We start from the raw sequence: 56241 nt of genomic DNA, 5'->3' as shown, positions 1-56241 counted from the left end.
GCTTGATTGGCTCACACAATAATATTGCATGGATCAGTAGACAATCCCAATGACACAAAAATATTGTGTCATATGACGTATCACATGATGTGTGGTAATGGATATGTGACCCAGTGACATATAGATATTTACTTCGTCGATGTGACCGTAATTGGCTGGCAAGTTCATGCATAGGCCTATTATGACATAGGCCCTACACGGTTATAGTCTGTATGCCTAAGCAGTAAAGTAAACTCAATTTTGTAGTTTTTCAGGAATCTGTTATCGCTAGTTGGATTCCACGCATCGCTTCCTTTCTGAAAATGTTATGTATGTATATAGGCCTACTTTAAATAAATAGGCCTACTATCATTTTTAAAACTAGGCCTACCTTTAGAGATAGGCCTACAAAAAAATCTAAATTACTGCCTCGAGGAAGGCCTACAGACTAGTCAGACTCACGTTAATAAGTTTAATTACAGTTTAAGGTGGTACTACACCCCCTGATAAATTTTGTGACTAATTTTGCATTTTTCTCAAAAAAAAAACAGGCTACACACTGGTAACAAAAGTTATGTATATTATAGGAGGCAACGAATCCAATTACTTCACTGAAATTTCAGTGATTCAAGACAAGTGGTTCATTATATAATTTATATGTTACTAAAAATAAGGTACATTCTAGCGGTACCTCTTTTCTTATCACAAATAACGTACCGCTTGTCTTGAGTCACTGAAATTCCAGTGTAGTAACTGGATTCCTTGCCCCTATAATATACAAAACTTTTGTTACCAGTGTGTTATTATTTTTTTGAGAAAATGCAAAAATAGTCACACATCAAAGGGTGTAGTACCATCTTAAATAGGCCTATAATTACACAAAAATATTTTTATGCCGCCTGGACGAAATTCGTAAAAGTTTTTTTTTTTGTGTCCAGAATAGCGCATGAGCGGGCCCGGGTAGCGGGTTTTCGTTGTTTTGTTCTGATTGAGGGCGGGGAGGCATGATAAATGGATATTACTTTATTTCATTTTAATTCACAAAATTAGCTAAAACTATGCTGCACAGCAGGCCACCATATAGGCCTACTATATCACAAGTCAATACCAAGTATGATATAATATTGGATGGCTGAGCATGATACCATAACATATCGGATGAGTCATAAAAATATATAGGCCTATATTTTTAAATATCGGACGAGCCAACGGCGAGTTCGATTATTTGTATGACGAATCCGATATGTTATGGTATCATGCGAAATAAGCCATCCAATATTATCATTATTAGGTTTTCTTAACTCCTAATAACCCTGCCTGAAGTTGATCGGTTATTGCGTTAAGGGAAGACCCTCATCAAAATCACTTTTTCTTTAATAAAGGTGCTATGATCCCCAAATTTGGTCTATAGGACCTTTGGGTCAATAAAAAGAAGGAAAAAAAATCACCTAATTTGCATATTTAATTGGCGGCCATCTTGGATACTCGGAATGTGTCAAATTTCAGGGCAGTCTATGGACCCAGGGAAATGAGCTAGGAACTTGATTTTTTTAGATGAAAGAGAGAGGTCATATCTAGAAAATGTTGCAGTTAGAAGTTTTCAAAAAAAAAAATTTTAGCCAAAAAAAACCAAACAATTCAAAAAACTATTAAGAGCCAGTCTCCCTTATTATGTACATGAATAAGGGGGGTTGTGATACAAAAAAAAATAGAATTGTCTCTAAAAAATAATTTTGGTACATATTAACGCCAACAACTCACATGTAACATATGAGCGTGCACAGCGCCATCGTTCAGCTTAAAAAAATTCTTGAAATTTCAGCCTCTCTGAGCCTTACTTGCAAATGGTAAACTTTGGAGGTGCATAACATCGTGCGCCATCATCATCCCAACCTGCATTTTGCATTTTTTAAAGTACCAAATGGTTACATTACAAAAACCAAGAAGAAAAATTGGGATCTTGATGGCGCACAAAATCAGCAAATCCAATGATTTGATGAAAAGCGCCCTCGTGCAAACTTCAAAGCATCATAACGGGCTGCGCCATCAAGATCCCAAGTCCGAACAAGTTTGAAATTAAAGACCTCCATGGCAAGTTTCATTTTTCAGCAAAAATTTGTTGGGATTTCGTTGGCGCACCGAGTTAACAGAGGTCAAAGGTCAAAATTTCCTATTTTCGCACATATTTGCACGCCTGTATTATTGCGCGCCAACGTCACCTGAATCTCCGAATAGCATTTCATCAAAGAAGAGGTAATTCTCTGCAAGAACTGAAAAAATTAGCTTGGGATCTCTTGATCTTCATATTTTTCTGATTTTTTGAAAATGGACTTAGCATCATTTTGGAGGTCAATTTGACCTCTTTTTCCCACTCGCTGCACAATGTGGGCTTTTTACTGCATCACAAAAAGATGCGCCAACAAGATCCCAATTTGATTAGTCATCGTCTAGCTTCTTTGGCGACCAGTAGATAAAACACAAGCAACAGCTAATTGGGATCATGTGGGCGCACTAATATAAAAGAGGTCAAAGGTCAAGCTTTGTGCCAAAGTGATGCATATTTGCCTATGTGCAGCACGAAAGTGGAACTTTGACCCGCAATAAAAATGTGCGCCAACAAGATCCCATCTTACTTTTTGGATGATTGGATAAAGGGGCTTATGTATAACTGATAACAAGTAAAAAAAGTGGGATCATGTGGGCGCACTAATTCAATAGAGGTCAAAGTTCATACTTTGTGCCGAATTGGCATTATTTTGCCTATGTGCAGCATGCACAAAAGTGGAACTTTGACCCGCAATAAAAATGTGCGCCAACAAGATCCCATCTTACTTTTTGGATGATTGGATAAAGGGGCTTATGTATAACTAATAACAAGTAAAAAAAAGTGGGATCATGTGGGCGCACTAATTCAATAGAGGTCAAAGTTCATACTTTGTGCCGAATTTTTTTTTCAATGGGGATCACCAGACATGTCTCATAGAAACTTGTGTGAGTGCATTTCAGATGATGCTGATTCCATCATGGTAGTTGGTGAGAGTAAAAAAAATTTTTGTCAAAATACTTAGTCATATTTTGCAAAATTTGAGTGAAAGGTTGCTGAATTCGGCAACTTTAGGACCCGGTGCTTAATCTCGACGATTACCTCTGCGTCGTCTCGCAGCATTTCGATGGCTCTACTGCGTGTTGCAGTTTCAAGCCGCAGCAAGCCGATGAATTAATATTGTGAAGCCATATACCTGGTTGCGAATTCGCGAGCAGTTATGTGCATCGAGTTCGCAACATCTTGCCATCTTCTTGCTCTGCGGTTTGCCATTCATTACTCAAAACCTTTATATTAATGTTTATTGTAGTACGTACTTGAGTTTACTCACCGTGAGCAATTTGCGGATCAGTCGATATAATCCGGCAAAGTATATATATCGAAGGTCATAATGATATCATCCAAGCATAGAAATGGTATAAAGCACATTGGTTCTGCTTGTTTTCACTTTTTTCTCTCTTTCTTTTATCGGTTTCACCATTGTTTTATATAAATTATATATAGGATATAATTATATAGCATATATATTTCCCGTAAAAGGTTCTTGACATTATACATTATTTGCAATAATACATGAATTTTAACCATTGCTAGTCTCTGACAACTTCATTTGATGAAATAAGAAAGCGTGCTTTGCTACCAAATTTACCATTTTGGGTCAAATGACGTCCTACCACTCTCTTAATTAATAGCCATAAGTTAGTTAAACCGAAATATCTGTAACTCTTGGCGTAATGTACATGATGCATGAAGAAAGTACAGATGTTTTAAATAAAATTATTACAAATTCATCAGTATACTGGTATTAAGGGCATCATATCATATCAGCCTATAATACTAGCCTCAGAGGACTAGCTAATTATAATCAAAGTTGCTACCTCTACTTTCATATCCCCCGGGAGTAAATTTATTTAGATCCTAATTTCAGAAAGCATTTCATTAATATAATATTAACATGATTAATACCAAAACAGGGAATTTGTATTGTTTCATATAATAATAGCTCGCGATATTGTTGGCTAATGTGAAGTTTTGTTGAACAAATTACTTTCAATATATTATCATGCAAACGTCATCATGGTAAATAGCATTTGCTTCAAACTACAGCTATTTTGACTAACCTACCATAGGAGTAAAGTATGCACATAATTTTAAAATGTGTAAAAATGTTGGGTTTGCAGCAGAGATCGAGTTAATATTATTAAGTAAACATTGGCCTCTTTCATCAACGCACTCAAGGATACTAATTTGTTAGGGTATTGTTGTCAAGTGTTATAAGCCGGTTGCGAGAAATGTAGGAGTTGGGCCGATCAAGCCGATGAACGGGTGACTGAACATGGCCTTTCATCGAGCAGGCACACATTTTGTTAGTGCATATCGCAACAGTATTTTATTTCTCAGCATAGGCGCATCGGCTTGGGTCTGCGTCTTGGGTTGCGAGCACGCCGCAGACTTCATCGTCGAGATTAAGCACCCGGGCCTTAGGCTAAAAATCGGTTAATTTTGTATGAAGTATGAACTTTGACCTCTATTGAATTAGTGCGCCCACATGATCCCACTTTTTTTTTACTTGTTATCAGCTATACATAAGCCCCTTTATCCAATCATCCAAAAAGTAAGATCGGGATCTTGTTGGCGCACATTTTTATTGCGGGTCAAAGTTCTACTTTTGTGCTGCACATAGGCAAAATAATGCCAATTCGGCACAAAGTATGAACTTTGACCTCTATTGAATTAGTGCGCCCACATGATCCCACTTTTTTTTACTTGTTATCAGTTATACATAAGCCCCTTTATCCAATCATCCAAAAAGTAAGATGGGATCTTGTTGGCGCACAATTTTATTATGGTCAAAGTTCCACTTTCGTGCTGCACATAGGCAAATATGCATCACTTTGGCACAAAGCGTGACCTTCGACCTCTTTTTATATTATTAAGCCCACATGATCCCAATTAGCTGTTGCTTGTTTTTTGTCTACTGGTCGCCAAAGAAGCTAGACGATGAAAAATAAAATTGGGATCTTGTTGGCGCATCTTTTTGTGATGCAGTAAAAAGCCCACATTGTGCAGCGAGTGGGAAAAAGAGGACAAATTGACCTCCAAAATGAGGCTAAGTCCATTTTCAAAAATCAAAAAAATATGAAGATCAAGAGATCCCAAGCTAATTTTTTCAGTTCTTGCAGAGAATTACCTCTTCTTTGATGAAATGCTATTCGGAGAGTCAGGTGACGTTGGCGCGCAATAATACAGGCGTGCAAAAATGTGCGAAAATAGGAAATTTTGACCTTTGACCTCTGTTAACTCTGTGCGCCAACGAAATCCCAAAAATTTTTGCTGAAAAATGAAACTTGCCATGGAGGTCTTTAATTTCAAACTTGTTCGGACTTGGGATCTTGATGGCGCAGCCCGTTATGATGCTTTGAAGTTTGCACGAGGGCGCTTTTCATCAAATCATTGGATTTGCTGATTTTGTGCGCCATCAAGATCCCATTTTTTTTCCTTGGTTTTTGTAATGTAACCATTTGGTACTTTAAAAAAATGCAAAATGCAGGTTGGGATGATGATGGCGCACGATGTTATGCACCTCCAAAGTTTACCATTTGCAAGTAAGGCTCAGAGAGGCTGAAATTTCAAGAATTTTTCAAGCTGAACGAGGGCGCTGTGCACGCTCATATTTTACATGTGAGTTGTTGGTGCTAATATGTACCAAAATTATTTTTTAGAGACAATTCTATTTTTTTTTGTATCGCAAATCCGTACATAATAAGGGAGATTGGCTCTTAAAAAAACACACATTTTTTTGGCCCAAAAATGGGCTCAGATATCAAAATTGAAAAAGAAAATCAAAAATCTAATTCCAACATTTGTTGACAAATGACTTGACACACATTCTGTGCGAATTTCATAGAAATCCATTAAAAATGGGGTCCACAAATTAGATGAAATTTTTTTTTGCTGTGAAGATAACATGATAAAAGTTTATTTGCTTTTTTGAGATACAGATTTTTTACTGTAAAAATATTATACATTGTATATTGCCACTTGAAAAACAATAAAATACATAATAAATATCACTGCTTGAAAAACAATAACATACATAAATAATATGTTTGATCGCGCAAGATGCTTCACTTTAAATTGCAATTTCTCAGGAACCGTAATTGTGATTTTTTGTGGAATAAAAAGTATGCGAAAGAAAAACATCTGCTCTTTTACCTGGAATGACAAAGAAATATGTGACGTGTCATGTCAAAAGGAGACACTTTTGGGCAGGTTATAAATTTTGAGGTTTTTACATATCTTAAATATAGAGATATTTTGCTCTACAACGCCATTTACCCCAATGAAATCTGACATTCCTAAGCGAAGATATTGAGTTCGTAAGTTATGCAGTTATAAAATTGGAAATTGAGATAGCAGCCTTTAAAAATATTATTGACAATGTTGAGAGTAGGAATTAACTTGAAAAATGTCTCAAAAAATACAAGATGCCAGTTATATTCCGATCTGAAACTATCAGACAATATTTTTAACATTAATAACATTACAAATTCGCAACAAACCCAAATGGTAAAAAAATCACCCACCGGCAGATTTTTGGCTATTTCTCCATTTACGATCCTGCCCAAAAGTGTCTCCTTTTGACATGACACGTCACATATGACTATAAAAATGTGTGTTTTGATGAGGGTCTTCCCTTAAATAACGAGACAATTTATCTTGTGCTGTCTCCAATGTGTTGATCAGTGATGCATTTTACATATTAATGATGAGATGATTGTGTATTCCTTGTCCAAAATTGCCAGGGGGGCTTAACTTTAGAAGTGACTGGTATATATGTGCCTGTCATTGGGCCCCATCTTTTGAAGTCGAATATGGTCGACAAAATAAAACTAAACATTAGTAAATGGTAAGAGACGTAAAGGCACAAAAGATCGATAAGTTTTTAGATATGAATGAAAGAGTTGTCAGGAAGTTGAGGAGTTATGATATTTTTATGAACATAATGGACATAGGCATAGATTCCGGGGGGGGGGGGGGGGGGGTAAATCCCCAATATTTTGATAGGGGGATGTTCCATACAATCATATCTCCCCAATGTTGACACCTGTATGTGGTTTCTGACCAAATTAACATCATATTTTGGCCATTTTAGCCTAAAAAGTAGGAATTTAATGTATAGACCCATTTTTCAAATCAACTTTTAACATGAAAGTTCCGGAGTATTTCGCAGTATTTCGCAGTATATGGTTAGTTGTATTTATCAATATAATAATTTCCCACCCGGTTAATTATCCACAAATAATTATTAGCATTCCAAGTACTTGTTAATGTAAAATTATGAAACAAGATCTTCATCTATGGCGTTGTGTTTTTTAAAGACAGTTCTTGTTTTAAAGTCACCCGCGATGACCTCCCTCTTTAGGTTTGGCTACCCAATGACCGTTTTTTCCCCTACAATTTTTCATCAAAATGTCAAAACTTTTCAAATTTGGGAAAAATAGAACTGACTCACTCTTTTCATTTTGTTATACCAATGAACCCCCATTCTTAAAACAATATTCCGATAGGCCTCTACTTTCCTTCGACACTTGTAAGTTGAGTGCCCCCCCCCCCCACCCTGATTACCACACCCTTGTCCTTCAAGTGTCTATAGATTGGAGTTACTGATTCAAGAAAAGATATGTTTTCTCTATGTTTAAGGCGTGTAGGAGGGGAGCATGGCCTAACGGTGTTTGCACTCAAATATTGAGACAAATAAAGCTGACACACAAGGAATGGAATGAGATCTCAAGTCTTGAAAGTGGTGTTATTTCCACCCAATGTGCATGATTTTTCTTGGGGGAGGATGCCCAAAACTTCAATTTTGATATATTATTTGCCTTTAACCCAAGAACCACAAGATCTATGGAAATATAAATGTGATTATTGGCTTCCATGTCTCATTGTCAAATCAATGATTTTAATATTAAGATTTACTTTGCATTTGTTTTAGTTAAATGCCTAAAACTGGAAAAATATAGCTCCTGCCATCCTACTCGCCTTATACGACGTACTATACTATTCAGCAAATTCCTTCAGCGGTCGTCCGGCTGCTCTTTCTGATTATCACATAGATATAACTAGGTCATGCGATGCTATGCAGCTTGACTAGCAAATGAGGTGCTGATGTGATGATGATGTGATTCAATTAGCCAATCAGAACCGCAGACCGCTGAAGAACATTGCCGAAAACTATAATTGTGCACATTTTCATTCAAATAAATGCTTGCCCTTAGGTATTTAACCGTAGCCTTCTCCCAATCTTAGATTTGCCACTGCAAATTAGGCCTAAAAATATTATTGGCGTAACGTAAAAAATTAGGGTAGGTTGGTCAGCAACTTTTTTGCCCTGACCTTTGACTTTAGATGACCTTTTTTTTTATTAATTTTTTTTACTCACACATTTGAAGCTGTAAATTGCATATGATAAAGGCTTTGGAACTTCTTTTTTTTAATTTTAATTTTTTTTTTCAATTAAAAAAAAAATTTGGAAAAAAATAAGAAAAAAAAGTCTGGGGTCGGGCCTATTTTTAGGCATTTAATAGCTGTTTCTAATCAACAATTTTTATTTCATCTGAGTGACAACTAATAATTTATAGACACCTTTTCAGCTTTGAATAAACTCTTAATAAATAACCATGAATTCGGCAGACAGCCGAATCCGGATTCGGCTTTTGGTAAATTTGTGTTACTTGAATATTAGCTCAGACGCGTGCATTATTTTTGAATTACAAAACATGGGATCAATGCTGTACATAATTGAGGGCAGCATATCATTTTTTAACTGATATCACAGGGCTGTGATACCAGATAATAACAGCAAAATAAATAATCAAAAGAGGGCGACATGCAGGGTTAGCTGATGGTGCATCCAGTGCATGTTAAGTGTCCATTTTATTGTTTCCGGACCCTTAAAAGCCCTGCAAAACCCAAATTGAAGGGATCCAGTGAGAATCTAAGGGGTCTCAGTCAGGTCTGCATTCGCAACCAGGAATATGTGGCAACTTGTCAAGGTTGATGTTATTGTTATTGCGTTGTCATTGTATTGACCGATTATTTTCATGATTTTTGAACACTCTATTCGGAAGATTTCTTAGGTTTTCTGTATCATAATTGGTTCCTTTTTTGTATCGACAATGACAAAAAATTTTGTGAGCAACTCTGCAATGAATTACATGCAGGCCCGTACGCAGGATTTTTTTTGGGGGGTGCTGATTTTGAAAAAGTGGACTTTTTTTCCAAAGGGGGGGGGGGGGCAATTTTGTGAAAAGTGGACTTTTCCCCCAAATTTGGACCTTTTTTGACCAAAAAACGTAAAAAACCTGATTTTTTTGCTCACTACGCTCACAAATTCTTAAATTTTGGGACTTTTTGTATACTTTTGCAAATTTGGGGAGGTGCGGTCGCACCCCCCGCACCCCCCCTGCGTACGGGCCTGATTACATGATAAAAGCTTCTGTGCATTGTAAAATTTAAGGGGTCAACTTGTAATTTAAGGGGTCCAAAATAAAAAAGTAAGGGGTCCAGGATGCACAGAAGAACTGCTGCCCTCTATTATGTTAAGCATTGATCCCTTGTTCTCTAATTGAAAAATAATGCATGCGTAACATGAATTTACCAAAAGACGAAACCGGATTCGGCCATCTGCCAAATTCATAACAATGCGATAAAACTGTGACAAATATGATACATATATGAGTTTGCCAGACCATCCTACAAACAGAACTCACACATTTCAAACACAAAGCACTGATGACCTCGAGAAGATATCTTACCCTTCCCAGAAGCCTTTGCAACATGATATATCCCCTCATTTCATCAAATGGCACTCCCATTACTTTGTAATTGTAAAGGTTCCCTTTCTTTTCATTTTGAGAATAGACTGCGTCGATAGTCAAGAAATAAACATACTTTGCAAGATCTGGATGTGTACATTTCACCACTATCAACCCATGTTGCATTAGATAGCAAATCAATACAGAAAATTGAAATGAGAGAAATGCATTATGGGAAGCATAAGGTAACTTCTCTTACACTGACCGATTTTATGTGAAAATATCAACTCTAATCGCTGACCTTCCATAGAATCTTCTTAAAAAGGGGTCCCATTTTCACTGTCCGCTGTTTTGGACCACCCTGTATATAGGCAAACTCCCATCACCTCTTTTTGGAATTATTTACATCAAAAGGAAAGAAAATTTCAATTAAATTTCTAAACATTCCTTTACTATAACCTCTCCAATGTGTCTCCTTTTCTTCTCTAGTCCTATCAGAGTTTGATCTCCTTTGGAAATCACCGCTAGTTCTTTTAGACCATTTTAGTGTTGAGTCTGACTGTCTTTGGTGATCAGATTGTGGCTTAGTGATGGCTCTTTTATAGCGCTCATTGGTGGTTTGGTTTGTTATAGCAAGGTACATGTGGTAGGCTGCAAATCCACCAACAAGAATGCTAAGCAGACTGAGACATGTCATCAAGAAAACCATTCCTGGATATTCCATGAACATATGCTGAAAAGAAATACAAAATAAATTACAATTATGTGGTTTGTAATTAAGGTAGTCCCCACTATAAAGGATGGTAAAGAGCAAAGGTTTGTATTTAAAGTACAAAGAATATGCAAATATGGTCAATTGATTACTGCATGTAGGCTACAGAGTGGATTTATGGAATTTCAGGCAAATTAAGCTCATTAATATCCATGAAGATTCAAATAATAATTCATATGCTCACATATATATTCATAAACAGTGGCATAGCCAGGGGGGAGCTCGGGGGGGGGGGCACACAAATTTTTCAGGGTATGGCAAAGAGTGTCATCAAAATGACTGATAATGATACAAAAAATTGACAAATGGGGACAAAAATTTGGCTTCCCCTCTCCACAGTTAAAGGATGGCTATGCCCCTGTCTATCCATAAATATGCAAATAACTTGACATAAAACTATACAACACAATAAAACAATAATTTATGAGCGTAAAGAAGATTTAAGAAGAAAGAATTAACTTAACTTTATATCAAAATGCACGTTAGGAACTGGTCAATTGATACATGCTTGTGGTACCAACATATATGACCACCTCATTGTTCAATGCACTTATAATTGAATACCTGAGTGGAAGAAGGGCCCAACTCCATCAAAACTGTTTTTGAGATATTAAGAAAAAACTTAATATTTGGACAAGTTTTATAGACCGAACGTTTTCATCTTCAGGGGACCTTTAATACATGAACATACAATAGTACATACATTCGAAATTATATTTGATGTTTCCATGGCAGCGGTACAGGTCTTATTACGAGTTGGAGTTGGGCCCTTCTTCCACTAATATACTGCAAGTGCCAGTTCTGTGTTATAAATAGCTACAGAAATTACGTAATCACCATTAATTGCACAAGTAGAACTCAATAATATGTTAGCAAGAAAATTTATTGTAGTGAAAAGCAGATTTCATGGATGAACAAAATTCCTCTTTAACCCTATATTTGTGGAAGAAGGGCCCAACTCCATGGAGTTGGGCCTTTCTTACATGAAAACCATGATTAAGTGTACGTGAAAGACTATTTAGAGAGTGGATTTTGGCTCATCTTTCACACACAAGGAAGATCAGTCTGCTGGCAATAAAATGCTGGGTCTAACTCATTTTTGTAAAAAATTGGAGTTGGGCCCTTCTTCCACTCAGGTATTCAATTGGTCTATATCTTATTTGGCACAAGTATTTCACATACAGACCCTCAAGGTTTTCAGTGTTTTTTGAAAATTCATTTCATTGTTTGTGACCTGCTACCATGAAATGAGCATAAAGTCGCAAGTTGGTAGTTTTGTTGGCTGCTTTCGCTGGTAGTTGGCTACTGCATTGGTGTTCTTTGTTTCACACACACCTGTTCAAGCCAGAGGTATGTTTGTATGTCCTTTGTATATGGGGCACAATGTGCCATTCACAGAGGACATACTGCTGGTTTGTACAGGTGCACTGCAAACAGAGAACACCAACACAGACCAACAGGATGTCTTGAAACTACCAACTTGGGACTTTACGCTCATTTCGTGGTAGCAGGTCACATTATATGCTCACCTGGAATGCAATAAGCCTAGTCACTGGGTATAACCTCCCATCAGCCCCTACATAACTGGCTTCCATTATGCCCCTTGACCTCACCATGGTAACAAATACCATTGCTGTCACAAATGTACCATAGACACTACCTAGTGCAATGGTGATAAGCAGCATGAGGAAGAGATGGACATTGCTACCACCTATGCAGTTATTCACCCAAGAGCAGTGATGGTCAAATCGATGAACGCATCTGTCGCAGAAAGCTGCAATTAAAACATACAGAGAAAGTAATGATTGTATTAATTTTGTTGTTTTCTATAACATGCATGTACAGGCCTGTACGCGGGGGAGGGGATGCAGCTGTAACACCCCTCCAAATCTGCAAAATTATACAAAGGCCCCCACCCAAAAAAAAAATTTTTCCAAGTGTAGCAAGCACAAAAATATCTTCTTCTTTTTTGGGGTTTCTTTTTGTTGCTTTTTTGGTCAAAAAAGGTCCAAATTTTGGAACAAAGTTCCATGACTTTTCACAAAATCATTCCCTCCCTAGAAAAAAGGTCCACTTTTTCAAAATCCGCACACTCCCCCAAAAAGTCCTGTATACAGGCCTGTGCATGCATAATTATACTGGAATTTATATTCTTGCTGTGAATGTACATGTCAATTGAAAGCACAAAACTGTTAAAGGGAGTCTCCGGCAATCATATCATTACGCCTTATATGTTAGAAAAATAATTATCAAGCACGAATCACATGGTTTTATTCAAAACAAAACTCATATTGACCATAAAAACAAATAAAAACAGTCGGCTCTCAACACACAATATTTAAAATTTCCGCACCGAAATTGTCTAAGTGCAATGACGTAATGGTTACTTGTGCTCAATTGTTGTCAGCCTTTATTATATTACTGGGATGTCATGGCACTCTACAATTTCAGCGCCCGGGAATTTTGAATACCACGTGTTGAGAGACGAATGTTTTTATTCATTTTTATGGTCACTATGAGTTTGTTTTAAATAAAACCACATGATTTGTGCTTGATAATTATTTTTCTTTCATATAAGGCATAATGTTGTGATTGCTGGAGTCATCCTTTAACTGCTACATCTGCTTGGAGCCCAAAAAGTTAACTGATAGGGTAAAACAAAGGCAGTTAACCTTTATTATGTGGTCACAGCCTTAAAGCAGTGAACAGCTTGGTATGTGAAGTAATCAATGTTTAAAGAAAGAAAGAAAGAAATTACAAGCAATAGCAAAATTCTTGGCATTTTGTGTACTAAAGTTAATGTGACCGTCCACCATGAAGTGGTTGTAAAGTCGGCTCTAGAGCATTTTCTGTTTCTTGCGGATTGTGAAAGAATGCAGTTTCAGCTTTAAAATGACACCATAAACCAGCTTCATCGGACATCTGGAAGTGAAGTTATGGTTCATCAAAGGTCAAATTCCTAATATATTTTACATAGAAATCCATATACTATTTTTGATTGTATCTCAAAATGGAAAATGCCGACTTTACAACCAATTTGTGGTGGATGGGCACATATATACTAAATGCTTCATGGTAGTAGAGATGCTTTTTAAAGTGGCACATCACTCACCTCTGGGCAAATCCTTCATAAACTGTAATACCTGTAGGATATTTATGGATAGGCTAAAATTTTCGAAATTTCTTGAAAAATTGGTATATATATGCAGTGCTGTACGGTGCAACCATTTTAGGCGCATTGGCGACTAGATTTTTGCTGATGGCGACTAAATATTCAATCCCTGGCGCCAATGGCGACCAACTGCTGAAGCTTTTAATTTCCAAAAACAAAACATGTTATTATGTAATGTAGCATTCAAGAGTATGAATATGCATTTATCATCATGTCTAAATGGGGACTTCCTGGAAAACATATGCGTATGAAGTATGTAGCGTTCAATGGGAATATGTAGATCAGAGTACAGCAGCTGTTCAGTTTACGTTGGTACCTCAGATTTTTTACATGGGAGCAAAATTTGGGCGCCTAAATTTATAAACTTAGGAGCCATTGGCTCCTCAATCAGTTTTTGCACCGTACAGCACTGTATATATGGATGAGTCTAGTTCCAAGATCTCAACGGCACACCCCTACCCAAACCAAACTTGTACTACCCCAGCCCCAGCTACCCCCCTCCCCCCACCATGGGAAACTCACATACCACAATGCTTAGATCTAGCTGGTTTCACAAATCCACAAGTTCTGCACAGATTCCCATCGACATACATGAGCCCATCAAATGCATACACCTCATTATACGCTTGCTGGTTGTCTTCAGTGATTTCTCCAGGATCACTGAAACTAGTAGCAAGGAACAATATCCAGTTTATTGTTAACGTAGCATATACTCCTATTGAATACGCTGGCGGTAGGTCGTTTTCCTCAACATGCGGTTGAATTGAAACTGTGTATGTAACAGTTATGAATAGCAGTAGCAGTAGGTAGACGATTTGCAGGTAGCAATTTCTGTGGTGTAAAGTAAACATAAACAAGTAAATAAACAAAACATGGTATTGGGTAACCTATGTATTTGTGGCCCTTGAACATGTTCAAAACAAAATTGCAAAGAGGTTACATATAGGAGCTTTTGCTTTAAACATGTTCAGGGGCCAGTTACTGTACCCTAACACTAACCCTAAATGTAACACTAACCCAAAACTTATCCCCACCCTAAACCTGACTCATAACCCTAACTAAAACCTTAACGCTGTCCCTGACCCCTATAAAACACAGGGTGAAGAGCGTTTTCTGTACCAATGTGTGTTCAAACCAAACACCGCTCAGGCCCAAAATAAATAAACAATCCATTTCAAAACATTATCTATCAATCCTTCATGTAATTATTTTGTGTATAAGCTAATCCTAACCCTAACCCTAATTTTGTGTCAAATTACATGAAGGAATAACCACATTTTCCCTCCTGCTTAGCTCTTAATCAGAGCCCTCACAGTGACTAAGAAAGTCCAACACTAGCCCCTGTGACCAAGAAAGTCTGAGCCCAGAGCATAATCTTCTGTGATCTAGAAAGCTTTAGTTGCTTTCACATTTACTATTTGTTCGGTTCATTATCATATAGATCTATGCTTGTTCCTAAAGGGCAAAATCCAAGTTTGTTCAACTTCTGATCGATCTAGCAAATCACTGACGCTCTAGCAATTCACAAAATCCAGAAAGTACTCATGTATGGTGAGAAAAGTCAGGTTAGGGTAAGAAATAGCAAAGAAAGTACAGCCGACTATCAGCAAAGTCCATGAAAATCAAAGTGAACATAGGGTAATTCTAGGTGATTTTATCCAGGAATGTTGAGAAAGGGTGAGAAAAGTCCAAGTGGCCGCTACACCCCTCAACTTTCCTGGGATTTTGTGGGCTTCTAGTGTGATGGTCCCTTCAACAGACATGATGTTTAATGACACTACTATTGGTCTTACCTTGTGTATAACACATGGTCTATTGTATTGATGAAAGAATCTTGAAGTGACGGTGGAAATATATGATTGAAAATCCACATGCCGACCTGCAGAGAATGAAATAATGGCACGGTAAGATGTTTTGGAGATTTGTATGTACAACATATGGGAACTATGGGACACCATCTGATTCAATCAAAAGAAAGATGACAATGTAACATAACATAACACAACACAGCACAACATAACATGTTCCGGTACTCATAGTTTTACAATACTGTGTTTTTCCTGTATTTTATCATTTCCTTTGCTCCATATTTTTGTCTGTTTTTCAATATTACTTTAATAAAGCAACATACAGCTCAACATTCAAATAGAGCTACATGTAGCATTTCAAAATATGCAGTTATTCAATACTATTTTGCAACCACATTTATTTAATGTTTTTGTTTTTGAAGTGTATGAATTCTATATACTTTGCGCTCTCTTGCTTCTAAGATTTTCTGTGTTACGAACCAAGGAATGCCAAACTAATAAAGTTCAATATTTGGGAGCATAAATGTGCACATGAAAAAAAGTACATTAATTGGAAGATAAAAGGTATGGTTCACTATTTTGAGTGACAATCTTCAAAAAAAGTATCCACATTGTGTGGATTCAGATGTCAAATTAATTCATATAGTGCATACATTGGGCTATTCCAGTTGAAATCCACACTCCCCCTGTGGAAGATTTTGGAAATATCTGCCACACGGGGAGTAGGTTTTTCAAATGTAATTGGTCAGAGTTCATCATTTTGAAACCTTTACTCTCCCTGTATTACATGTATGATGTATGTTTTTAGCTATTTTCCACAACTGGAGTTGAGTATTTCAAATGGAAGTTACCCAATTGTCTATTCTAGTCGAAACTAGTTATACGCCCTCTGTGGAATTTAGCTAAATCTTCATCAGGGGGAGTGTGGATTTTAAATGGAATCACCATATGCACTTCAAAATTTCAAGTCCACTTTTAGATGCAATTGTAAGTAGATATTTTTCCTGAAGAATATCCACACTTTGGAAGTCCTAGCACCCGGGTACACCCCGTTAGTCCGAAACACTGTCAGTCCAAACCACCGTCAGTCTGAATTTTTAGGGTTATCCTAACCCAAATGCTAACCCTAAACCTAACCCTAAAAATTCGGACTGACGGTGGTTCGGACTGACAGTGGTTTGGACTGACAGTGTTTCGGACTGACAAGGAGACCGCTGCACCCTAGCCTAAATAAATTCTGGCTATACGGGCCTGGATCTGAGGGAAGTAGGGAACTGAGCCAGTCCTGTTACACCGGGCTGCTACAGCAGTACTGATGAAACTTATTTGTTTTACCTGAACAATAGCAGCTCTTGTTTTCCCTACAACTCCATTGCGATGGTAGTCAGTGTCACCCATTAGAAATATGTAAGCAGTCACTGTAAACGTGATCATGTAGAGGATAACTAGAATCAGAAAATCAGCCATCTTGAGAAATCTGCAGAAAGACAAACATAATTATTCACTTTGTAATTGAAAACTTGACGGCAGTGGCGTAGCAAGAATCTCTGTGGCCCATGGACAATGAACAGTATGGGGCCCTTTCAAAATGTCCTTTTATCAGCCCTTATTTCATTTTCATTTTTGCTCAGGGCCCCTGAACCCTCAGGCCTCATACAGTTCATGCACTTTCTCCAGTGCACCCTTGACAAAAAATAAAAAGTGCCTCTCTGACAGATCCTTTACACACACTAGGATCTTGCCTTGTCTTGTAGGTATTCTATCCAACTCCCCTTGGTGGAGGGGTAATGCGGTTAGGGTTGGTGGTGTGCTTTGAGGCAAATTATTTGAGGTAGAGGTTTGTTACTGCTTGCTTGAAGAGGTTGCTGTCGTTGATGCTGGTGATGTGTTGAGGTAGTGCGTTCCAGTCTCTTGTCGTTAGTGGTATAACAGTCTTTATTGGCTTGTAATGGAATATAGCTGTTGATGTTAGAGCGGCGTGAGAACCGAGTGACTGGGCGAAGTAGTTTTTGTACCGGGATTGCAAGGAGACCCACCCGTGCCTTGTGGAAATTACTGAGCCTAGCAATTTTTCTACGGTTAACTAAGGGTTCAATGTCAAGATTGGACATCATATCTCAAACATGTCATGACATGATGTATCGTTTTCTGAATGCAATTATCCCAGTTGCCTGTCAAAAAACTCCCCCCCCCCCCCTGAGCAAGTGCTGAACTTGTGTACAGTATATGCCCTATGATAGTTTTGATCATGACCACATGAGAATGTACCCGTATACAGGTTAATGTCAGCAAGTGAATTTTGTATTGGGGACTGATTATTCGGTCTAATGAGAATGATGATTGATGATATCATACAACTTCATGACAGTACAATGGACATGATGACCATGATGATGACACTAGTCACACACAGACAGTCACTCACACAAATGCTCAGTGATTATACATTGTATGATTGATTTATAAGGCTAATACATGAATAAGCTTATATCACTGTATCTGATAATATTATTTATTATTTATAAGCTTATTATAACAAAGTATTTGCTTATAATTATTACATTATCACTTAGCACGAATCGTAATAAATAAGCACCTTAAAATAAATGCAATAAGCAATTACTACCTTGGTAAAACCTTCGCTGCAAAAAAACTCCTGAATTCGATTCAAAAATCATCAAATACTGGAGAAAATCCCATTGGAACTAATTCATTTTTTGCCAATTGAGATAAAATCGTAACACGCATGTGTAAATGCAGCTTGTCACCAAAGAGAAGATCTTGTGGGCGCACAACACTATATTCATGTTTGGTTCAAGAAAAAATAATTATAGACACGTTGGTATTATCATTATTTAATAAAGGCTATGGTGCAATATATTTTGGGAGGTGGGGAGTCTCAAAATGTCAATGATCTGTCAGATTCCCTTTTGATGTACGAAAAATAAATCTCCCCTGCGACCCCCTTTCAATAGGCCTACTAGCCCGGGCCTACTAGTGCCAAAAAACCTGCCCCTTTACACATAGGATAAATATTTATGAGTCTAGGCCCTTTAAATTAAATTCTTAGTTTACTGTTTAAGATTTCAAAAAAGGCACAAGGTAACTTTTAATTATTAATAATTATTATTTTCTTTATTTTGAAACGAGGGGTCACAGCCCAATATCAACAGGACATTTTGGCACTGCGGATTTAATTATATTGCAGGGGTGGCTAAAAAAAAAAATTGTTCGGTTGCCCTTCCAAGATAAAATTTGGAGGGTCGGTAGGTCGATCTTTTTTTTTTCTTTTTTTTTTCATAGGCACTTCCTCCATTTTTTCTTTCATTTTGAAAAGGTTTTTTCTTAAAAATGTGCCCCGGGCCCCACCCTTAGGGGGCGGCAAATTGACCAATTCAGCATCGCTTCGCACACATTTCAGCACACAATCAATTGAAAGAACATTTTAAGACCGATATTCAAAGCTATTCAACTTCTAGTCGAACCAAAATTAATTAGTGGTATAGGCCTTATTTGTCCAAAATTTTGCGCGCGGATTGTTTCAAGAATTGATATATTAAGAATAAGATATTCTCGGGGGGAATAATAACCCCTAGCCCTACAGCTCCTTACATAGACATCATTATTGCATCAAATGGCAGGGAGTGAGAGTGGAGGCACTGAAAAATTACTTTTAAGGTGGTACTACACCCCCTGATAAAATTGGTGACTAATTTTGCATTTTTCTCACAAAATAACTACACTGGTAACAAAAGTTAATATGTATAAGAGCAAGGAATCCAATTACTTGAAATTTCAGTAATTCAAGACAAGTAGTTTACTATAATATTAAGAAATGAGATACATTCTAGCAGTAGGGGCCTACCTCTTTTCTTATCATAAATAACGTACCGCTTGTCTTGAAATTCCAGTGTAGTAACTGATCATGGGTACTGGACCAGTATACAAACTGGATTCCTTGCCCCTATAATATACATAACTTTCTAGATCTGAATCTGGATGCTGTACTCCGACAATCCGGAAACTAGCCTACATCACATCAGAGGTTAATGACCTATAAATGACCTAATTGTTGGAGTGACTGGGTTTATTGAGGGCTATAACTTTTGTTACCAGTGTGTTATTATTTTTTGAGAAAAATGCAAAAATAGTCAAAAATTTATCAAGGGGTGTAGTACCACCTTAAAGCCATATTATAACATTTGCTGAGGAGAACGCCATGAAAAAAAAAAATTAAATTCTGGTTTTTACATGATTGTAATGTACTTTAGTCAATAAAGATACTCTGCAAAAAGACTTTAGGTGCTGTAGTTTTGTCAAAATCCGAGATTTTGAATAAAAACTTTAATAAGTACTTTCCAGGATTTGAAAGTCCACTTAGTCCTTGCACAGTCAAATACCAGGAAATTAAGAATTCCAAAATTTGATTTTTTTTTTGTGGGAATGTCATCTTTAAAGGCATATAACTTAAAAACATGCCTGGCGACTTGTACCGGGTTTTGTTGGAGCTCGTCACATATTTCTTTTTGTGGGGCATTTATTACACAACAGCTGAACTTCAACACAATACACATTTTTCATTTTTATTAGTTCCCTTAACTTTACTATAAAATTCAAGAGAACATATTTATTCAATATGTTGGATTCCAACATAATTATTCCTGTATACATTTTGTTCTTAGATAAAATCAGTAATTTTTGCATTTGCAATATTTAAGGCACAAGATATTTGAAGCAAACATGCTTGCTATTTGTGACATGATCAAGGGGAATATTGTTGACAAATATTGGCAAAAACAGTGTTCAAAAAATTCTTTTGTTTTATATTGTTTTCAGCCATTGATAAATTGCTCATAACGTGGTAACCAGATGTCCGATTTTGATGTGGTTTGCATCAAAATGCAGCATTTGTAAACTGCCAGAAAATGATGTACATTGAAATTTGAGGACATGCGACTCATTCCCCTTGATCATGTGACATTTAACTGCTACAAAGCATTGAATATACATGTATTCAGCTATTATTATTCTGTAATACTGAAATATAAGATGATTTGAACTTCCCACATTTATTTTCAATATCAACTTTGAACTACTGGATGAATATTGACTTAAAAATAATTACCATACAGAAAATATATTACATATTGAGCATAAAATCCTGAGAATCATTGTCTTAACAAATTAATTTGTTTACCCTTGTTACGAATATTTATGTGGACCATATCAAATATCACAAGGTCGTAATTTTAAAAACATACCCTTTCTTGCCAGGATCTGTGCTTTAGCAGAGTCAGTTTGTATGTACAAATCAACTAAAATATTGTCAAAATATATCTGGCTTTGAAACTTGCTAGTAACTATTAATAACAAAATAACATAGAATTCTACCTACTGTATTTCCTCGAATAGTCTCCCCTTCAATTAAACGCACCCCACCACTTTTTTCAACCAAGATGTTTAAAAAAATGCTGATATTTCCAAGCTCTCTTGTGTAGCAAGCTTTAAGGTGCACATATGGTTGCTAATGGCATCGGTAAGATGGTAATTGGCGAAAATCTGGTCGTAAACCCGGAAATGAGCCGAAAGTCATCATTCCTAAGTTAATATTTCGTCATTTCAGCATAAGTTTTAAGCTTACCTAATGATTTTAACGGGAATTATCGTTCTAAAATGACCTCTAATATTAATCGCCCCCTTTTGGAAAATGCAACGCCCTGGGGGTGACTATTGGAGGAAATACGGTACAAGCATAACACTGAAGTATGCCTCTAAATGAGTGGGTTTTTTGATGAAGGAGACAGACACCCTTCCTAAAAACATTACAACAGCTTGGTCTTACAATAATACGTGTTTGTACACATATATAGTAACTTGTGTCAGTAATATAGTTGCTCAAACACCAAGTGATGTTTTGTGGAGGGTGTCTGCCATTTGTCTCTTTTGTCAAAAAAACTATAAAAAAACCATTTGGTTTGTAGATGGAATTCTATTGTATATACCATGTAATATTACCCTGTTTTTCATACACTGTGTTAGCATTCAGCAAAACAAATAATACATACATACATGTATGGTAATACAATGAAATGAGAAGCATCCTTGAAAATAAAAATAAAATCGGATGCATCTTTCGAAGGCACACTATGGCTACAAATATACATGTAATACAAAGAATCACAATGTTCAACCTAATTAGCAGCTCGGTACTCCAGGTAGGCCTGAAGGTGGAGACTGCAGATTGAGGGCCATTTGGGCCCTCAATCTTAAATGTTTGAGGGCCCTCACAAATTTTTGTGGCCCGAATTTGGGCCATTGGTTTTAACCTATGGAGCCCACAAAAAAGTGAGAAAAATGGTAAAGCCGAATGTATGTTTTGCGGGCCCTCACTGATTTTCGGGGGCTGAGGGCCCTTGGGCTTTGGGCCCTCCTTATTTCGAGCTCTGCTGCAGGTGATAGAGCAAAGCAAAAAGATTGTTCATTGGCGTAATCCAACAGAACTTTACAAAATGCTGATCCAAACCATTTTATTCCATTTTCCTTGACCCAACTCAACTGTATGGTTACAAACATAAAAGAAACAAAATATTGGGTATTATTTTGAAAATGCAGTACTGTTCTGATATGCCTCTGTGTTTTTGCATTTCTATATTGTGTGTTTGTTTGTTTTTGTTTTTGTTTTTTGCATTTCCCTATTGTATGCATTTTTGGCATGTCTATCCTTTTTGAAATGAAACAAGTCAGTTTAATAAAACAAATAATAAATAAAACAAAACACCATTTGACTGACCAACCATGACCTGTTAACACCAATCAAACTATTTTTATAGGCCTAATATTTATTTATTCTGTTGAACAGGTGCATTGCAAAGGGTTACACAGTTGTCACTTGCAACTTTGTGCAGGGGAAGATAATTAAGAGAGGAGTGCTAATCAGGGCAATTAAGGTAATTCCCTGGGAGCACGGTGGCTGAGCGGAATTCCCTGGGAGCACGGTGGCCCTGCAGAACGGGCTCCGACTCATAATCGGAAGGTTGCGGGTTCGAGCCCCGGTGACGCCATCGTGTTGTGCCTTTGAGTAAGGTACTTTATCTCGATTACTCCTCTCCACCCAGGTGTATAAATGGGTACCGGCCTTCTTTAATGCTGGGAAGGTAACAGACTCGCTGTGGAGGAGGTGTAGCGATCCCCCTGCAGCAACATTACATGGAGGAGTCTGGCCCAATCGCCAGTGAAAGAGAGATGGGCACTCCGTTCACTGTTTATATACAGGTTCGCATCCTTTACCCTTTTTTTACGGTAATTCCCTGGGTCATATCACTTACATTACATAAAACTATAATACAAAAATGCAAAAAAGACAAAAATAAATTGTTATACGGCACATATATAAGAAGAAGACATACAAAAATTGACTTTCAGCCATGTATGCAGGCCTGTACGACCTTCTGGAAAGGCTCAGACAGAATTATAAATGCAAAATTATTACTTTCACGCACGTCTTTTCAGTAACCCCAACCACATCCACCCACTTGTGAAAAGAAAAATACAAGTCTTATGTAAATCTTGACCAATCCCTTAGAAAGCTTCCATAAATAACACTTGCATAATGCAGCTTTCACCATGGCAACAGCACTGCAATACACACACAGGAACAATGCACATTATTATTGTCAAAGCTGTCATGATTTTTAAAAGTTGAAGCCAGTCCACTTTAGAGTTATAAAATATAGAAAATGTTTGTAAAGTACCCTGTGAAATTGTGTTACATGTAGAAATATTATATGAGATACACTGAATTTTAAACTACAAGAAAATACACACTCTTTACATATTGTTATAAATACATTATACATAAGATAGAGCCTATTTAAAGCAGGGCTGTTTACTCATATGCTTTCAGCGTGATACCCACACATTCGAGCACTTTCTCACGCCAAAATAGTAGGGTAGTAAATCTCATGCCAAGGTACAGTAGTAAAATCTCACACATCATCAAAATAAATTTTTCTACTAACAACCCCACTTTTTAGATTCTCAAGCACCCTGGTTCAAATAACCATGGGTCAAAAATGAACAACTGTAGTCAACAAACAATAATTCAACAGCATCAAGTACTGTATTTCAACAGTATCAAACAATTTCAAAAAGTTAACAGCCCTGTTTAGTACACACGCAGCAGAGTTTTGAAATATAGTAAGCATTAGTCTTGTGACTCCACATCCTGTAGGGTGCCCTGTACCAAACATATTTTTGGGCTATTCTATTTGAAATCCATACACCCCCTATGGAAGATATTAACCTTAATCTCCCATGCAGGGAGTGTGAATTTCAAATGGGATACCCTGAATGGGTGACTGTATTTGACATTCACCCCCTGTGTGGGAGATTAGGTCATGTCTTCCATTGGGGGTGAATGGATTTCTACTGGAATTGTTTGTTCAGATGAGATCAAGATGTATTTCTGAGATCCTAACACTTGGGATAAAATGGGTTCAGTACAATATTTACATAATTATATTCTTGTTCGAAAGTGACTTTCTGAAGTTAAGTGCAACTTTCAAACTGCATCATTTCTTCCATATAATAAGCCATTATGACCAAACTCAACAATGCGTTGACAATCCAATAAATTCGGCTTCACATATAGCTAAAACACAGGGTTATGGTGTTCCACATCTACCCCATTTGAAATCTACACCCCTTGTGTGGAAGGTTGCATTCCTGTCTTCCATAGGGGTGTGTGGATTTCAAATAGAATAGCCCAATGTATATACATGTAAAAGCCTTATAACCCGCTGAGAATTACAGTCTTTCTTACTGTATTCCTGATTGGTTAATTAAGTACTATATTCATCTGAGTGGCCAATCAAAATACGGCTTCTAAATATCTAAGCTCAAACCTCTTCGGCCCAACCACCATTCTTACCATGCTGCTGATTGGCTCAATACGTCGTAATAATCTTCTTGTAACCAATCAGCAGGTAGTACTGGATAATAATTTAGCTAACATGCATGATCCCTGGTATAATACTTTGGTACACAATTTACTGGCAAGAAAACATTTTAAGAAAACACTATGGACCACAATGGCCTCATCCTAAAGGCATAGTTCATTAACCTCAATTAAACAATCATAGTACAACATTTTGACCTAAAGTTGTAGAGTATTAGTTTTTGTATCCAACTTTTCAGAGGTCATTCAATGAATGTACAAATGCATTGGGGTTAAAGAACTGTGCCCCTGATAGATGAGCATGTTGTGGATCCTAGTGAGAATACACTTCAACTATTTGGTTTAAAGCTAGCACACACACAGATATAACAGTACTAGAGATTTGTTGTTGATCCTAACATGAAAGGCGCATCACCAGCCTAATATGATAATTGCAAAACTAAGGTCTTTGAGGGTATGTAGAAAACACAAAAATATTGTTGAGTTTGGCATACGGCCAAATCCAAATATGAAGAGCTTTGTTTCAAAACCCCTTACATCCACTTGTCCATTTTTGAGAACACATCAAAAAATCATCAAAGAAATCACTGATATATTGGGGTTTGCAACAAAAGCAGTTTTTGGCAGGATGCTTGGGTAGGATGAGCATCCCGCCAAAAATTGCTTTTGTTGAAAAACACCTTATATCAGTGATTATTTTGATGATTTTTTGATGTGTTCTCAAAATTGGGCAAATGGATGTAAGGGGTTTTGAAACAAAGCTCTTCATATAACATCAGCACACTGGACCCAAAGGATTCTCTTGGACCACCAAATTTAGGAAGCAATGGGGTTTTGAGGTCCAGTGGAGCCCTTTAATTTTTTTCCTAGCAATAGCCCTGACGACATGGGCATGGTATTGGGGACATGGGCAGAAAACCAGGCCAAGTTAAATGCAATTATCATATTAAGGCCTTCATACACAATAAACTATAGGTTGAACCCAGTACAAATTCCCCAAAAATATCAGCACAAACATTTGGACCTATACATTATCACACTGCGCTATTCCAGTTGAAATCCATAACCCCCATGGAAGACATGATCTTCCACACAGGCGGGGGGTATATTAAATGGAGTTATTCATTCAGGTAACTCTTTTTGAAATTCACACTCCCTGTGTGGAAGATTAAGGTCATGTCTTCCACAAGGGGGGTGTGAATCAACTGGAGTAGCATATTTTATAATTATTGCTATTTGTTGCAAGTTAAGGGTCCCAAATCACATACATTTTTCTTTGAGAATTCCTCCTTTAAATTATTCAACTTTAATCTGGTGAACAACATTTACCATTTTCTCTATCATTAACTGGAAAAGACACAGGTTTCTGTAAAAAATGTATTCAAAATATACTCAAAAGTTGACATTTTGGCAAAATTTTTCATGTACTTTTTGTTTGATTTGGTATTAGTTAAATACTCAATTTTTTTAATTTTTCTGGAAAAATTCGGCGAAAATTCAGACTTTTTTTCTCAAAATACCATAAAAATACCAAGTCGGGAATTTAAAAAAAAAATAAAAATTACATTTCGCATTTGTTTTCAAACCACTCGTGAGCTTTGGGACAAACTTTATCAGAGGCAAATAATGCTTTTCGGAGAGCAACACACTGGAATCACACACAGATATAGTCTGCAGAGATGCCAACAGCTTGTGAAGAAAAAAATTGGAACTTCAATCGCATTTTAGTTTAGAAAAAAAAACACTGGAAATAGCAAAAGCACTAACTCTTGATTACTCCTGAATTGTGTCTGTGACCTTTACAGTCCTTTAAGCCTATTCAAAAATATTTCTTTTTCTGAAATAAAGCAGAAATAGATACTTTTCTAGTGGATGCAGGTTTCATTTTATAGTACTGTATAACCACATTATATTTCTGGTCATTTTTGTTGTCGATGTTTTGCGAGCATAACTGCAATTGTAATCATGACTTTGGGCCTGGGATCAGCATGCAGTATGGTGGCACCAAAGTAGGAGGAATTTCCTATATTTTTAAGCACATTTTAGCAGCAACATGCTGAAAATCAGCCCAAAAAGGGCTGAAGAAAAAAAATACAACTTCCTGTTAAAATCTGAAAACTTTCATGCCTGAATTAAATTTAACAGCTGATTTTAATCCTGATGTATCTCATACAAACTAGAAGGATTTTTCATTCCCATGGCAACCGCAGTCCCTCAACAGATCCCAATAGTGAGGTGATTTTGGTGTAGTCCAACATGTTTTGTCTAGCAGCGATCACTATGGCAACAAGAGGCATGGCTGCCAACACTGCTAGACCTCCATCAACAAACTGAAATCAAGATAAGAAAACATCAAAGTTTTTATTATTCATTCCATATCGATTTCTGTAAAAGTCCCAATAATGGCCGGGGTAAAGTAACAAAGCTGGTGTGACACTTGAGTAAGGAATAACAAGTTAATAATAATGACTAGATATGGTTTTGTTGATGCTAAAATGACAAATATCAATGCACACACAGAACAATGCATAACCCCAGTAGGGTACATGGTAATGGGGAAAACTAAATCTGCATTGGGCTATTCCATTTAAAATCCACACTACCCCTGTGGAAGATTTTGGAAATATCTCCCACAGGGGGAGTATGAATTTCAAATGGAATGAGCACATTAGACAGCTCCATTTGAATTTCATACACCCTCTGAGAAAGATTCAACCTGAATCTTCCACTGAGGGAGGATGAGTTCCAAAACGAGCTGCTAATGTGATCATTCTATTTGAAATTCATACTCCCCCTGTGGAATATATTTCCAAAATCTTCCACAGGGGTAGTGTGGATTTTAAATGGAATAGCCCATTGCTTGTTATTTGAATGTCAACTGACAAAATCATATCATTCTATTCATTAATCTCATTATCTACATAATTTCCTTTCAAACAGCTTAAAATCACCCCCAAAATACAAACAGTGGTCCGATGAAATGTCCTTGCCTACCTATAATGAAATCGAACCAGTCATTACTGTGTACTACATTTAGGAATACACATGGATTAATGCTCTAATTATTCCACTCGTTCACTGATCAAAATCTATGCATGAAACTCACTCATCAAAGGCCAGCAGTACTTGGCTCACTGCCTCATGAATATCTAACACAATTATGAATCTATGTCAAGAAAGAACACCTTTCACTCGACAGCAGTGGCCTGATACAACTTGGCACACCACTGTGTGTGTTCACCGCCAACTGCGGACATTGTGTATTGCTATCCAACCGCAGACGTGTGTATGATGTTTTCATCGCCCAACCATGGACTAAAATGGCAGATTTTTTTTGTGTGTGAAACGAAACAGAATTTTATCCATCTACTGCACCATATATTTTACATGTATCATGGTCCGCAGTTTTGAGAAAGTATCGCTCAAATGCATTTAGCATGCATTTGAGGTCTATTGCAGCAATTTGAAACCATGAATGGTCCTCGGTTGTATGATGTTCACGGTGGAAGGTGAACAATATTGCCTGTGTCCGCGTTTGGCGTTTAACACGTACACCGACCTACAATTCTGGGTTAGGAAAATTCTCAAGAGAATCAACGACTTCTGGCAACAACATCTTGTCACAGACCATTGACGAATAATTGCCAACACATTATCGGTCGACCTGAAGATGCACCTAGGATAAGATGCCATATGAGGGGCAACCGTCACTCAGAAGACCTGTTACTCAAAAGGCCCACTAAATAATCAGAAAACCCATCACCCAGAAGGTCCGCTATTCAGAATTCTGAATAGCTGGCTTGTTTTCATTTAAAATGACCCGCTAACCAGATGACTCACTAATCAGAAAACCTGTTAAATAAAAGGCCCGCTACTCAAAATATTTTCTGAGTAGCGGGCATTGACAGGCCCTTTGCAGATTCACACCCTCTATTCAGACAACCTGGCATTCAGAAAACCCAGTTCTCAGGGTTAGGATTAGAGTTAACTCAGTTCTTTCAACTGATTAAAACAGCCCACTAGTCAAAATTCTGAATAGTGGGCATTATGAGGAGTAGCTGGTCTTCTGGGTAATGGATGCAGCCCGCTAGCCAGAAAACCCCCAGGTAAGAAAAATTATGAGTAGCGGGACTTAAAACAATTTTGCCACCCTGTATGATCTGACCTTGTCTTGTCTCCTCTTCTTCTTGATGACCTCATGATACCTGCGTCTACTGAATGTCACCATGGTGTAGAGTGGCACGTATGTGTTGGGCATCAACCAATGCAACAAATTATCCACCTTCTTACGGAATAAGAAATAACGTGAATTCACCAAGTGTCGCATCTACAAAAAAGAAGACAATTCAATTACGATAATTAAAGAGGTGTGACCAAATCGACAGCCTCAACTCCCATTTTTCCATCAATACTGACATATTAAAATAAAGGTCAAAATTTCCTCATTACCCAGTAAAATTTAACGCCCAAGATCCGTTTCATTTAGATGCTGTGAAGAAGAATGTGGTGAATTGTGGTAACCACACTGGAAGTGTTTGTAGTAGTATGTACGATAATATGGGCATTTTTATACACATTTTTGCTTCTCATATCAAAATCCATGGAGCAATACAACTCAAAATTTGGAAATATTTTGTTTTAATGGTAGGGGTGGGGGGCATGGCAGATTTTTAAAAACATCTAAAAAAAAGGAATGTGCAAAATGCAAATTTCTTCAAAACCTATGCACATGGAAAGTGGAGGTCATAAGATCCACTAGTCTTAAGGATCCCTAGTGCGAAAGTTTACTAGTACCCTCACCGTTCGGACCAGCGAACCCTTTTTATTCTCCAAACTAGTGAATCTTTTTTAATTTCGACTGTAAAGATATATGTGATGCGATCAAGCAAAGTCAGTCGGAACTCGGAAATATTGATTTTGAGATGTAGCCAAACAAAGGAAATATTTCCTTTTGTTTCCTGTTCTTTTGGAAGCTCTTTAATTGCTCATTATCTTTGGAATTGGTTGTTCAATTTCAATGGGGTTTTCTGTGAAATGCAGCTTTGTAAATGCTTTTTACTATCCTATAAGAAACTGAAATTTTAATATTTCCGAGTTCCTACTGATTTTGCTTGATCGCATCACATACATGTATGTGTCATAATTAGAACCAGCAGCCAATAGCTGTACCCTTTAGCTCGAATTTAAAAACACCTTCGTTGAAATCGCCACCCATTTGAAATTCACACTCCCTGTGTGTGAGATTAAGATCATATCTTCCATATAGGGGGAGTGTGGATTTCACTGGAATAGCCCATTTGGGCTGAGTATATCAGATTTATATATTTCACTTAATAAACTAAAGCTCACCTCAGTGTAATTATAAACGGCAAGATCACACATGGCTTCAGCATCTGGATTCCTGTGCACTGTGTATGCTGGCAACACCTTGGCTGTTTGAGATATACAAAATGTACGAATAATAATAAGTACTGTATTCCTTTCATTAACTGCCCATGCCCCTATAAGCGCCCACACAGCAACATAACTACAAATGATACTCCATCATTATGCGCAAGATCCAACTACACATGTAGCAACACACAGAATCATCTACACATATCAAATCCCTATTTTGGGCCACTTAAAGTTAAAGGCCTAATCAGTGATTTGCTCATTCGGAAAATCGTAACAGTAATCAAAATTCAGATTTTGGTACCTTTGTTAGTGCCATAGATGTGGCCTACTAGTGGCTAAGACAAAAGCTGTGTATTAAAGACAAAATAGGATACTTTACATGAAACTATACAGAGAAATTAGCTCCATGTATTTCAGTTCGCTTCAACTTTTTCAATTCTTTTTCCTTGTTTTTGTAAATTGTTTGATTTCAAAAAATGACAATTTTAATGACTTATCCATCACTTTCAAGGAATTTTATATACAATTTTAATTTTTTACACTTTCTCTGGGATCACTGAATGGGCCTTTAAATTTTATTTTAAATTAACTGCATTCAATGCTTAAACTTTAATGTGTGTACGTAGAATACCATGCTACAGGGAAACCTAGTTGAAGATCATGAGAGAGTCAAATCTTTTTGCACAAATCTAAATACAAAGACCCTTAAAACGCATTCCAAAGTTATGCACTATTCAAGTACCCCCCTCATCCAGGGGAATTTTGGGAAATGATAGCACTTGTAAATTTTTGTAATTTTCCCAACCCCTGGTGATCCCTATAGACCAGGGTTCTCAATTATATTTACTCACAGGTCATGGAGGGCCAAAATTATTTCAAAGATTTGTATTTGAGGGTCAAATACACCTGGTTTTGCTATGATTATAACATGTATACTGTACATCATAGAGCTCTTTGAAGTGCGAGGGCCAATCACAATTGGTCGGTGGGTCAGATCTGGCTCACAATTCACATACTGTATAGAAACCCCTACATGCCCCCCACTATCCTGTTGTTTCTAGCATCCATTCCCCCTGGTTGCAGGGTCAGGGGATTAGGTTTAATTTAATAGTTCGTCTCAAAGCCCCAGCGCGCATTAGCAAAATCAAACCTGCTGGATTGAGTAAATTTCAGTTTTTTGCCGCTCCGCCACACAAAAATCTCACGTATGACATTGCCAGACGTCATATAGCCTAAATCGTAAATCTCAATAACATTCTTCATCTTGATCACAGTGAAACCTCCTTGAGAGATGAAAGGGTGATCTATTCTTGTCAAAAAATTTCAGTAAAAAAATTAGGTTTTTAACTTAGGAAGGGCTTTGAGACGAATGGCTTTACACATGGTACAATTCATACAAAATAAGTATGCTTATTCATGTGCATCAATGCTCTAAATTTTTATTCCGGGATACAAAGATGCGCAACCCTCACTCAGTTTTTGGGACTCGTTGGGTAAAACATTTGCAAAATTGCTACAAAAAGGTGTGTTTTCACCTGAAAATTTCATGAAATGCGATGCAGAAGGGACATTTTCATTCAAAGTTTATGCACAGCACCCCTACCCACAAATACACAGAGTGCAGGGACCAGGATTATATGTGACACGATCAAGGGAAATGAAATATTGATTTTGAGATATTGGCAAAGAAAGTGTTAAAATTCTTTTGTTTCATATTGTTTTCAGCGATAACGTAACTTCGTAAAGAAAAGTCATATCAACATGGGGTTTTCAGTTTCTGAAAGCACTAAATGTCCTCTTTAGAAACATTTAAACCTAATTTTTGACCAGGGCCGACATGTGACCCATTCCCCTTGATCATGTCACATATTGTAACACTTACAGAAGTCATTATTGTACATATCCATAAGTTCACTCATCACCACACAATCTTCAAGCCCCTGAAAGAAAGAAATATGTCCATTCATTAGTGATTAATTCATATCAACACTTAAAATTCATCAAAATTATACATTTGTGAAGATTTCCTGCCCATAAACATTTCCTGCTTAACAGCATTGTACTTACGCAATTCATACCCTGCCCATAGAATGGTACCATTGCATGTGCAGCATCCCCCATGATAACAGCCTTGTCTTTGTAATGATATGGGTTACACTGAAAATAAAATGACAAAGAATTTAAGTAAAGAATCAGCAATTTTTAGTCATGATCATTCACATTCGACCAATACATTTGACTCTCCAGGCCGGGGGGGGGGGGTCTTAGTGGAAATGTGGGTGCAGGGATGTGTGGCAGAATTTATTTAGTTTAGACTCAGGGTGCCATTTTGGTCTATTGATTATGGCCTTCAATATTTCATGCAAAATTTGGTTTAAGAAAGGATGTTTTTTTTTCAAAATTTTCTTTAAAAAAAGTGCCAATTTTTCAAAATTTGAGAAAATTGTCCAAACATTGGTATAATTGATTTCTGGTATTTTTTTAATTATAAGTCAGTTTGCCTGAAAATCCAGATGTGTAATATTTAGAGAATAAATTATTGTTTTGAGACATGGTCATATCTATCACCTGATATAACACGGTAGATACCATTACTTTAAGTGTCATGCATTATGCTAAGTGTTACTAGTGTAAGTGCTGCACCCAACAGCTGTGTGATGAACTGCAATATTATTATAAACTGGGTCACCATAAACAAACGGCAGCTGTCTTCGGAAATCATCGATCTGAAAACGTCTATTGGATTGCAATGCTTGTAGATAACAAATAAATATCAATTGTTCATAACAATATAAGACTGCTACAGACCATGCATCAACAGCCAAAGTCCCTGTGCATGCTGTGAATTCTCGCATATTCATGAGGACCGATTGTTTCATCGTGTCATGTCTAACAATCACGCTAGCATCGCGTGTCTTCACGACCAATTACACGATAGACCGTAAAAAATATGCGGTAAGCGCGTAGCAGTTTTGCCTGTCGCATTTCATGGAACAATCGGCCCACATTATCGGGCGATGCTGAGACTTTGACTGGTTGTACACGGTCTGTTTTCTTTTTCGTCCAAGATTGCGACTCACCTTAACAGAGACCATGGGAAGACCTTTACTCTTCATGAATGTGTCCACTAGTCCCTCTTCACCAAGTAATGGCACAGAGTCAGGAAAATATCTACAAATTAACAAGCGATAAATTTAAGAGAAATCAATCACACAAATTCACTGTAGGTTTTCTAGATGTTAGATTGTAGATGTTGTTTATGAATATTCATAGGACAAAATTCCAGTTCTACCACACATTTTGTTAATTTAGTTGTGCAATAATATGATGAAACTTTTTTTTTAGAATCAGTGGTGTAATGAGCAAAAACCCTGTTCTGCAGGCAGACAAACCTTTAAGTAGGGTCGCTCGATCTTTTTGCAAATAATAATCACCAAAATCTGTAAATAATTTTACTTTTTTAAAATAATAATAACAATGAAAATAAATGTCTGAACATTTTTTTAATTTGGGCTGGCAACCCACCAATTTGTTCAAATCTGAGTCAGACAGGCCCGTAGAACCAGCTTTAGATGTTACAAACAAGTTCTGCTCCTCTTTTTAATCCCCTGATTTTTGGTTTCTGATCAAAAGAGGAACTAAAACTCATAACTAGAAAAGAGGGAAAGGCTGGAGCTTTTAAAACATTATGAAATTGTTAAAGAAAATTGGACAACAAATTTGAAAAGTGGATGTAAAAGTTTTACCCAACCATCCGTACTAATGTTTAAATATTAATGAATGGACACATTTTAACAGTCAATTTTTTCTTTCCGTCTACAACATTTAATGGAAATCAACAGCCTTAGCCTGAATGCACAAGTGTCTAATTCAATGGTGGATATCCCATAACATTCCACATTGGTCTAATTAAATATATAACAAAAAAATAACTTCTCTTATATTTTCCTTGCAATAATTAAAAATGATAAATGTTATTCTTACGTATTAAAGAATTCCAGTACTGCTTTTTCCCCGCCAGCATGCACCTCATCGAAATTATGAAAAGGCATAAAGAGTGTGACGGTGAAGGAGCCACCTTGGTTGGGTAATGCTATCATCATGAACTCATCTCTAGGCCAGATGTGAAGGTGATTGGTTGGCATACGATGCTGTACATAACACACAAAATATGATATGTTATTGTAAAAAATCAGAGATAGAGAAACTGCAGACAGCAAAAGAGTTAGCATTTAAAACAATCTTTCTTAAAAGCAAACGGAACAAATAATAATGATTAAAAAAAACAATTGTGTAAAAATATGAGGATGCCACAACCCCAAATCTACTAATTTAAATTCTCTGACTGAAGTTCACATACAAAACATAAGGGTAACATTTCCACAGACTAGAAATGTACTGCATGCTATTCCCCAACAGTCCTAGCATCATCCATTATAATGAGGGCAGATCGTTCCATGCAATAATTAAAATGAAGTGCATCATACGAAACTGCTACGCATATACCGCATATTTTTGTGGCCTTTTGCGATAACACGCAATTCTATATTAGCAATAGAGGCGCCGCCAGCGGTTTGCGATGTAATCGTGATGTATCATGGGAAAAGGTCGACATCAAGTCCGCATAATCTGAATATTACCATGCTATTACATAGGAACATGTGACAATATTTTTAGTTTGTCAATATAACGGTATTACACGCCGTCGATAGAGAAAAAAATTAATTGTGCACATTTCAAATCACATTATTAAGTATTATTGAGTATCGATTCGCGTGTAACACCTTTATTTTGATAAACTAAAAAAATATTGTCACATGTTCCTATGTAATAGCATGGTAATATTTGTATTGCGTGGACTTGGATGTCGACCTTTTCCCATGATACATCACGATTACATCGCAAAATGCTGGCGGCGCCCTTATTGCGAATAGCGAGAATTCTCTATAGCGTAACGCGGAGGCATGCAACAGCAGCATGATTTGCTAGACACTAAAGATTGATCGATCTGCCCTCATGAATATGTGAGTATTCACAGCATGCAAAGCACAGGGACTTTGGCTGTTGGCGAATAGTCTGTAGTAGTCTGTGAACATTCTATCATGATGCAACCCCTTCATCTTGCACTCGTCAGTCTGTCTACATAGCATTACAAAGTAAATAGACCTCGGAAACTAGAGGTATGAGAATAATTATTTCAGTGCAGTGCTTCTTTGGGGCGCCAACTGCTGCGCGATTTGCACTTGTCGAGTGCACCACGCTCTTTATGCGTCGCGTTCGAGGGTGACGCAAAGCATCGATCCCAGATGCCACAGATTTGGTTTGTACTTCTATGTGGACAGACTGTATGTTTACGGGTTCACACATACCTTGCCATTTTCAGTGGGTGGCATGTTGAGCTCCATATACCCATGAGGGATGTAGGTCTGGTTGAAATTCATGTGATTAGTCCTCATCATTTGGCTTCTCATAGCTGAGTATGCTCCGTCACACCCAAAGTACACATCAGCAGATACTACCACTTCGTTGTTCGATGCACTGCAAAAAAATCATACAGGGATTATTTTTAAAGTAGATGACATTTTTTCTGGAATTTCAAGGCATAGTAAAAATCAAGATGTAGGAATGCCTGGACTAATCATGTAAATTTGAGACCTTTTAGACACAATGTTTTCATTATTTTGCCATGAAAGTTGAAATTAAGGTGGCTGTGTACTCTCAGACATGCATGTAGCAAAAGTGCAATAACTTTGTAATTATTCTCATAAGACATATAAAAGTATACATTTTTATGAAGGCAAGACATCAATAAATCTTAATATAAATACAGATTTGGGGTAAAAACAACAATTCTGAAGAAAATCACAAAAAAGTGAGTTTTTGGCAATATTTGTTAGGTACATCTTTCCAAATATTTTATTTTGTTTTTAGCTCAATCTTGAGGCTCCATTCAAAAAGCGGTTTTTTATTTTTTGATATTGGCCTTATTTTTTGAGATATTGACCATATAAGGCATCAAATTGAACTTTTAAAATTCTGGCGCTTATTTGCACAAAGTGATGCCTAAAATCGGAAATAGACCAAAATATAAAAAAATGAGAAAACCGTTTCTTGAGTCGATCATGCTTTTTACAATGATCATATTTGTTTACCTATAGATGCTGTATTTATTGAGTTATCGTGTACCTAAATCGTCATTTTACGGAGAAAATGAACATTGAAATAATGGCCGTTGAAGTTTAAAGTGGTCACATTTTGCACTTGGATCGGAGCTCACAGGAGAATGCGGCATTTCTCGTTTTTCTACCTTACATTACATGAACATCGGGTAAATACACGGCCCCTTGAGAAGTTTGAGCGAAATCCATTCATAACTTGATATTTAAATCGGGGAAAGAACTTGAAAAACACACATTTTATCAGCTAAACGGAGCCATTTGACCACTAGGTTTTTGTGAAATCAGTGCTTCCGTGGTGTTTCCATATTGATGCGCCCGCGCATGCAGATAAGCGTCAGCGTATTTGTGCGTTAACAAATTGCGCGATACGCAATGCGATGCGTTATTGTGCCAGCGTGTACCCTGGCTGGTACAACAAAGATTTTCTTTCTTTTTCAATTTCAAACACGAGTGGAATAGTGAAATAAAATCCTTAAAATATTGCAGTTGGAGTTTACAAATCTGGATTTTCATTCCTTGTATTTATAAAAACATAACAAAGTATAAACATATCAAGAAAACTCAATTTCGCGAAAGAAACAATGTCTATAGTACACAGCCGCGTTAATGCACTGAAATGGACATAAATACTGCAATTAAATAAACGAATATGCCAACAGCCGTACATATTATTAACTGTTTAATAGTACCTACAAAAAATTATTTGATTGACGTAACATAAAAAAAATAGCATATTATATTTTCTTTAATTTTTTTTTGCCAAAGACCACTAAATTATACATGTTTTTGAAAACGAATGCCACATATTATGACATGGTTAAAATGCTTATTTTCTTTATTTGTAACTTCTTTATCACTTCAAATGGTCACAAACAACATGTACTTTGCTCAATTTTTAAGCATTTATCATCCATAACATATAAAATTTAAATGACCTTTTTCTTCTTTTCTTCCCTCAAAATAACAAAAATATTCAGGGTTGGCAGTAGGGTAGACCAGGTTATGCCAATCAAACAAAAATTGTTAGGCCTAACTTATGAAAGCTGTGTGAGTAATAGACTATTGCAGTTGAAATCCATACATCCCCTATGGAAGACATGACCTTAATTAATTGCCCACACGGCGGTGTAGATTTCAAATGGAATCGCCCATTCAGGTGACCCCATTTGAAATTCACACTCCCTGTGTGGGAGATTAAGGTCATGTCTTCCATAGGGGCATTAGGGGGTGTATGGATTTCAACTGCAATAGTAAATAGAATTCTCAAATGAAAGATATAGATAAACGGTTGCCTGATTTCATGACTTATTTACTGGATGGATACAGGACTTTGGTAATTGTTTAAATCCTTGATGCCATGTTATCCTGATTGCATGATTCAAGCCATGCAGGTATAAAGTACACCATGGCAGTAATGCACCATATAGAAATAGATATTGTCAGTGTAAAAGTCATTTTCGACCATCTTGTCCGTAAATCAATGTACATGTAACAGTAGTGGATCCAGGGGGTGATTTAGGGGGGCACTGCCTGCTCATATTTTTAGCAAAATAATGCAAGATCAACCCACTTTTGACAATTTTTGGCTTATTCGCCCCTACCCAGAGCTGCCAACATTTGAATCTTGAAAAATGGGAGATTTCCTGTTGCAATCAGGGAGATTTGACAAAATGTGTACATCTTAATGGGCGAAACCATTTCCTTTTCAGGGAGATGACCAAAAATTGAGGGTTCTAAAGGTTTAAAAGTAGGGAGTCTCCTGCGAAAAGAGGGAGAGTTGGCAGCTCTGCCTACCATCCTGGATCCATGGCTGTATAATTATACCTTCAAATAATGTTATCATGTGATAACCTGGAGGAGATGTACAGATTCACACCCACAACAATAAAGGGAAATGCAACCATATTGATTTACCCCCTAGATGGCCAAAGGCTGACGACATCTATTCAGATGAATACACATGTGTCAACCTACATGATACATGCACCTCTCTTGCTGCCATGATTACTAACAATGGGCTATTATAGTTAAAATTCGTACACCCCCTGTCGAAGACATTAATCTCCCACACAGGGGGTATAGATCTCAAACAGGCCCATTCCATGTCAAATCCAGGGATGTGCACCGCAGCACCTCTTCAATTTTTTTCTTTTTCTGTGTGGTGGTAGATATTGATGAGAAAGTAAAATCCTGAAAATTTGAGCTTCATACTCCATTTCGTTTTCCGTGGCATCAATTTGAAATTTAGGGGTCAGCGTAAAAATGTGTCGCTAGCGAAAGACGATGTTTGGAGGTCCATAAATGTATAAAGGAACCCTTTAAAACTTTGAAAAGTATGTATCCTGGGGTACTTTTTGGTGTAGAATTCAAATCTGCTATCAGAAAACTTGTAACTCCTTTACTTTAAAAGATATAGGTTTGCCTTCTCCATAGAGTTGTACATTAAATCATTATACATGCAAAATCAAAAATGTGTACAACTCTATGGAGAAGGCAAACCTAACTGATGTGTTGAAGCCATCGAGACCCAAAGCCAATATCTTTCAGAAATGTTGTCCAAGAATATATCTTCAACATATCTGAAGTTGATGGTGGGGCAAATTGTCTGACATTGGTTTTCAGGGGGGTCAAAATGTAAAAAAAGTGGTTTTCCATGGGTAATATCTCAGCTAAATGTATTCTAATATGCTCAATATTGGATAAGAGTAATGTCCTACCAAAGGGCTCTGACTGGCAAAAAAATGGACAATAAAATTATTTTTACTTTTGGAGTTCTGACCCCCCAAAGTTGGTCCTGGTTGGACGAAGTTGCATTTTGAGGGCCCTATATCTTTTAAAGTAAAGGAGTTACAAGTTTTCTGATAGCAGATTTGAATTCTACACCAAAAAGTACCCCAGGATACATACTTTTCAAAGTTTTAAAGGGTACCCTTTATACATCTATGTACCTCCAAACATCGTCCTTCGCTTTGCGACACATTTTTTACGCTGACCCCTAAATTTCAAATTGATGCCACGGGAAAACGAAATGGAGTATGAAGCTCAAATTTTCAGGATTTTACTTTCTCATCAATATCTACCACCTCACAGAAAAAGAAAAAAATTGAAGAGGTGCTGCGGTGCACATCCCTGGAGTTGACATGGAATGGGCCAACAGAGTCACCATTCAAGTAGCCCCATTTGAATTCTCACTTCCTGTGTGGGATATTAAGGTGATATTTTCCATAGGGGGTGTATGGATTTCAACTGGAATATCCCAGAGTGAACTATATGCAACACACTCATGTATATATGCACACTATGCTCTGTACACAGCGGGTTCAGGTGGTATAATGTCTCGGGTTATAGCATGGTTTTGAGATCACCTAGGGCCTATAGTTTTAACCATGCCCCTCATAGCAGTCAATATTTGTATGTATATACTTCATTACTGATGCAGCGGCATTGCCCCCGGGCATAGCTGGGAAGGGGCAAAGACGGGCACATGCCCAGGTGCCTTTCTTGGCGTGGCATCAAAATTAGTTTATGACAAACTTTTTGTACAGATTTTCGTGATAACTACTGGTCACAACCTACGCCCCTGATCAGGTCTCTCTATCTGGAAAGGAATGTCCGTAATTTGTGTGTCTGGAGTTAAAGAGAGATTTATCATGAGTTTCCTTGTTTGGCAATGTTTACAAACACATTCACCCTCTAACATACCCCTATCACCTTAACTCATACACATGCACATGGTAAGGCAACCCATCCACAGCAATATACTTTAAAATGAAAAAATTAAAAATTATACAACTGAAAATAATGACAGGCAAATGAGCAGCTAAATACATGTAGCAAGCTTGACTAGCTACCACTTTATGTAAGTCTTCAAACCAAACACAAGCCAAAACTGTTGAAAGAAAAATTATAAACACAACTAATCATATTAAGAAAATATGTAACATGATCAAGGGGAATGAGTCACATGTCGACCCTGGTCGAAAATGAGTTTTACATATGTTTCTAAAAAGGCATTTAGAGCTTTCAGAAACTGAAAACCCCATGTTGATACAACCTTTCTTTGCAAAGTTATATCAATTTATCAATCGCTGAAAACAATATAAAACAAAAGAATTTTAACACTTTCTTTGCTAATATCTCAAAATCAATATTAGCGACATCCGACTCATTCCCTTTGATCATGTCACATTTTAGCAATGGTGCATATCCAAATGTTATTTAGTCTATAATATTTATGATTTGAATGCCTAGACTTGTGCCAAGTCTGCAAAGTTAGTGACAGTTATTGTAAGAAAACATGCAAAATATAAAGCGGTTTGGTCTTATTTTTCTAAAATTGAATGAATATGGATTGTTAACTTATTATTTCTAGTTATAATTAGGTCAAACTAAAGTAATTAGCACTGAGATGCATGCATGTTTTATCTGACCAAACAACACAATTTTTGAAATTCAAATAAAATTACTTCTTTTTTTTCTGGAATCTGATGGAGTCAACTCAAGTAGATACAGTAAAGTGGCATGTTTTCCATTTTATGGAATACAAAAATAAATCATGGCATTGGAATAGAAAACAAAAAACACAGAAATTGCAAAAAATTAAGCTTATTCCCCCCCCCCCTCCCAAAAACAAATATTGGCTATTTTTAATGTGCATTCAGAAAATGCCAAAGCAACCCCCTATCTTTAACTGATATTTTCTTCAATTCCTTTATTTACTTGCCCTTAGGACCTATTAATTTTGGCGTTTAATTCCCTTATCGGTACCACAACCTCACCATAGTAACGATAATCACCAAATTAGACATTTACATAGTGTTTGTAGAACCTAAAATTTTCATAATTTCATGATCAGTTTTCTCTAGAATCTGCAAGTTTCATAAAATGGAAAACAAAATATGTAATTGGACTTCTAAAAATCAGAAAATGTGCCACTTAAGATAATAGAAATGCAACAAATAATAACTCACTCTTGGAACACTGCTTCCCCTTTTTCTAGATGTATCTTTTTCAGCTTATGTGAGAAGTGAATTTTCACTTTTGGGTTGGCTTCAGCAGCTGAAATTGAAAAGTTTGCAATATGTAAATTTTTAGTAAGTAATTTCATTAAATACTGTAAACAGATTTGTATATTTGGTTTCAAATATCCACCATTCTTCATATGATTACAGATTTTGCCATCTCGCACGATGGCTTTTGCAAAATGATGAATTGTATTCATAGGTTTTTCCCACAGTCAGCTGTGTGAGAGGCCACAGACCAAAAACGAGGAAAATCACTAAAAACAGCATAAAATCAGGGTAAAAACGCCAAATATGGGCTGAAAATAAAAGAAAAAAGCATAAATTTTGGCAACAAAAAAAGAGGAAATCAGCTGAAAAGAGGAACTCTCACATCCCTGCACAGTATTTTCTGGTATTCTAGAGTTGTTCTCAGCTAGTATACTTCTGGTGACATGATTGATTCTTTGTACTCCACTTCAGTCTCCGGATCAAAATCATATCCTATTTTTGTTGTTCTTGTCAACTGGTCTAGCTCAATTGTTATTTTGACTTTGACTCAAATGCACATTTAACATCTTTATCATCCAAGCAAACAAACACAAAAATGTTATAAACATGCCTTGGTTTTGGTCAAAACATTTGAATAACATTTATATCTTGTAATCTTGGGTTATGTAAAGGTCATGAAAACATTTTATATGACAAAATAGTATAACAACATTTTAAAAATGTTGTCAAAATGTCATTGTAAAATATCTTTGGCACATTTTTGTGAAATATTTTGTCAACACTTAAATAAAGTTTTGCAGCAAGTTTTCAGAAATGTTTCAGAACGTTATTATTATCTGTTTCTCATGCACATTTTCCTAGATAGGATTAGGCCTATATGATCACTGGAGGGGCATAATTTGCCAGCAAAGTGGTTACATAACTCCTTGGTAACTGGATCACACACCTTTTGGAATTGATAGAACATGTCATAGACTTTGTATTGCGATCATTTCGATCATGATTCAGGACTCAAAAACGTGATCCAGTTGACATAGTGATAATTGGATATTCGGATTGCAAGTAACACTTCGCTGGTGAATAAACACTATAGCCAAAATAACAATTTCTCTTTCATGAGAGGATGTACCTTCTGCGTCAGCGTACTTTTCATAGAATAACACGATCGCACGACCTGCATGACCGAACCTTGACCTTGCCTAGCAACGACCGGTGATTGGTCAATTCTCAAAAGCTGTGTTTGCGCCGTAAGCGCCGGTAGTTGCGTAGTACGCTCTGCGTAAATAACTGTGCGTACCCAAGTTGGCTCTCATGATCGAGAATTTAATATTTTGGCTATAGTACCGCAGTGCCGTTATATTTCTTTTTCAAAAGTAAAATACCAATATCTATTTCAATACATCCAAAGGCCCAGGGAAATTAATGAGGTATCACAGAAGCTGGAGTAAACGTTTTGTGTTTGCTGTGATACATTTATAACATTTATCAAGGATTAATAAGCAATCTGTGATTGAGAACATCAGAAAATCAACATCATTCTACAGAAATCATTTCTCTCGATGTGGATGCGATGGTTTGAACTTAATTGCAGCAAAATACCATCACATTGATTTCAAAGAAACTATTATTATTACAAAATCACAAACAAATGAACCAAAGCGAACAAAATATGAAAAACAAATCAAGTTACATACTTGTGAGTAACGACTCATTCAGTTTTCGTCTGTCAACAGATAGGATGTACTGCAAAGGAAAATATAAATAAAAAACACTGGCTAAATATCAATATGTGCATTCATTTGTGATGCATATGTGACATGATCAAGGGGAATGAGTCACATGTCGACCCTGGTCGAAAATGAGTTTTACTAAGAGGACATTTAGAGCTATCAAAAACTGAAAAACCCATGTTGATATGTCTTTTCTTTGCAAAGTTATGTTTTATCAATCGCTGAAAACAATATAAAACAAAAGAATTTTTACACTTTCTTTGCCAATATCTCAAAATCAATATTAGTGACATCCGACTCATTTCCCCTGATCGTGTCACATGTAGGTGTTATGTGGATATACATTTGTAAACACCAACAACCGATTGAAATTTCTCAATGCAGCGGTAAAAAGTAGCATACCCTGTGCTTAAGTTTGCCCAGGCATACAAACCATCTCAAAAGATGGTCTTTATAAATTGGAAACTTTCTTTCATGAAGGCACCATGATTTTCAATGGTATGACATCTTATTTTCATGCTTTGAAGCATTGAAAGTAATTTCTGTTTTGAGCTGTGATAAAGCCATCTTAATTTAATAGTTGTCTATTTTTGCGCATTATTCAGTTTTTTTCCATTAGATTTTTCATTTCCAAATCCACCACACAAAAATCTCACGTCTGACATCGCCAGACATCAAAAAAGCCTAAATCGTTAATCTCAATAAAATTCTTCATCTTGACCACAGTAAAACCTCCTCGAGAGATGAAAAGGTGGTCTATTCTTGTCGAAAATCTCGTCCCACATATTTTTTTCACTGGTCTTTCTGCTTCGATTTTTTAAGGCACTGTCCACGTAATGTTCATAAAAAATATCTGTCATTCTATTGGTAATACTCTATCATACCTGGTCTGATGTTCCATAAGGCAGAGCTTTTGTTGACCCATCTAGATCATGAATTAATCTGCTTGGCATTTTTATACCAGTAGACACTACCTATACAATGTAGAAAGAGAATTGGGAATTCAAATAAGAGATGCAGGCGCAACACCAACTGAAATCCACAAGGGTATCAACAATCAAAATAGTTAATATGCTCAGTCATCCGGTAGTTTGAATTGAATCTTTTACTGGAACTTACTTTTATAACTTGCTATATGTTGTGTCTGATATACCATCAGACTTCACCAGACAACTGACCCACTGGGATGGGCAAATTTAGGGGGGGCTGTGTCACAAAATACACTAATTGCCCTCCATGAGTGACAAACCAAAATGGCAGCTTTACCAGAGGGCAATTTTGAGTTGGTACTCTTTGGGTCTAATCTCTATGGTTGATTTACCATAGCATTACACACATTCACACAAGGCAATTTTGAGTTAGTATTCTTCGGGTATAATCTCTTGGTGGATTTACCATAGCAATACACACAGGGCAACTTTGAGTTGGTACTCTTTGGGTCTAATCTCTATGGTGGATTTACCATAGTGTCACACACAGGGCAAGTTTGAGTTGATACTCTTTGGTTTTAATAGAGAGCTTGCGAAATGATGTTACGTTAACTTTAACTTTAACGTCTAGAGGATTATGGAGGATTATGTATTCAAAACCAAGGTGGTTTTGAATACATAATCCTTTATAATCCTCTAGACGTTAAAGTTAAAGTTAACGTAACGTCATTTCGCAAGCTCTCTAATATCTTTGGTCTTACCTCCTCCTCCACATCAACCATTCTAAGAGCTGCTCTACCTCTGACAGACAAAGCAAGATTTATGCTGCGTCCAGGCACATGCTCCAGCAGACGTATGTCTGGTACAAAAAAAATATCAAGATGTTTATAACTATAAGAACACTTTACATAGTACTGTAAAAGTGGACATTTTTGTGCTACATTTATTTTCGTGCTCCAAGCTGCTACCGCAAAAATAACAATGTGCGAATTAGAGAATAAAAGATAGGATTTTGTCTTTTGCCTATCCAATATCGTGTCATAATGGATGGGCTGGCCAATATTTTGAGTAGTGGATGCCGGCTTTTAATGTTTTAATGTATTTTTTGCGAGAATAACTGTCTAAAAAAAAAAAAAATAAAGTTACTTTTGTGAGGACATCCCCGTTGTTTTAAATGAACGAAACCATTACGAACATCTAAGCCGCCGAATCGCATTTTAGTTCTCGCACATGTATTACGCGAACGCATTATCGCGCAATCATTGAGGAGCAACAAGCGTGCACGCAGTTGCGTGGCGGCGTATCGCCTGACTAATATCACTATCAACTATTGTGAGATATTATACACCAGAAAACCAATCAAATTACGTGAATTCTTTACAAGACGCACCCATTGAATAAGAATATACCGTAAACGTTCGCCTAATGGCGCTATGGGCTCCCTTGACATAACTGGAATTTTAGACACAAACTAAAAGTGACCTCCCATTAAATTCCACCAGCATATAAGGGCATGTACCCTTAATTCTTGTTGGGATTTATAGAGAAGGAAGCTCTCTATTTGTACATGAAATTTACCCAAGACAAAGGAGCCCAGGGGCGCCATTAGGCGAATGTTCAGGAAACTTGAGAGTTGCGAATTTAAAAACAAGGGAAACAGTTCAAAATTGGCAAATCACCACTTTTACTGTATCATATTATTGTTGTTTATCATAGTCAAGTTGGCAATCTTGTATTATAATAATTATAACGCCTGTGATGTCATAAAATCATGGAGTAAATTAAACCTGTACAGTTGTGTATGTTCCGTACGCTTACCCGTCATGGCATGCATGGTATAATATGAAATTGTTGTTTTAAAAGTTTCATGCACATGCACATTAACATGGGCACCTTTCAATGTATACATTGCCGCTATCTTGCATCAAATCATTTTGAACAATTGGCAAAATCTTTATGGAAAAACTAATTTTCTAATGCCAAATTGGCAATCTTGATTAATTGGTGTTTTTTTCAGCATGTGTAACCACTACAATATCCTGCTAGAAGAGAAGATATCTTACACTTCCCATAATGCATTTCTCCCATGTACTGATTTGCTATCTAGTGCAACATGGTTCGATAGTGACGAAAAGTACCTCAATAAACAGAGCACATCCAGATCTAGCAAAATATGTTGACTTTATCTTGACTATTGACCCAACCAGTCCATTCTCAAAATGAAAGTAAAGTAATGTGGGAGTGTCACTTGATGAAATGGGGTGATATACCATGTTGCAAAGGCTTCTGGGAAGGGTAGGTATCTTCTCTGTCCAGCTACACAGTAATGCCTGTATCATATTAGCAATCACAAGGGACATAATGCTTTTGTGGGGAACTTGCATCGCTTAACCAAAAAGTGATTGCTAATTGCTGACCTATAAATCACTAGCATGCCCTAGGTTCAAATTGCAACTTTATTGCAACTTTGATGCTACATCACTAGTCACTACTGAATGCTGGTAGCGATTGTTCAAACATTACCATTCCTTGAATACTAGCAATTTTCATTAATTAGCTAATTTTTAAGTACATGCAGCAAGTGCTCGTATGATATACATAATGTATGGGTATCTCACACATGGGTCTATTGACTCTATTCCAGATAAAATCCATATACCCCTCATGGAAGACATGACCTTAATCTCACTGCACATCCAGGGGGTGCAGATTTCAAATGGAGTCATCCACTCAGGTAACCCCATTTGAAATTCGCACTCCCTGTGTAAGATTAAGGGGGTACTACACCCATTGATTTTTTTTTGTTTTTTTTTGCATTTTGTGAAGAAATTACAACAAAAAATGGACAAAGTGGTATGCAAAATGAAGGGGCAAATCTTCTCGTTTTATTGGTGGCATCGGTATCAACGTAGCTTACATGCTTTTGAAAGTAGAAGCCAAAAGGTGGTACATCACTGATAATTTAAATTCACTTCATTTTGGAAAGCTTACTATCAACGGATTTCGTTAAAATTTTGGATATGTGTTGCTAACACGTTAGGGAAATAAAGTTGATATGTAAAATGGGAATAAGTGGTTCCTGATTTCTTTTATGACTTCATGAACTTGGTGCTCCACAACTATCAAAAAGGAACTGGTTAAAATGCTTCTATTTTCAATGTTGAGCTATATTTTGTATTTTTAACTTGCGACATTATTTCACTGAAACTTAATTAAGCCACAGGTAACAGGTTACCACAACCATACTACAGCAATGTTGAAAAAATTGTATTTCTTGTCACCTATACCACCATATTGGGTAGTTTTCCGTAAGCTTAACGTTTGTGATTTTGGTAACTATTTTATATTTATTTGTGAAATCCATCGCAACTAGGCATTCTAAATTGTACTCACCATTTACATCCCAAGGTATATTAGTATATCCACCTTGCACTTCTCGATATATATCCAGTTAAAGACAGAATATCAAAATTATTCCTCATTATGATATCACAAACTCTCACATGTGTATTCAAAATTGATGCTTAAATTTGACCTGAACCAATTAACCTACAACCTGACATACGGTGACCTAATAGCCTTTTCTTCTCCTAACAACACATTATAATATTATTGACTAATGACTATACATCCATTGTGTAAGTGTTTATATATTTTGCATGCACCACTAGATTTTCTATAGAGAGTATAACAAAGGATTTAATGTATTCTATTCATGTACCCTACTTGAACATGCTGAATAGAATAAATCATGGTTTGTTATGAAACACGCATCTGAGTAACTAGGATACAGTAAACAAAATATATATAGGGCTAAAATGACTTATTACAATTGTTTAAAAGCACTTTTTTTTCTTCTTTTTTCATATTTTTTTTTATTTCACATGATCCGTGCATATATCGCCTAGCTATAAATGAAAAAATATTTATTTAGACCAATCAAACCAATATATGGGTGTAGTACGCCCTTAAGGTTATGTTTTCCAAATGGGGGTATATGGAATTCAACTGGAACAGCCATTTTTACCTACCATCTCTGGCTTCGTATAGATCAACAGAGAAACCTCTCTTGGCCAAGCTGCATGCTTGCAATGCACCAACCTAGTAAACAAATCAAAAACAACATTTGAACAAATATGTAACTTGATCATCATCATAAAAACTTTCCGCAAGGAAACTTTGAGGAACTAGAATTTTGCAGTTCTCGGTTGCTGCGCTTCTCGATGCAATGTGTCGGCTGCAATGCCTCCACCTTGACGCACATCATTTTAAACAGGGCAATTTTACTTGGAGCTTTGGGAAAAAAAATTTTTTTAAATAAATTTAAAAAAATTGCAATAAAAAAAATAAAAAAATAAAAATAAAATGAGTTACCAAATTATATTTGAAGACAGCTAATTGCCACCACCATATCATATCACTATACACCTTACCAGTTCCGAGAAATTGTATTTGCAACCTCGGACCGACGGATTGAATGACCGACGGACAGACAACCAGGAAACATAATACCTCCAGTGGAGGCATAAAAAGGGTTAATTTAATTACTTGAGCTATTTCAAAAACAGTGTTTTATCAAAGATCCTTTAAAGGATCTTTGGTTTTATCAAACTACTGATTAATTTGTGGAATAACAAGTAACACAATCAGACTTCAACCTGAACTAAATCCATCAGTCATCTACACTGCACATATATATGTATTATGTTATGTGCAATATGGGGGGTATGGCTTTAAGCTGGAATAGCCCATAAATGGGGTTAACCAATACTCACTAGACCTCCTCCAACCACAGCAACTCTTTTGTTTGTGCGACAGTCTCCTCCTGCATACCCATTGGCCATCTTGACAAAGTTCTGTTTATCTTGACAGATTGGATGAACTGCAACTTTAAAAGTAAGAAGTAAAACTAAAAGGTGTGTTTAGCTACTCAATTGTAGTGCTGTAATCGATTGTCGTAAGTATCGATAGTCGGAAAATACATAGACTTCCGACATGTCGAAACACTCAATGTCAGTATCGATACACAAACGACATGGCACACATGCTTAGATTATCTCAAATTGCGGATTTGCAATACCACTTTCGTTTGTTTGATGCATGATCCTTGTAGTTTTAGCTGTTAGGCTTCAATACACTTGTTGTTAACTTGTTTCTGGAACTTACTGATAATAAAATTGGTAAACTCAAATCCGTGTTTCAAACTGCGTGAGTATCGATAATAGTATCGACATGTCGGATGTTTGCCTCCCGACATATCGATACCCAGAAAGCTTATCGATTACAGCACTACTCAATTGACCTTTTCGGTAAATCTCATAAGCTTTTGCAAGTACACCCGAGATGTCGTAATTTGACGTCACGCCCATCTGCGCTGATGCGCACATTGTTTAGCGAACATTGTTACTGCGTAATTCAAGTCGGCGTGACGTCAAATGACAACATCTCAGGAGTACTCACAAAGGCTTATGGGATTTACCGAAAGGGTCATTAGTTACAACCCTTCCGCCATCTTTAAAACTAGGAGCATGAATTTAGATAGATGCAGGGCGCAGGGGGTACCGTGCGACACCCCTGGATAGATGAGTAATTTATATGTGTTCGCTTAGTGCACTATACACATGGCTATTCAGCTCAATCTCAAAGATTATAGTCTCAGGGCCCACTTGTAGTACAAGTTGTTTATCACTTGCATACAAAAAACAAGTAACAAATAGAATTATATTGATTCTTGCAGAATAAATTTGCGGGAATCATTTGATTCTTGCAAACAACTTCTGTGTAGCGTGTACTAGGGTGCATACGTAGCCCTCATAGTTACCAATTAACTTCTACCTAGTCTTAAAATGTTCCATTGGTTAAAAAAATACCCCCTATGAAATTTAAATGAAATCGAAAGTCGTTTAGGGGTCCCACGAGGAGCCCAAAGTTCGGAATCTTCTTCCTTGCCTGTGTTCATAAGGCAGCTATTTGTAAATGCCTCATTAATGTATTGCAAATGTAATAGCTGCCTTCTCTGTGTTATTTGTATTAATGCTGTGAGATCATTAGTTATCACTTGTTGAAATAGAATAAAAGGAAAATACATAAAGCAGCTTTTGGGGCTATTAATATGTACAAAATTATAGCTGCCACGTGTATTTTAATATGTTTCATGGGAAAAGTCTGTGATTGTAGGCCTATAATTTGTATTTTTTACATATATAAGTATAATTGTACATGAAGTTTTGATTTCCTGTTAATTTCTTTGAAAGTTAACATGGTATTTGACACCACTGGAAACAACAGAGTCTAACATGTGACAGCAGCCTGTGTGACCATTCAGCAACACCTAGGCGTGCACTCCTGTGGTCAGGTTGTGTATAGGCATCACATTGGTGAAATTATACTCATATATGTTCAATGACTTTAAAGATTGAGGTCTCAAAGTTGCCTGATGTATCTCTTCTCTTGCGATTTCTTTGAATTACTGCCATAAAAGAGTGATCGGCGTCTAGTCTTTACTTAGTTGAACCTTTCCCCATACAGAAAGCACTCAGAAGATGATAGAAGCTTGGCATGCTTGGAGACTTTGGAGAGCTAGTGCTCAGGAAACCTTATATCCCAAATTAGGCCTTCAAAAGATGATCATCAAGAGTTTGTGGAACTACATGTATGTCTTGTATTTTTAGGTGGCAAGGACAAAGTGAACTTGAGGTAACCCAGAGCCCCGCCCCAAGCACTGCACAAAGCATGTTTGATGGCCAAGCTTCTATGATGCCATAAAGATCTGTCTGCTGGAATCTCCAACTTCCCCAAGGAACAATTCCAACAAGACAACAATTGCCAAGAGTGAGGGACTTATTTGCTACCCTTATCTATAGCATCTTGTGGTGGTTTCCATACAAGTCTGCTGTCATGCACCATGGAATGACTTGAAACTGTACCACTGTCTGTTAATGTACGAGGTCGTAGATCCTGTGGTTTTAAGAAGTGAAATCAGAGCTTTCCAAAGGCATCTCTGCACCTCAATGCAGAGATGGTACCACATGCACTCTTCAGTAGTGTTGTACCGAAAGAGTAGAAACAAGCACTAGCTGATGGACTCTTGGCTGTTAGGCCTCAGCATAGACTCTAATGCATGCACCAAGTGATCATTATGGTAGCCTACTAGGTTTAGGAAGCCCAAAGTCCCCAAATGCATAGACCAGTGTACTACCCTTGCTGATCCAGTCAACCAAGATTCATGGTTCACAAAAGGTTACAAGTTTTACAAATAGACCATGAGTTTCTCACAGAAAATGTTAAAAGCTGGTCTAATTTTGCTGCATACCAAGCATCTGCTCATAATGTTGATACTTTGAATGTGATAAACAACACTTTTGGAAGCGGAAATCTGAAGAGAAATATGACAATAAAATATAAAACATGCAAGCCCAAGCAGTCAACCAGGTATTTACAGCTTCCTTTTTTAAAGTTAGTGCTCAGCAGCATAGTTAGTACCATTTCTGACATTGTTCTGCCTTTGGGATTAATGTTCTGTGACTTCAGCATAAATTTATGTAGCCGTTTTGCCATATATTACTGTGTACATGAAGCTCCTGTGAAATATAGCATATGGCAGCTATTGATAACTATGTACTTTACATTGCCCAAAGCTGCTCTGCATTTAATTTTGTGAATTAGGACTCTGAAAAATTCTCAGAAACTATGGACAGGGTAGTTATGCAGAATGAATCATAAAGCAGCTATCATTTTCTACATAAATATATTGCATTCCAAATAGCTGCCTTTTGCATTTAGTGCTACAGTAGCAAAATACTTTTGAACGGCCCGTGGGACCCCTAGACAATGACCGATTTCAACCAAATTTCACATGAGGGGTTCTTTTAGGAAGTGGAACACTATAAGGGTAGGTAGAAGTTCAATGCTTACATTTTTGAAAATTAGGGGGCTACGTATGCACCCTAGCGTGTACTGTACAGCGTGTCATCTGCGCGTGTGATTGGTCGAGAGCCGGGAATAAACAATGTTAATGCCTGGTGACCAGAAAAATGAGAAAATGAAATGTGATTGCGGGGTAGGGAAAACGAAGAAAATTCATTGTTGTTATTTTTTTGTTATTATTTTATTTTGTTTTGATTTGATGAAATAAGAATCGCAAAATTAACTTCTTCTTCAAGTTCTTGAACAGGGGTTCATACTTAATTCATATATTTTCATGACTAACTCCAACGGTTGTTTAGTTTATAGTCATCATGATTGATTATAGTCAATTTTAGTCATGAATATAAGAATTATTATAACATTTAAACGCAAGCATGGTCATGATGGGGATTGATGGTAAGCTTAAAAATAAACCTTCAGAAATTGTATTGACATGTTCATGAGTGAGGGTGCTTGACCAGGCATACATGCATATAATAGTTTAGAAAAAAGCATGACAAACCCTCACCTTGTATTCTTCAACAAAAAGACCAATCTAAACGATGTTGTAAGCAACTTCTCACGTCAGCAGGTCATCCGCAACCATCAACTTGTACAGTGTAGTTGTACTTGTAACAAATTTATACATAACCTAACATAACACTTGACCTCGGGTTTGTGATGGAGCGCGCCACTTCAGGGCGCACACCACCAAATAAATGAAACACGAGTTACAACAATAATGATGGCCTATCGATTTTTCTGAGTCCTTTATTTGGTATTAATTAAAAATCTAGTCAAGGGATGTCTGTGGGTTTAATATGCATGATAATATTACAGCTGTACATGCTGCTATGTTTAATATATAATCATCTCAATTTAATTCATTCAATTTATATTTCCATTTCCATCTGCTATTCCGATTTTTGCCCTACTGCCTGTTTAGACCTAATAGCGCCATCTTGGGTTTATTATGGCTGTTTATAGGTTTTTTATTGGCGAAATGCCACTTTTGGCCTGGTCCAGTTCCATAATAGTACAATAATAATTTTGGTCACGTTTCCATTTAGTCAAATTCCAACTTCATTTGTTCCAGAATCCAGACCCAGCTATAGTCCAATCTCACGTAGCTTGCCCCCGAGACAAGGGCAAAGTGGACCAATTTTTTTGTCAGCCCAATTACAAAGGCAAAACTTTAGGTTGATAGGCCTAATCTTACCTTAGGACTGCAACTAACAAATAACATTAATAAAGTTGATCAAAATTGCTGTTTTATTAAATGGTGTGAATTTGAAAAGAGTCGTTCCGCTTTGCCCCAGGTTTTTTTTGGCTGGGGTAAAGTGAAACGTGGAGAGGGCATTACAGAAATGCACCACCTTCAGGTGCGTTTTAATTGTAAACACCACTTAGGGGCTGTGCAATAATTATGAGCCCTGGGGAGGGTAAAATTGGGGGGGGGCAAGAAATTTTTGGCGAGACGAAAGGGGGGGGGGCAAGCAATTTTTGGCAAGCCGAGAGGGGGGCAAGCGATTTTTGACACGCATTCACAGGGCACCTTTTTAATAAAATGCTTTAAAAATGGCTTAGGAAAACGGTACGGAAACGCTTAAATATGCAAATTTTCCTGCTCGCTGCGCTCGCAACATACATCTAGACCATTTAAAGTTTGGAATTTGGGATCCCAAAAATTTGGCATGTTCAGGGGGGGGGCAAAGAATTTTTGGCGGGCCGAGAGGGGGGGCAAGCGATTTTTGGCGGGCCGAGAGGGGGGGGGCAAGCACATATTGCAAATATAATGCCTTTTTTTCTCATTGGTACGTCGTAGAACTTACCACAGTCTATGCATGCAAGAGTCAAATTACACGCACAGTGAGTGGAAAGTGACCAAGCACACAGGCAACGCACACTGGAATACCAAAGTCGATCTAATTCAGAAATTTAACTTTTGCTTCTCCTAAATGATGATTGATCACCAAAGTTCTGTGTTATTCCCAAAGTTAACATCTTATATCTGTAAATACAAACCGAACCAGGTCAATACCCCATTTCTTTGCCAAGTTCTGACCTTGTAAAGAGTGAAAAATGAGAAAATTATGACTTTTGACTCCTTCCTCCATAGAAAGTATTTCACACATGTTGTGTTTAAATCCAAATTTGCTACTCTTGAACTTTTGAGTATTTTTATCTAGCTAAAAGTACTGAATGTAAACATAACAAATTATCATTTATCGAGCAAACCAGATTGTTACCTCAAGATTTAAGAAAGATACGGCAGTTTTGGCACAGTATGAACGCGTTTTGGAGTGTCTGGTACCGTGCTAAGTAGGCGCTGGAAAAAGTCTAAGAGGCAAATGAGAAGGTATTTGCAATATGTTTTTGGCGAGCCGTTTGGAAATTTTACCCCAGGGGCTGATATTATTGCACAGCCCTTTATAGGACCTACCTCCTGGTATATCGATATCGGTAGGCCTATAATATGGCTGGATATATTTGTATTGTAGCTCTGAGTGGGGTCTGTTCTCGGTGTTCCACTTTGCCCCGTTCCACTTTGCCCCGACCACATGAGATTTCTCCATACATAGGCCTACCAGTGGCGGCGCCAGGAATTTTTGTCGGGAGGGGGGGGGGGCATTAGCAGCGGGCGTGGATTTCTTTTTGACATGGGGGGGATGGGTTGGAAAAAAATTCTTGAAGTATAGTGAATGCAGCACCTTTTGGCGACAAAATAAGTTTATGGTACAAATGCGCGCGAATCGCGCGACAAATTTGGCCATTGAAGCTAAACTAATGAAATATGGTGCAAAAGTGGATTAAATGCGCGCGAAGCGAGCAAAAATTTGCGCTTTTGGGGGCTAAAATGGCCAAATATGAAGTTAATTTAGTCAGAAACTCACATACAGGCGTCAACATTGGGGGAATAATTGTATGGATCATCCCCCTAGTGCTGTAGACAGCACTAAAACACACTGGTCCAATGTGCTATCTACGGTATGTAGATAACACTAAAACACAATGGTCCAATGTGCTATCTACGGTAGACAGCACTCAAACACATGATGGTCCGTGCTATCTACGGTAGACAGCACTCAAGCACAATGGTCCAATGTGCTATCTACTGTAGACAGCACAAACACAATGGTCCAATATGTTATCTACGGTAGACAGCACTCAAACACAATGGTCCAATGTGCTATCTACTGTAGACAGCACTCAAACACATTGGCCCAATGTGCTATCTATGGTATAGCATTCAAACACAATGGTCCAATATGTGTTATGATCCAATGTGCTATCTATACGGTAGACAGCACTAAAACACAATGGTGCAATGTGCTATCTACGGTAGACAGCACTAAAACACACTGGTCCAATGTGCTATCTACGGTAGATAACACTAAAACACAATGGTCCAATATGCTATCTACGGTAGACAGCACTCAAACACAATGGTCCAATGTGCTATCTACGGTAGACAGCACTAAAACACAATGGTCCAATGTGCTATCTACGGTAGACAGCACTCAATCACAATGGTCCAATGTGCTATCTATGGTAGACAACACTAAAACACAATGGACCAATATGCTATCTACGGTAGACATCACTAAAACACAATGGTCCAATATGCTATCTACCGTCGACAGCACCCAAACACAATGGTCCCATATGCTATCTACTGTAGACAGCACTCACACACAATGGTCAGTATGTGTTATGTACCAATGTGCTATCTACGGTAGACAGCACTAAAACACAATGGTGCAATGTGCTATCTGCGGCAGACAGCACTAAAACACAATGGTACAATGTTCTATCTACGGTAGACAGCACTAAAACACACTGATACAATGTGCTATCTACGGTAGACAACACTAAAACACAATGGGCCAATATGCTATCTACGGTAGACAGCACTAAAACACAATGGTCCAATGTGCTATCTACGGTAGACAGCACTAAAACACAATGGTCCAATGTGCTATCTATGGTCGACAACACTAAAACACAATGGGCCAATATGCTATCTACGGTAGACAGCACTAAAACACAATGGTCCAATGTGCTATCTACGGTAGACAGCACTAAAACACAATGGTCCAATGTGCTATCTATGGTAGACAACACTAAAACACAATGGGCCAATATGCTATCTACGGTAGACATCACTAAAACACAATGGTCCAATATGCTATCTACCGTCGACAGCACCCAAACACAATGGTCCCATATGCTATCTACTGTAGACAGCACTCACACACAATGGTCCAATATGTGTTATGTACCAATGTGCTATCTGCGGCAGACAGCACTAAAACACAATGGTACAATGCGCTACCTACGGTAGACAGTACTAAAACACAATGGTACAATATGCTATCTACGGTAGACAGCACTCAAACAGAATGGTCCAATGTGCTATCTACGGTAGACAGTACTAAAACACAATGGTCCAATATGCTATCTACGGTAGACAGCACTCAAACAGAATGGTCCAATGTGCTATCTACGGTAGACAGCACTAAAACACAATGGTCCAATAT

At 37.2% G+C, this 56241-nt stretch overlaps 2 protein-coding genes across 2 annotated transcripts; both read right to left on the bottom strand.

Moving 5' to 3' along the window:
- Window positions 1-9501: 9501 nt before the first annotated feature.
- LOC140165040 (palmitoyltransferase ZDHHC4-like) lies at window positions 9502-18309 on the bottom strand. The gene is made up of 6 exons (XM_072188453.1): window positions 18219-18309; window positions 16928-17069; window positions 15578-15663; window positions 14311-14615; window positions 12142-12386; window positions 9502-10573 (listed from the first exon to the last, which is right to left on the bottom strand). Exons 2-6 carry the CDS (start codon window positions 17057-17059, stop codon window positions 10223-10225), a joined length of 1119 nt encoding a protein of 372 aa, XP_072044554.1. The 5' UTR covers window positions 17060-17069; window positions 18219-18309; the 3' UTR covers window positions 9502-10222.
- An 8428-nt stretch (window positions 18310-26737) lies between these two features.
- LOC140163788 (kynurenine 3-monooxygenase-like) lies at window positions 26738-52337 on the bottom strand. Its single transcript, XM_072187104.1, has 15 exons — window positions 52230-52337; window positions 48571-48683; window positions 47827-47896; window positions 44557-44654; window positions 43751-43840; window positions 42831-42879; window positions 41095-41182; window positions 35315-35483; window positions 33930-34096; window positions 33026-33116; window positions 32013-32102; window positions 31828-31885; window positions 29898-29980; window positions 28696-28875; window positions 26738-26878 (listed from the first exon to the last, which is right to left on the bottom strand). The coding sequence occupies exons 2-15, from the start codon at window positions 48637-48639 to the stop codon at window positions 26738-26740; spliced, it is 1443 nt and encodes a 480-aa protein (XP_072043205.1). The 5' UTR covers window positions 48640-48683; window positions 52230-52337.
- Between the last annotated feature and the right edge of the window lie 3904 nt (window positions 52338-56241).

The sequence above is a fragment of the Amphiura filiformis genome, chromosome 11 (assembly GCF_039555335.1).
Source record: "Amphiura filiformis chromosome 11, Afil_fr2py, whole genome shotgun sequence".
Taxonomy (NCBI): Eukaryota; Metazoa; Echinodermata; class Ophiuroidea; order Amphilepidida; family Amphiuridae; genus Amphiura; species Amphiura filiformis.
The sequence above is the reverse complement of the archived record's forward strand: the minus strand, read 5'-3'. Positions and strand labels throughout refer to the sequence as shown.

Bases quoted from the DNA above. Each gene is read 5' to 3' on its own strand.
- LOC140165040 (XM_072188453.1), bottom strand. From the start codon at position 17,059: ATGGCTGATTTTCTGATTCTAGTTATCCTCTACATGATCACGTTTACA. The intron at 15,664-16,927 runs GTAAAACAAATA...CATTCTCTGCAG, and splicing joins CAAGAGCTGCTATTGTTCAG to GTCGGCATGTGGATTTTCAA. The intron at 10,574-12,141 runs GTGAGCATATAA...ATTTCTTTTCAG, and splicing joins CTAGGCTTATTGCATTCCAG to CATATGTTCATGGAATATCC.
- LOC140163788 (XM_072187104.1), bottom strand. From the start codon at position 48,639: ATGGCCAATGGGTATGCAGGAGGAGACTGTCGCACAAACAAAAGAGTT. The intron at 33,117-33,929 runs GTAAGAATAACA...GTTAATTTGTAG, and splicing joins GTACTGGAATTCTTTAATAC to ATATTTTCCTGACTCTGTGC. The intron at 29,981-31,827 runs GTAAGTGTTACA...TATCTCAAACAG, and splicing joins TATGTACAATAATGACTTCT to CCAAGGTGTTGCCAGCATAC.